The sequence below is a fragment of the Petaurus breviceps genome, unplaced genomic scaffold, assembly GCF_028583685.1.
Source record: "Petaurus breviceps papuanus isolate PSGF00001 unplaced genomic scaffold, PetGlider_PUasm1.0 91133, whole genome shotgun sequence".
Lineage (NCBI taxonomy): Eukaryota > Metazoa > Chordata > Mammalia > Diprotodontia > Petauridae > Petaurus > Petaurus breviceps.
In genome coordinates this window covers 81,520,566-81,592,654 of record NW_027187419.1, presented here as the reverse complement: position 1 = coordinate 81,592,654, position 72,089 = coordinate 81,520,566, and the positions used below count along the sequence as shown (strand labels likewise).

The 72,089-nt window shown below is 39.3% G+C and overlaps 1 protein-coding gene, 2 long non-coding RNA genes and 1 other non-coding gene across 4 annotated transcripts; 2 read left to right on the top strand and 2 right to left on the bottom strand.

Moving 5' to 3' along the window:
- Positions 1-3,165: 3,165 nt before the first annotated feature.
- Positions 3,166-3,237, bottom strand: TRNAA-CGC (transfer RNA alanine (anticodon CGC)). Its single transcript has one exon. It is a non-coding gene; the product is annotated as a tRNA-Ala (tRNA).
- A 29,392-nt stretch (positions 3,238-32,629) lies between these two features.
- LOC138155215 (uncharacterized) lies at positions 32,630-43,262 on the top strand. The gene is made up of 4 exons (XR_011166777.1): positions 32,630-32,795; positions 33,041-33,098; positions 42,467-42,566; positions 43,073-43,262. It is a non-coding gene; the product is annotated as an uncharacterized lncRNA (long non-coding RNA).
- On the bottom strand, positions 42,392-52,236 carry LOC138155213 (uncharacterized). The gene is made up of 3 exons (XR_011166776.1): positions 52,097-52,236; positions 43,812-43,854; positions 42,392-42,543 (listed from the first exon to the last, which is right to left on the bottom strand). It is a non-coding gene; the product is annotated as an uncharacterized lncRNA (long non-coding RNA).
- A 9,682-nt stretch (positions 52,237-61,918) lies between these two features.
- Positions 61,919-70,552, top strand: NR4A2 (nuclear receptor subfamily 4 group A member 2). Its single transcript, XM_069080294.1, has 8 exons — positions 61,919-62,124; positions 63,932-64,054; positions 64,587-65,452; positions 66,265-66,394; positions 66,818-66,981; positions 68,032-68,234; positions 68,643-68,821; positions 69,002-70,552. Exons 3-8 carry the CDS (start codon positions 64,589-64,591, stop codon positions 69,256-69,258), a joined length of 1,797 nt encoding a protein of 598 aa, XP_068936395.1. The 5' UTR covers positions 61,919-62,124; positions 63,932-64,054; positions 64,587-64,588; the 3' UTR covers positions 69,259-70,552.
- Positions 70,553-72,089: the final 1,537 nt, after the last annotated feature.

Sequence of the window (72,089 nt, the reverse complement as noted above, 5' to 3'; positions counted from 1 at the left end):
TGAGGATTTTATGCTTGATCCTAGAGAAGCTAGGAAGCCACAAAAGTTCATTGACTATGGAGGTAACATGGTCAACCTTTGTTTTGGGGAAGATCAATTTGACCACTGAGTGGAAGATGGACTCAAGTGGAGAAGAGATTTTGCCAAGGAGACCAATTAACAGGCTGTTTCAATAGTCAAGGAATAAAGAGATTAGGGCCTTCAATGTAGGTGGTATGGTAGCAATGTCAGAGGAAAAAAGAGGGTCTTTAGAAGACATGTTACAAAATTTCTACTCCCCCCTCCCACCATGTATCATATGGGAGAAATGGAGTAGAAGATCATGTGATTGTTTTAATCAAATTTATGTGAAATCAGCCATTGTGTTTAGGATTAAAAACAGAAAACCAGCACCCTAACTTCCCCATACAGGTCCACTTTACTTCAATTATCCACATAATTGAGAGAGAGAGAAGAAGAAGAAGAAGAAGAAGAAGAAGAAGAAGAAGAAGAAGAAGAAGAAGAAAGGGAGGGAGGGAGGGAGGGAGGGAGGAAGGAAGGAAGGAAGGAAGGAAGGAAGGAAGGAAGGAAGGAAGGAAGGAAGGAAGGAAGGAAAACCCTACAAAAATCCTTCTACCAGATCTTTGTGTGTATCCATTCTTAATACTTGTAAGATCTCACCATCAGATCATTATCCATCTAGCTGACCTCTTAAAGTCTAGCTCAAATACTACCAACTTGGAGAAGCCTTCTCTGATTCCATAAGAAGGAATTAACATTCCTTCCTTCTCCTCCAAAAAATGTAATCCTTTGTTTATGCCACTCATGCATTCCCTATGCATCACATTTCATTTTGTATAAATAAGAAGTTAATTGTTTTAGCCCACTTGAGTGAATATAGGAACACCAGAAAATAACTAATAGGTGATTACAAATTTTTTTTTAATCACTTATCTGACAGAGATAGGAGACCCATCTTATTTACTTTCTTAGTATCACAGAGTTAGAGTCAAAGGGAAATTGAGAGGTCATCTAGCCCATCTTCCCTTATTTTATAGATGAGTAAAGGGGAGCCCCAAGAGGTTACAGCTCATCCAGGTGGTGAGTGACAGATAGGTTCTCTGATTCCCAAGACATGGAACTTTCCACTGCATACTTTTCTTGGACTACTTGTTGATTCTTCAAAACAGCATTCTCTCTTTTTTTTTTTTATTGCTTTTTTTTTTTGTAGTTTATTTTTACAATTTTTTAGTTTACATCATTTATTTCCACAAGATTTTGAGTTACAAATTTTCTCCAGGCATTTACTTTTTACCTCTGTATTTTTGCACTGGTTTGTCCCCCATGCCTGGAAAACCCCTCTTTACCCTTCCCTCCTTGACTAAGGAAGCTTCCTTCAAGGCTCAGCTGAAATTCCAGTTAAGAGGCCTTTCTCTGCTCTTCCCCCACTCTCTCTAATCTGACATGACTGCCTTCCATTTCTTTTTATGTAGCTAATTGTTTCATGTTGTCTCATCAAAACGTGAGCTCTTTGAAGGGTGACTCTCTTTGTTGATTGATCAAACGTGATATTTGTGAAGGTCTTAGCATACATAGTGCCTGGCACATAATAGGCACTATATAAACACTTATTCCCTTTCCACCTTCTCTGTTTCTCCAGAATTTAGCACAGTGACTGGCATATTGTAAATGTCTAATATATGATTTTATCATCAAATTAGAGCTTAATCTACCCTTTCTTCACTGAAAGGAAATACAGGATTGGGAAAATGGAAAAAGTATATATTAAATGTTTACAATATGCTAAACACTGCTAAGTGTTGGAGATACAGAGAAGGGGGGAAAGAGGAAAAGGGAGAAAAGGGGTGGGGGAGAGAAAGAGAAAAAAGGAGGGGGAGGCTGGCCAAGACAAAATGTAATTAAGACCTGTACCTTCTGCTGTGGAGATTACAGTCTCAAAGGGAATAGTTTAATTTGGGGGAGGGAAGAGTGGGAAAGAAAGAGACTTCTGTTAATTTAAAAAAATAAAATACAGAGTTTGCTACTGATGTGGAATGCATTTTCAGATGAGGCCACTCACTGTATTGTTAGTTTTGCTTAGTTGTTTACTTTGTTGCAAGAAACAGAGTGGGACAAAATGTTTGTAATGGAAAAACAAAACACATCAATATATATATTTTTTAATTTAGTTTGAGGATGTATTTCCCCCTTGATAATTATTATGAACTTCCAAATGCCACAGTTTTCTCATCCTCTTAAGCTCCCAAGGTCATTTAAAATAAAATTTCAAAACTGTTTGAATTATTTCCTTTTTTAAAAAAAGTTATCTAGAGTACAACCTCAACAAATTTTTTCTAGCTGTACTGCTACAGGTCCTCTGATGGATTATCAGCATTTTGAGGGCAGGGACTTCCTTTTATTTATCACCAGCTCACCCTCAGGGCCAATCTTAGTGGTGTGCACACAGGAAGCATTTATATATTGGTTTTATTGAACTGAAAGGGAAAAGCTAGTTTTAAAATTATCTTAACTACTTGAGGATTCTGTACTTTTTATCTGGTAGTGACCTCTTTTATTAAATATTTAATGCTTAACTATTCACAAAGGTCAAAAGAAATGAATGAAATGTGAACTTAAGATGTAGTCGACTTTTCAATATATTTCTAATATTTTATTCCAGAAAAAAAAATTGTGTATTTTCATTTGAGTTTCCAATACAGACTACATTAACAATAGCAGTAACCGATAGAAGTCGATTGTAGGGCAGATTTTACCGTATTCCTCACAAGACTTTTGGGAGGGTATGTCTCGTGGGCACAGCTGGTCCTCCGATGGGAATCTCGCCCGCAGTGCGGGGGGCCTGAGTTCGATTCCTGATTAATAATATGATCGTAACATTTTAACTTTATAAAACAGAATACATGGAGCTACCTCAAGTCCTAGACTTGAGAGTCAGCTCTTTTGCGATTGATGGGTCAACACGAAGTGAACTGTTTTCCTTTTTAACTTCTGTTTCACAGCGGCTGGTCATCTGATTTTATCTCTATTTGTCTCCTTCTGTATTTAGCAATTATGAAATCTTTCATGAAAAGCAGAAAGAAGTCAGTTTTAGTATTTCCAATTTTGGCGGAAAAAGTTGTTAAAAATAGTAGGCATCCGAAAAATTTTTTTAAAATCACAGCTTTTTGGAGATGCCGGGGATTGAACCCGGGACCTCACACATGCGAAGCGCGCGCTCTACCACTGAGCTACATCCCCCAGCTATTTTCAGGAGCTCCGCTCTGGGTATTCATTCGTTGTCTGCCAGGGACGCGTTCCTCGTGATCGGATTAAAATTGTTGGTGTCTCATCTTTTCCTCGTACTCTGAGGGACTGTGGCTCCCCTCCCCCACATGTACGCGAGCAGTTGGCTCCGGGGGCTCCTCCATCCGAGGGCCTAAGGGAGGACTCACGGGCACGCGCGGAGGCGGGAGGCGCGCTCTCGGAGCCTCCGCGGCCGGTGCTCAGGCTCTGTTTCCTGAGCGGCCGCGGGAACCCGCGTGTGGATAGGCAAAGGCCGCGTCCTGGCATAGCGCTTCGTGGGCAGTTGGGGCAGTTGGGGCAGTTGGGGCGGGGTGGAAAGGTGTGCTCGTTACTACTGGATCTTCTCCGCTTGCGTCTCATCTGTTATATACTAGCTCTTTTTCAGGGGGATGGAGGGGGCGGTGTGTGAATATGTGTGAAAATGCCCTGGGCGGGAGATGGCGAGGGGAGGCTTTGCGGCGCCGCGGGGCTCAGTGGCCCCTAAGACTCCGAGGCCTGGTTACCCGCATCCCAGGCACAGGGCCCTGCCAACCATGTTGCCCAAAAGGAGATACTCTTTCCTGGCCCAGCAGAGGGTTTCCAGGGGTCAGCACCTCTTCTGGCTTTTGAGGTCCCCAAGACATAATAAAAATTAAGGTTCATGATAGCACAATATTGCAACAAAAGTGGGAAATGTGGGACACAGTTTTATTAATGTATTAAAATTTTTTTTTCTGGATTACACCCTCTCCTTTGCCATCGGCCCCCCCCCCCCCCCATGTAATTGCATTGCAGATTTAATGCACCACTTGCAAGCTCGAGAAAGCCATTGAAATTTCCTTGTCCTATTGTTGCCTTGCTAAATTACCTAAATTACCGGATACCTTGGAAGGCTCCTTGGAGTTAGAGGCCTAGCTAGGCTACCCTCCTGGCCTGCCTTCTGATGGAGCTGGGCCTAAGCAGAGGATCCAGATGCACCCCACACAGTGCTTGGCACATATTAAATGATTAACAAATAATATCGTTGGTATTGTGGGTACCATCAAGACCCCTACTCTTATGCCCATCTTCTTTGGCCTCTCAACAACACCTAGTGCTCCAGAGCTTTCCTCAAAAACAACCACAAACAATATCCCACCTCAAAGCTACCCTGAATCCCTTTACATTAAAGCTAGATTTAGTGTCAGAGCACAAGATTAAAAATTCTGGCTCTATTTAACACAGGGCACTTAATTGCCTTGGGCAAGTCATTTAACCTTCTCTCCAGACCAAACTGTAAATTGAGAGAGGGCGGACTAAGGACCCAAACTTTTTGTTGTTGTTTTGTTTTAGCTTTGAATCAGTGTATCCTGTGATATCCAACAGATCCACAAATAAGCCAAAAAAACTTTTGGTAAAGAAATCTACACCATCCGTTAGATGTGGAAAAGTTGGCATTCTCCCTACTCTTCCTTCCCCCATTTTATGTCTTTCTACTTTACTAGCAAAATCATTGAACCAGGCCAAGGTCTTAGGTGTAATTAACTGGAGAAGACTTCAGAACATACTTCTACAGGTTGAGGCCCAAAGTTTATTTTACTGCAAATGATTAAAAATCCTGTAGCATATTTCCACAACAAAAATGTTAAATTATTCTACTAAACACACATCTTGGTATCCAAGATTGTATGTTGACTAAAACACATATATAAAACACATACCCACTAATAACAATATTATATTAATACTCTCAACTTTTTGTGATAAAGGGAGCCCAAGATAATAACAGATGAAATAAATGCACAGAAAATCCACCAATTTCATTTTGCCCCAACTTTCTCTCCCAATCAGTACAGCAGGGCCATCCATAAGGGAAATAGAGTAGAAGAAATGTGTCTTTTGGCCCAGGCCTTTTATAATGTCCTTTCCCTCAGGGCTTCCAGTATCATCCAGCTGCCCAAAGAACCTTACCCTAGTACTCATCTTCTCTGGGCTTACCTTTTCTAGCCTATAGCTTCAGAGCACTCCTAAACATCATTTCCAAAGATCTCTCTACTCAAAATAAAGCTACCCCACATTCCATTTCCTTAAAACCCCATTCTCAGAAACTGGATGGCTAATTAATACAATAAACTAATTCCTGTTGAGATGTTAATGTGTTACCCCTCCTAGGTATTAGGAAATTGACTTAAAGGGTTGGAACTAAAATTATTGAGGTAGGCCCTTGGGGGCAATTTGTGGCATTCCAAGTGGGTTCCAGTTTCCCAGCAGTCTAATCACCCTTGGGCTTTTGGGAGCACTGCCTTGGTGGGCAAGTCTTGCTACTCCAGTTGGTAACTGCTTTTTCCGCCTCCCCAGCTCCCTGACCACAACCCACTCAAATCACTTAAAAAATCACTTTTATATGCCCATCTTCTATTTTGGAGGTACCATTAGTACAAAGATTCTGTATTCTGTCTCTAACAACAGCTAATAAACAGTAAATTACTTTTTTACTTTCCTCTCACCTTTCTAGCACCTGGTAGGGGTGACTACCTGGACTTCAGTTTCCTTTTCTCTAAAATGAGGTTGGATTGAATGGCTTCTAAGATCCTCCTTCCTCACCTCCCCACCCCAAATCCAGTGATCCGAGTAAGTAAAATAGAAGGCAGGAAGCCAAAGAATAAAGTAGGAAAAGTTAAAAATCTGTGTAATCCATAAATGGGGAATTTTCTAAAGTTGAATGTCTGCTCTGAATAATTTAAGTGTTATTTAAATAGAGTTTAAAATAAAATTGTACTCTTCAAGAGAACAAACCATGTGCTGATTTGAAGTGTTCTGAGGGGCTGTCATGTGGAAAAGGGTTCAGGTTTATTCCTTATTTTGGGTTACTCTGCAGGGCAAAATAATCAATAGGACAAGTAACAGGAAGGCATATTTCCTAGAAGAGCATCTCATCAATTACATAGTTCAAACAATAGATTGGGCAGCTAGGTGGTTCAGTAGGTTGGGTTCCAGGCCTGGTGTCAGGAAGACCTGGGTTCAAATTTAGCCTCAGACACTTACTGGCTCTGTGACCTTGGACAAGTCCCTTAAACCTTATTACCTCAGTTTCTTCATCTGTAAAATGAGCTGGAAACCAGTATCTTTGCCAAGAAAATCCCAAATGGGATCACGAAGAACCAGATGTAGCATTTGATACTGTTAACCCCCTTTTCCTCTTGGCTCCTCACTCTTCCCTAAATGTCCATGACACTATTGTCTGCTGGCTCTCCTTCCTGTCTAGTTACTCCCTTCTAAGCCTTTATGTAGGTGACTCTCCATATTCAGCTCTAGTCTCTCCTCTGAACTGTGTCATCAATTGCCTATGAGACACTGAAATTCACCTAAATGCTCTGTAGCCATTTTGCACTTAGCACAGTGCCTGGTACACAACAGACACTAAATGAATGCTAGCTGACTGATTAACTGACTGATCTCAAACTCAGAATGTTCAAAACAGTTCCCATTTCTTTTTCCCCAGATCCTCCTTTCAAGCTTTCTTGTTTCATTTGAGGTCATCAACGTTCTTCCAGTCACCGAAGTTTGGGGTCTTCTCAACTCTCTTCTCCCTTACCCTCACTTCCAATGAGTTGTCAAATCTACATTCTGCCTCCACAATACATTCTACAGTCTCCCCTTCCCGGTCTTCCCCATACACACAGTCATTCTCCTGGTTCAGACCTTTATCGCCTCCCATCTGGACTATTGCAATTGCCTAATTGTTTCAAGCAGAAATTACTTTCTATGTATTTTGTCTTTAGAGGTAGCTAGATGATGGTAGATAGAGCACTGGATTTGTAGTCAGGAATTCTACTCACACACTTAACTAGCTGTGTGATTCTGGAAAAGTCACAGCCTCTCAGTCTCAATTCCCTCATCTGAAAAGGAGAATAATAATAGAACCTATCCACAGGGATGTTATAAAGATCAAATTAGATTATATGTATAATGTATAATAAATACATAAATGTATATATATTATATGCACATATATATGTTTTGCAAACTTTGAAACACTATGAATGTAAACTATTATTTAATCATATATATATATATATATATATATATATATATATATATATATATATATGTTGTTCCCCTCTCTCTAGCCCACTAGAACATAATCTACTATACTTGAGATCAGGCACCACTTAATTTTTTTTTTAATTTGTATTTCCAGTGCTGAGCACAGTGATTGGCACATAGTAGGCATTTAATCAATTCTTGTCAAGTGAATGAATACAGAGGAGGAAACTGAAGCTCAGTTTAAGAACTTAGCAAAGGTCATACACATAGTAATTAACAGAGACAGGATTCAAACAACTTTTTATATATTTCATAGAAAGTAATTTCTGATGGGCAGGCACTAGCAACTTTTGGTTATCAGAAAAAGACTTCCTGAAGGAGGTAGTAGACCAATTGAACTTTCAAGGAAGTTGAGTAGAGGTGAGCACATTCCAGAACTAGGGTATTGGGCAGATTTTGCAGTTTTATGCAAAGGCATGGAAAGTCATATACTGGAAACCACATTTGGTTTGGACAAAATATATGACAGGTGAAATCTGTTTGGAAAGACAAGTTTGAGCCAGATTATGAAGGGCTTTAATTACCAAACAGAAGAGTTTTATTTTGTGCTAGAGACAAGAGGGAACCACTAGAGTTTCTTGACCAGTGGGAGTAACATGGTCAGACTGGAGTTCTGAGGATTATCAATTTGGCGACAATGAGAAGGATGTTTTGGAGTGGTAAGAGATTGGAGACAGGAAGAACAGAGTGATTCAGATTCCAGTTCTTAAACTTCTGATCTCTTGCATGACATCATCCTACTTTACAAGCTGGCAGGATAAATAGCAGTTGTAGGGACACAGTAACTCCAGGATGTAAGGAGATGAGCCAGAAAGACTAGGTGGCATAGCAGCAGCATATCAAAGGAGAAACTGAAAGAAGAAAGTTAAAGGCCTGAGGTAGTGAAGAAAAGGGAGCATAGAAGAGGGCTATCCAGTTACTACAGGACTCTCAGAGCAGTAAATAGTCAATAAGTAGTAGGCACATACTATGTGCTAGGCACTGTGATAAGCCCTGGGGATACAAAGGCAAACCAACCGACATTCACACTGGTGACAGAGGTTGTATTCAAATCCTCAAGGACTAAATTGAGTCCCTCCTCTATCAACCCTCCCCCCAAGTCTATTCTTTATCCAACGTTGTATCCTTATTCCTGTATAGTAATAGACACTGTAATATGCATTCTGCTTGCCTAAATTTTTCCTGCTTCCTGATTTTTTCCTCAACATAGAGAGGCCAGGGGTTAACTAGAAATAAGCATAAATTTAAATTAGGGCAAAGAACCAAACTTCTGCCCAATGTTAACAATTTTTCCGACTGGAGGGTCTGAGCTATTGTGATTAATTATTAGACTACTAACTTTTTTCATCCATTGCAACTTCCACAAAACACAGTGAGGCGAGAGAATGGGAGGGGGTGAGGTAGAAACCCAAAGACTAGTATATTACCCCTAGGCTAAAAAGTGAGTGTAACGTAATGTAATTTTGAATTTGAGGATCCCTTTGTGTTGGCAAAAGTAGCAGGTACTGAACACTTAGTAACTGATCAAGCCTCTGTTTGGGGGAGCAGAAGGTATGAACTCCTGTCTCCTGTTGCTGACATAACAGGGAGGGGTTGGCTGACAGAAGTAGGTAATACTGTGTATATAAGAAAAGCCCCAGAGAGGCACAGTCAGAATTTCCTTGAGACCTAGACCTGGTGGCAGAGCAGCTACAGAAGAAGGGAGAACGGAGTCCTGAGAACTTGTGGTGGTGGAGCTTCTTCTGAATAGGATCCCAGAAGCCCAGAGCCCAGAGCCAGGAGGCCAGGAGCCCAGGTGACTGAAATATGACTGGGATGCTGAGACTTTGTTTGCAGCTTGGTTGAGCCTTGAATTCCTTGGAACAGAAATGGTGAAGGATCTGACATGGATCAGACCTTGTGAAGTTCAGTGTGGAGCAGGACCTGCCCAGAAATCTGGTCAAGGAACTGGGAGCTGTCTGCCATGGAACCCAGGTGACAGTTTGGTGAATCCAGGTAGAATCTGGGACCATGGAAGGGGATCCAGGGAATCTGAGAACAGGCCCCAAGTCAAGATGAAAAGACCTCTCCTTGGGTACTGAGTAATTATGGAATTATAGTTTACTAGTGACCTAAGGGGTGGAGGATTTTGTGTATGGTACTTAGTAAAACTTTGCTGAATAAGTGACTGATTGTGCTTTGAGATATTACTGATAAGTGACTGATTGAGTTAATCAAGATTTTGCCCCACGAGTGGAAGATTTTGACTTGTAGTTTGAGACTACTGATAAGTGACTAATTGAGTTAACTTAAGAATGACTTTGAGATCCAAAGGATACTTTGAGACTATGTTGTGAATATTATGTTGTGATTTTCTGTGATAAGTTGTAATATTGTGAATGCTGTACCTTGATTTCCTGTGGATGTTTTGCTTTGATTTGTTATGGAATAAATAGAATGATCACTATACTGAGTAATCAGAACCTTAAAAGCTGTTCAGAGTAGCATTCTTCTGGAAAGCTTCTGTGCATGGCATTACAGTGAGCTAATTTTCATAACTGGGTAGGGCCGATTAAATGTCCAGATTGCATATGGAATAAGGAGGAGAAGACAATGGGCCAAGAAAAAATTTCTTCATACTACCCCTCCAGGGAAAAGACAGACTCTGTGTAGGGAAGATTCAGCTCTGCCACATCCAATGGGAAGGAAAGAATAGAAGAGATTGAGTACTAGCTAGCACCTCTATACTACAATGGTGTTATTGTAGCAGCAAGCACCCCAGCCTCCCCAGGGTTGCTGCCACCACAGGTTCTTGGATATGCTTTGATAAAGGAAAGCAACTCAAAATGGATTAACAAGCTTACTTTAATCAGTCAAATATGTATCATTTACCTAGTTCAAGGGGAAAAGGTCAGCACCCCGAACTTCAGAATATACAGACAGAATTATAAAGACAGAGAAACAGATCAAGTAGACAGATTTCCAAATTGTCCAACAATTACATCCATACCGAATCAACATCTGGGTTTTCAAAGCCAGGGGACTCTCAACAACAGCTTTCCAGAGTTTCATCTGATCAAATCACAGAACACTTCTCAAAGTGAGCCCCAAAACAAAGCTACACATCAGGGTTTATATAGCCTTCTCCTGGCTCAGAGAATGTAACAGCCTTCTGGACCCACTGGCCAATCAAAAAGTATCTTCTGAAAAACAAGCCTCCCACCCCAGGCTCCAGGTGCACTTTAGCCTAGGGGCAGGGAAGATCTTACAAATTTAAATTCCCATTACAGTTATATACCTTAAAGCAAAGAAAGAACTGCCTGGCTACTTGCAGGTGCTGTGGTCTCAACTGTATATAGTAGCCAAGAATAGACTGTGTATGCATTTTGTGTATTTATATAATACTTTATTTAGGGCCAGCCTCAGGCAAAATTGTGAATCAAGAAAATTTTGTTTCTGGCCCCTAGTCTCTCTTTTCTAGAACCTTCTCTTTTTGGAACCTCTTCCCACTCCAAGCACCCAAGTATCTTGCCTCTTGCATGCATGGTGTCTCCCAGGCAACCCTTCAAGTTCCAGACACATCAGTTCTGCTTCCTTTCCCAGGTTTTCCCCCATCCTTTTCCCTAACACCAAAGAAAACTTATTTACCCTGAGTCCCTTCCATGCCCCCTGGGTTTGGCTAGGCTAATCTGATAAAAAAAAAATTTCATGGTAATACTTTATTTTTTTTTCATGTTAATAGTTTAAAAGGGGCAGTTAGTTGGCATATTGGAGAGTGCCAGACCTGGAGTCAGAAAGACTCATCCACCTGAGTTCAAATCTGGCTTCAGATATTTGTTGTATGTGACTCTGGGCAAGTCACTTTTAACGCTATTTAAATGGCAAACCACTCTAGTATCTTTGTCAAGAAAATCCCAAATGGGATTACAAAGAGGTGATATGATGGAACAGTAAAAAAATACTTTAAAAGCTGAAAACAGCTTAATGTGGTACCTCTTTTAGCGATATTAGTATTTCCTTATTCCAAAAGAATGATTCTCTAATGGTAGAATTTCAGATACAAGGCCAAATAGTGCAAGAGGTATTTTCTGGTAGGAAATCCCACCTGAATCTCTATATCTTGATCAGATCCCAGGATCTATTGCCATTGTATCACGGAATCTGAATAAGTGAAGCAAATCCCTGAGGTGGGCACTTCTCTGGTTGTGCAAACACCAGCTGGAAACAATTCATTATTCCTCAAATTGTTTTAGATCTTTTTGTTGGATATTTCCTTGTCCTTATCACTTCTCCTAGTAGATTGTAAACTCCTTGAAGTCATGGACATAGAATCATTGGATTCAGAAGAGGCCTTAGGAATCATCTAGGCAAGGGGCTTTTGACTCTATTTCAATATAAATGGTATCCTTTGTTATCTAGTGTGTTTTATTTCATGCACTTCAAAACAGCATTCTAAGAAGGAGTTGATAGACTTCAACAGATTGCCAAACACACACACACACAGATGGGGGGTGGGGGGGGGGTTAAGAAACTCTCATCTAATTCATATCCTTCATTTTGGAGATAAGAAGCAGAGCCCTAGAAAAGTTAGGTAATTTTTTTAGGTAATTTTTAGGTAATTTTCCCCAGGTCACAAATGTAGGAGGAGACAATCTAGATTTAAACCCATATCATGTCATTTTTCATATTTTTTTAATTCCAGCACTTTCTACCATAGTAGTAAATGTTTTTTTGTCTTCATTTTTAAGCTGTTAAGTTGAATTTCTATCTCACCCCCCAGAAATCAGTAACTATTAGGACATGCTACTTGCTGAGTTACCAGCAGTTACAAAGACTACTGGTATATGGAGAGAGTTTCCTGAGGGGAGTAGAAAGAAGGACTTCTCTGCTTGGCATCCAGAAAAGTATGATATTTGTGCCCTCCTGGATGCAAAAGGGAGGAAAAGGATGAATTGGTTTACATGATATGCAATAAAACTTATAGCTCTTTCAATTACATCACTTTTCTCCTCAGGGTGATAATTATTAGAAATAACTCATCACTGTAGTTAATTATTATTAATAACCACCCTGAAGGTCAAGGTGGTGCATTTGCAAAAACTGCTAGGTTTATTCTATTCAGGATCCAACCAACTACACTGTTGTCCAAAGACCAACCTAGCTAAATTCTGAGGTTAACCTCTGATGAATTTATCATCCATAAAAATATTATAAGGCTATCTCTTAAATCATAGAGAGGTAACACCTTGTTTCTGGTTCAGTAAAGGTGGGACCAATTTAGCCATGTCAATTACATTTATACTTCAGGGCTTTAAGGAAACCCTAAGGAAGTATTTTTTCTCTCATATTGGCTCAAGCCCCCATTCTGGGTGTGTGTTCTCCATCATTAGCCACCGATGACTAGTAAGTATCCTAATTCCATTTAACCAATTAACATAAATTAGCCTTTACAAAAGGATATTTACTTTGAAGATATACTAGGAACAGAAATGCTAATGTTTTCCCCAAGCAATCTGGGGGCACATTCTACCCTGGTAATACAGGGCAATTGGGGTTAAATGATTTGCCCAAGATCACACAGCTAGTAAGTGTTAAGTGTTTGAAGCCAGATTTGAACTCAGGTCCTCCTGACTTCAGGGTCAATGCTCTATTCACTACGCCACCTACCTGCTCCCATATATTGATTCCATCAAGTTCACATCCAGATGTGGCATGATTGTAAGATGAATCTTCATCTCAGCTACCACTGGGATGGGTCTTGAAGTTTTTTCCTTGCTCCTCAGGGTTTCATTGCTGCGCTAGCAGCAATTGAGACTACTTACAGAATATGTAGCTCTAAAGTCTCTCAAAGACACTTCAGTTACACGTCATCCTGATTCTTCTAGAAGCAAGCTTCCTAGTCTCTTCTATATGGGAAACTGTGTCAGTAGCACTCTGCTCATGCTCATGATTGGGTTCAGTGTCCAGTCCCTCATTACAGAAGTAATTAACCTTTAGCATTTATCGGACAACAGTGGTAAGCTAAATGCTATCCAGAGGGATATGCATTTCAAACAAGAGAAATTTTAGTCTGTGGTCATAAATAGATAGAAAAAGATGGTGATGTACTGTATTGTTAATGGGATAAGATCTTCCCCACCCATTAATAAACCTCACATGGAGCCTATTAAGGGATGCTTGCTTGGGGGAGGCTTGCTTGTAGGAAGGCTTTCATACTGTTTGCAGATTTCTCATTAGGCATTGAGTCATGAGAGTTGTGATACCTTCTGGTTCTAAGAAGTGTATATGTACTCTGAGTTGGTATTTTACTTTGGGGGCTAGCTTATGAGAAGGATCTTGTGATTCCCTGGTCGAGATTCTGACTGGCCATATGTTCAGAGCCCCCCAGCTGCTCAAATGTAAAGGCTCTTTTGATCCAAAGATGTATGTAAAATGTATAGTAGGTTCAGACAGTCAGAGCCCTGTCTGTTGGTCTTTATTTCTCTTCTTATATTTTCTCTCTTTGTATTTTCTCTGAAGTTCAAGGTACTCACTTCCCCTGAAGTAGTGAATGTGATTAAAAAAAGATTGTTGACCTCTTAAACAACTATCTTTCCTAGTAAAGCAGATCTAAGAACCTGTGCTAGCAGCCATGCTGGGTATGCTAGGGTACTTGCTGCTACATGTACTTACCGTGTTTCCCCGATAATAAGACCTATCCCGAAAATAAGCCCTCCCCTTACTGTGTAAGATTCCTCTAAAATAAGCCCTCCCCCGAAAATAAGCCCCATTGAGATTGCTACTGTAGTGAAGGTGATCCCCTGTATGCACCGTCCCCCCCCTCATGAAACGCATGCCGAGCTCTGAGCTGCATCCAATCAGAGAGCTGCAGCAGTGAGCGCGTCATCCTGTTCTTCCCCAGTGATTTGCTTATTGAATAAAGGTACATTTTTTTGCTCACATTTACCTGTTTATTAAAATTGCTGTCAATGTTCATTAAAATAAGCCCTCCCCTGAAAATAAGCCCTCTGGTGTTTTTCTGTCCAAAAAAATTAATAAGACAGTGTCTTATTATCGGGGAAACACGGTAGAAGAGAACATAGCATAAGAAGAAAGAAGTTGTTACCCCAGAGGGCATTGCTGGTCCGGGCAGCTAGGTGGTGCTGTGGATAGAGTGCTGGGAGGAGTACAGAGTGAAATACAGGGGGAAATTTAGGCAATATAAAAACAAAAATATTCCAGTGAGAATCTATTTCTTTTTTAAAGAGTAAGGGGTATGCTGCTCCACAGCAGTAAGAAAAAACATGAACTCTGGATGCTATGTAAGTCAACACACACTCTTCATGCTTCATATAAGACAAAGGGAGCTATATCCATAAGAACCAATGCTGTATCCTTTCTGAATATACTTTTCATGCTATTGTTACCTTTTTTTGTTGAACATTTAAAAAAAGAAAAAATAATATAAACAGTGTTCCTATTCAAGTACACATGTTCAATAATTAGGTTCAATCTGAAGAATTACTCATTCTGATTATCTCTCTAGGCCATGCAGAAGAGCCAAGGCCATATAAAAGAGTCATTCAGAAAATATTACCCAAAGAAGCATAGTCATGCCATGAGAAGCACCATTTTGATTACACATTAATCTGAAAATACAGACACTTGGCTCACCAAGCCCATTAACTGAACCCAGTTCTGGCAATTTTGAGTCATTCATTGAAACCAGGGAGAGAAAGAGTAGTAGTCCATATAATGGCACTGCTCTGTTACCTTCCTCCTAATGGTGCTTGCAGAATGAAGCTGAAGACTGATAGGATAATATAATAATATTATTATGATAAAATATATAATAATAAATTATATACATTTTATTATATATGTGATATATGTGACATATAATATATTATGTCTATATATTATAATATATAAATACATTATAATAAAATATATAATAATAAACTAATAATATTATAGCAGCATAATAAAATAATAATAAAAGACTAAAACATAATAAAATCTCCCCTTTCTTTCCCTTTTTTATGCTTAATTTAATTAGTTGCCAGGAGGAGATGGAATAGAAAGAGGATGCTAACTGTTTCTATCTTCTTTAAGAACTGAGGCTGAGGGTACCCAAATGAAGAAAATACTTATGGAATTAACTTACAGAAAAGACCTCTGTACCACTTTCCCTTTAGGTTCACTCTGGAGAGTGAGAAGGCCACACTAGTGTAAAGGAAGCCAGAATTAAGGGGGTAAATTATTGTTCCTCTTAATTACATTTCAAACAGAGGCAGTTGGCCTTTGGACAAGAGTCCGACCCTCCATGGAGTCCTACATCTTGTCTTGAGTGCCTGGGAAGAGAGGCAGGAAGCACCAAGAGAGAATACTGAACTTGCCCAAGGGACCTAATTTGCCCATAGCTTCTGTAGGCAGAATGTGAAATATGTATACGTTTAAAGGGACCAGGCAGGACTGTTATAAGGCAATGATTCTTTAACTCTAAATGAGTTTAACATTTTTAACCTATACTACAAAAATCACAACCATTCTCCCTGGAAATTCTTCCAATCATTTCAAATTTTTTTTATTTCAAAATGATCATATCAAAGTGTCTATCTTTTAAGCAACCAGGTAAGCACACTGGATTTAGAGAGGACTTGGGTTTGAAATTCTAGTCTGCTACCTACTGTATGTAAGTAATAAGCAGGTTAGGCAAGTCTCTGCACCATTCTAGGTCTCAGTTTTCTCAGTATAAAATGAAAGAGTTTGATAAGACTGACCCCTAAGGTATCTTCTCCTCTAAACTGCATGATTTTACTGCAAAAATCCTCCTCCCCTTGGACCTATGACAGAGCAAAAAAGTTGGGGCCCCAGAAATCAAGAAAGGAAGAAAATATGGTCTGAAAGCACACAAATCCTCTTTCCTCTGGCCTTTTACATTGGTTTAGTTTAGAAATTGTGAGAATCAAGCTTATTGGATCATTTCTGATTGCCCTGGCACATATACATAAACTTGTTAGATGATAGTACTACTGAAGAAATAGCAATTTAAAACATTCATTTTCTTTCTTGTGATGTTGATGAAAAAAACATGAGGTTTGGTTGGATCAGCATCAACAATAGGAAGCCTATATTAACTACGTTTTCCAGTGGGCACATAGGTGCACCTTTCTACATTTATCAGCCTGCTTGAAAATCAGTGCTTTTAAAGAGAAGAGGGGACAGCTAATTCTGTCACCAATTAGAGAAGTGCTTTTGACATGGTATGGTATAATGTAGTAGGTTGAGCACTGCATGAGACCTTAGGAAGCGGATCATTTAATCCCTCTAAGCATCAGCTTTTTCATCTGTAAAAGGATAACAATCTCTGCTTACCTAGTAGGACTATGGTTCAAATGAAAAGAAATATGTATGTGTAAGTTTTTATAATTTAAAGTGCTATTGTGCTTAGTGATTTTATCACCTTTCTTGCAGTCCTAACCTCTCTCCCAACTTCTAGTCTCATATCTCCAGCTGTGTATTGGACATCTCAAACTGGATATCCCACAGACATCTTAAGCTCAACAAGTCCAAAACTGAACTCATTTCCTGCCAAATTCTCCCCTCTTCCTATCTACCCTATTGCTGTCAATGGCTCCACCATCCTTCCCATCACTCACTGGGCTTCCTCAACTCCCCTCAGTCTCTCTCAACCCCTATATCTAATCTGTTACTAAGACCTGCCAATTCTGCTATGTCCCATCTCTCCTATATCCCCCTTTCTTTTCTCTGACACTGTCACCACCCTGATGCATCACTTCTGGACTATTTCAAAATCCCTCTCGTTGTCCCTGCCTCAAACCTCTCTCCAATCTAGTCTATGCTCTACACAACTTTTTTTTTTAATTAAATTTTGTGTTTATTTTTAGTTTACATCATTCATTTCCACAAGATTTTGAGTTACAAATTTCCTCCCCATCTTTCCCCAAAACATCGATCCCACTGTATACCCCCTCCCCAATCTGCTCCCTCCTATGTCCTCCCCCATCCCCACTCCGACTTTCCAGCAGGGCAAGATGGATCTCTATGCTCTGCACAGCTTGACTTTTGTGCAGCAACATGTCATCCCACTATTCAATAAACTTCAGCTCCTCATTATTAACTCCATATGCATATACATGTAAATGTCTGAATTTAACATACAGGGGTGTGTGTGTGTGTGTGTAAAATATAAAACCCTCTTATAACCTCTTCAGTGGATAGAGAGCTGGGCCCGGAGTCAGGAAGACCTGAGTTCAAGCATGACCTCAGACCCTAGCTATGTGACCTGTGCCAAGTCATTTAGCTTTTCCACTGTAAAATGGGGGTGATAATCGCTCCTATCTCCCAGGGTTGATGTGAGAATCAAATGAAATATTGGTGAAGTACTTGGTGTTGTGCCCGGCACATAGGCCATGCTTAATAAATGCTTCCTTCCTTTCCAGTTTTCTGACAACCTATTTCTCTCCATTACACTGTAATTCAGTGCCCCTGACCTCTCACAAGACACTCTCTTTTAACTCTGGACATTTTCACTGGATGTCCCCCTTTTGGCTTTCCTGGCTCCCTTCAGCTCTCAGCTAAATCCCTTCTTCCTTTCCAAATTTCCTTTAATGCTAGTGCTTTTCCTCTAAGAGCATGTCCAGTTTGTTCTGTCTCTAGTTTTTTGTAAATAGTTGTTTTTCTTTTTATAAGCGCTCTCCCCTATTAGCCTGTGAGTTTCTTGAGAAAAGAAACTGGTTGTTGTTTTTTTTTTTTTCCCAAGACAGTGGAATGTAACAAGCACATAACAGGCACTTAATAAATGCTGGTTGACTTGACTAATGTGCTTTTCATGTGTAGCATTCTTATTTGGGTTGCCTGTACTCAAGGGAAGACGTTTTGGTCTTGGCTATCAGAGTGCAAATCATTTTCTCGTTGAATTAGGAATCCAGCCAAATTACCATAAATGAATTGATAATTACTGTGTTTATATATTAACCTAGTTTTTTTTAAACTTCTGATCTTCAGGTTTGGATGTGAAACTCAAACCAATTTAGCTAATGATAATAGCTAGCATTAATACAGCACTTTAAGGTTTTCTAAGAACTTTACATATGTTGTTACCCTTTTCAATCCTCAAAAAATCTCTGTGAGGTAGGGACACATTACTGTTATCCCTTTCTTGAGCAGATGAAGAAATTGTTTGAAAGAGTTTTAGTGTTTTGCCCAGGGTCACTCAGCCAATGAGTGAGGTGCAGGTTTTGAATTCAGGTGTTCCTGATCCCATGCCCAAAGTCACCCAGCAAACGTGTCAAGTGTCTGAGTTTAGATTTGAACTCAGGTCCTCCTGACGCCAGGGCTGGTGCTCTATTCTCTGCACCACCTAGCTGCCCCCAGATTTCTTGTTTATGTGTAAAAGAGCTGTTATAGGAAGAGGGCTATAGTGGGAACTCAACACCAGTAGATCTATGATCTTATCAATGTGGACATTCCTTCTCATCTTGTACATTTGTCTCCTATTCCACTTCCTGGGAGAGTTTAAATGACAGGGATAGGTAAGAAACAGAGTTCTTAAGACTAAAAAAAAAAAAATCACTAGAGTGCTTTTTCCTGAAGTACTACCGTGTTTCCCCAATAATAAGACACTGTCTTATTATTTATTTTGGACAGAAAAACACCAGAGGGCTTATTTTCAGGGGAGGGCTTATTTTAATGAACATTGACAGCAATTTTAATAAACAGGTAAATGTGAACAAAAAAATGTACCTTTATTCAATAAGCAAATCACTGGGGAAGAACAGGATGACGCGCTCACTGCTGCAGCTCTGACTGGATTGATTGGATGCAGCGGTGCGTTTCACGGGGGACGGTGCATACAGAGGGTACCGTAATGTAGCGCAGGGGATCACCTTCACTACAGTAGCAATCTCAATAGGGCTTATTTTCGAGGGAGGGCTTATTTTAGAGGAATCTTACACAGTAAGGGGAGGGCTTATTTTCGGGATAGGTCTTATTATTGGGGAAACACGGTAGAAACACACAACGGTGAATTAGCTGGTCTTTCTCCTGGCTTGGATTAACAGGATTCTTTGCTTTCCCCAGCATTTGGAAGTGGGGAGGCAGAAGGAGTAAGACAGCAGGCTGAAGAGAGAATCAAGAACCTTGTTCATATTCCCCAGGTGTCTGCTTGTGGTTCTTATGATATCTTGCATTCCTTAGGAAAGCAGCATTAATGCAACAGAATGGATTAAAATGAGTGAACTTCTGGCAGTTACTTAAAAATTTAATGGTATCTTTTGTTTTGACATTTCTTCTCCTTTTTTTCTCATAGGGCCATGTCATATAAGGTATTTTTTTTTCTAAGAAAAGGAGGGGGGAAAATCAACAAAATAAATTCAACAATAACAGCAAAACCTAACAATACATGCAACATTCCATTTCCATGGATCATTTACCTCTGGAAAGGAATGTAGAGAGGTCAAATCATTACTTTATTGCTATTTTATTTTAATACATTTGTATATCTTTTGTTTCAAATCACCGAAATTTCCTCTCTATTCTTTCCATTCCTCCTCTCATAAAGTCATCCCATAACAAATAATTTTTTAATTTAAATTTAATTTTATTTTGCTTTTTGGAAGGGGAAGGCGGGACAATTGGGGTTAAGTGATTTGCCCAAGGTCACACAGCTAGTAAGTGTTAAGTGTTTGAGGTCATATTTGGACTCAGGACCTCCTGACTCCCGGGCCATTGCTCTATTCATTGCACCACCTAGCCTCCCCAACAAATAATATTTTAAATGAAAAAAGTTCAGCAAAATCAATCAATACAGCAAAAAAATCTGAATATATATAAATATATGTATATATGTGTATGTATATATGTATAATGCTTCACACCAGCAAATCACCTGTTTCTACACAAGTGGAGAGACAAGAGACATTTTATCTTAAGAATTACTTTCAATTGCTTATTGATACCATCACCTCAGTTCTGAGCACTTCTCCATCCCCAAGTCCCTTTAAGGAGAAGAGAAGGATTTTAAAATCTCAAACACTTAATTACTCTTGCCCCAAAGGAAGTTGTTAACCCAGAAGAAAGTTAGGGATAGTTCATCCTGACTTGATGGTGTGGATTTCTCTCTCTCTTCCCTTGTATCCTCCTAGACAAGAACAGCTACCCTGTCGACAAGATCTTGAATTACAGCAGGGATCTATGGTGGGAGAAGGGGAGTGGTGAGAGGGGAAGGGCAAGGGATTTTCTCATATGGGGAGAATGGGATGGGAAATTGAGGAAACTGAACAACTTTCCCAGAAACTCCTGTGTTCGGTTTTCTTCTTTATCTTAGTGTTCTCCAAAGAATTAGAATATTGTATTGAACACAACAGGGACTTGATATGTTTGTTGAATGAATTTCATTATTTTGTTTATTAATGTATTTTATTATTGCAACATTACAAAATCCTGGGACATAAGATAAACACATTCAAATGTAATTATGAACACATATGCCAAAAGCAAAATATAATTTATTTGACTAACAATTCTATTTCTTTTTCCTTTATTACCATGAATAATCAATAGTTGAATTCTATTACCTAGAGAGATGTAATGACATCCACTTTCTGACTTTGCATATCTTCAAGTATTAAATTAAAAAAAAAATTTTTTAAGGTTTTCAGGGTGAGGCTATGAAGTGTATATTAAAGTAGAACCTTCAATGGTAGCCAAATGTTACACCTTCTGGAACACTGCTTAACAACAAAAGCAGAATATGTTTTATTTTTAAAATTAAGCAATATATTCTTTTACTTTATACCAAGTCAACAATAAAGCAGTTCTTTGCAAATCCCAGCCTACGCCATCCATGAATGGTTTCCAAATTCCAGATAGTGATTTCTGGGAACAGCATGCAAAAACCTCTTCATGTTGCCACATATAGAACCCATTATTGTTTCAAGCATACCTCTACCATGTCACCCTTGTCTAGATGTCTGGAAGCAGTTCCCTAGTTCAAGGAAACACTTTGTCATCATGCAAATCATTGACGATTTTTAGTTGCCATATACCACAGTGCAAACTTAACATTCAGCTTTCCCAGTCAGGCTCTCCAAGGACTCAACTCACCTCTTTGTGTTTGGGTTTCCATGCTGACAATAAGGAAAACAATAATGTCACTCCACTGTAAATCCATCTTTTTGTATTCCACACTAATTTTAATATTAACTCTCTCCTCAACTCCTCCCCCCACACCAAGTGTTAGACTCTTTTTTTTTCCTTCCCTTTTACAGGGCTGAGTTTTCCAAGCTTGTATTTTTAAGCACTTCCAAAATTTCTCTTAACATATGTTGCAGAAAGTCTGTCCTATTAACAGAATCTACTCTTTCAGAGGCTCACAATCCAAATAGTCTTTCAGATATTTTTTCTAGAATGTACAATAAAGTTATGTTTTGTATTTAGCATTGTTCTAACATTCCTTTTCTTGGCTCTGGATCTCTTAATGTCAGCTTCCCAGAGCCCTAGTTCAACTTCATTTTCATGGAAGGTCTAATTTAATTTTTCACTTAGGAAAATGTATACTTATCTGTCCTTATGACTATAGTGGAAATTTTAAGCTGAGGAATAAGACAATTTTTGGCAATTGTGAGATTCTGATTCTACCTTGTTTGAGTTTCACCAAGGAAAGTCCACTTCAGATATAAGAGTCATAGAATTAGAGCATTTTTATGTAATGGAGGCCTTTGGCAGGCTGATGAAGCCCATGGACCCCTTTTTAGAATAAAGCTTTTAAATGCAGAAAATAAAATACACAAAGTTACAAAGGAAAATAAAAGTTATTGAAAATAGATATTTTACCATCCAAGTTCAATGATCCCCTAAAATTGATCCAAAGGCCACTGGGGGTTTGTGAACCCCTGGTTAAAACCTCTCCTGGTTAGAGGATTTGCTCTAAAGCAACTGACACAAAGCTGTAGGCCATTAGAAATGAATGGTTCCTCCTATCAGCAATATTCTTCCTCCAACTTTTTTTCCCTAGCTTTCATGATAAAAATTTCTCTGAGTGGGAATCTCTGGAAAGAAGTCTCCTTTGAAAACTATTGCTTGTCAGCATGAAATTTAAATTTCTGTTACTATATGAAGTGAGGTTCATAGAGGAAAAGTGTGTGTGTGTGTGTTGTCTTTTTTTTTTTTTATCAAGACACAGTACAATGCAGCCTGTTCTAATTAATCAAGGAATCTTCTGTAATCCTAGTTGTGATTGGGTGGTTGCATTATCTGTTTCCTTTACTGGAACCAAAGTTTGAATTTTGATGGGTTTCTTCCAAGAAGATTGAAAACATCCTAACCACTGTGGTCTTTGTATATTTTCATGACAGTCTTTTAATATATCCTTTAAGAAGTCTGAATCAAGGCTGTCAATAGTCAATAGTCACTTCACTGAATGGATGAATGAATGAAGCAAGCATTTATTAAACACTTACTATGCTGAACAGTGGGGATGCAAATAGAAAACTGACAATCCTTGCTCTTAAGGAACCTACATTCTAATGGTGGAGACAACACACATAGAAAGTTTTGGCTAGGGGTGACTAGGTGGTGCAGTGAATAGAGAGAGCATGGGCCCTGGAGTCAGAAGGACCTGAGTTCAAATCCAGCCTCAGACACTTAACACACACACACAAAACCTAGCCATGTGACCTTGGGTATGTCACTTAACCCCAATTGTCCTACCTTCCCCCTCCAAAAAGCCACAAAAAAAATTGAAAAAAAAGAGAAAGTTTTGACTACAGATGGCAAGTCAGATGGCAAGGTCTTATGGTCCTCAATGTACAGTAGCAGAACAGATGGTAAGGCCTCTTTTTTATTGTTATTTTCACCAATAAAATCATATTAGTTCTGATGTTGAATTGTTTGACAGTGCCAAAGACTTTGGAGACAAAGGTTTTCTTTTCTGGGTCTTCAATAGATGAGACTGTAGCACCTGTAGGAGCAGATGTAAGGCTGCATTTCCATAATGGTCACTTCCCAGGATGATGGCTAAGGACAGTGGTCTAGAAGCATTGGTATTCCCAAAGTGCTGGGTTTAAAGACCTGAGCTGTCTCCATCAGGGTCTTAGATCAAGGTGGTGATGGGAACAGTAGGGTTGGGTACTCTCACCCAACTAGTTGTTAATATATAGCTGCTATTTGTTTTTGCTAAAACTGTAACTAGGGCAGGAAGATTAGGGCTTTGTTCTGTGGTGCCAAATTAGAGGATGTTGAATTTAGAGGTCACCATCAGAACCTGCTACCCTCTTATAGCCCAGAAAGAGCTTAGCACCTATTTATCAAGAATAGGAAGTTATCAGATAGTGTGTTAAGAAGGGCTCCTCCCCTCCCCTGCTACCTATCCTGGGTACTATCTTCCCAACGGTGGCCTTGCCCTTGGTATCTTTTTTTCTCCCAGCCACAAGAAGGCTTCCTCAAAGAAAGTGAGTTGAGAATGTGTATACTAAACCCTGACCATGGAACTTGGTCCAAATGCAAAAATTCCTAGTTACAAACTTTTTGTCACAAACTATTAAACTGATATGAGAAACTCTGAGGGTCTTCCCCTCCCCAACTGATTATTTTGTGAAGGCAAACTAGGCCATCTTTTGCCTCAATTCTTACCTAGCCTTTAACTACTGAATGTGTGTTGCCTACACACTGAGACCTGGGAAAGACCTCAGTTTAAAAAGCCAAGGTCTCCCACTGCTCGTTGGCCATCCCCAGTCATCCTGATCTGTGCTTTGCTAACTATGCCTCCTCTTCAGATGATTCTGGAGGAGAGAGTGAGGCTGATGACTTTGCACAGCTCTGCCTCACTTAAATCCAATTCACTTTCAAGTAAAGAACCCTGCTGATGTCATTGGCCCTCTTCGAGAATGAGGGATAAACAACAGCAACAATTAGATTGGTTTAAGGTAAAATAAAAATTTGGAATGTAATTTAGGATGATTAATTTTGGCTTTTATCTTCACCTTAGTTACATGAAGGGCATCATTTCTGCTGGCTGTTTCTCCTCCTGCTTCTCTGAGAAGATGTTTCTCCTCCTACTTGCTGGCTGTTGAATAAATTTACCTCAGACATATAATCATAGACCTAGAACTGGAAAGGATCTCAGAGGCTATCAAGTCCTGTGCCATCACTAAACAGATTTAACTGAAGAGAAAACTAAGGCCCAAGGAGGTTTTTCATTTGTCTTTATTTCTTCATTAAAGTGAGGCAAAAGGACGCACTTTAAACTTTCCCCTAGAGATTTCGTCTTCATTTCTACTGCTCATCTGGAGGGGTCATAAACTATTTGGAATGTGAAGTGATTTGGTCTCCTCTCATGATTTTATGGCTTGAGGATATGTTGGATACTTCAGCCACATGTCTGAAGCAGAGTGGTGACAGAAACATATAGGCATATTTAATACCTGTTTCAAAGAGCCTTCTATTGCACTTACTATTCTCTGTGCCATATGGTTAGAACTTGTGATTTCATCAATGTGGGGGAACTCACAGTGTGGAAACTTCCTCAACTAATGTTGCTCAGCAACTGGTTTGCAGTTTTATGTGTGAGAGGGTTGCCTGGGACACTGAGAGGTTAAGTTATTTGTGTGTTTATGGCACTAGTATGCGTGTATGTGTGTGTGTGTGTGTGTGTGTGTGTGTGTGTGTGTGTGTGAGACAGAGCTAGAATTTGGCCACAGGTCTTCCTTACTCCAGTCTGACAATCTCACCCGCCATTCCACTTTGGCCTCTCAGCATTTTCTTATTTTAGTTTCTCTCTAGTTATTTCATTTGTCAACTCCCCAGCTAGATTTTTATTTCCTTGAGGGCAGGCTCTTTTTCTTATGCTTCTTTCATAAAAGCTTTCTTCCAACATTTAGCAGAGTAGTGGGCACACAATAGTATTATTAATGTATCTCTGTAACAGGAATCAGATCCTTAATGCAATACTGTTCATCTATGAGGAAAATGGGAAAAAAAAAACCTAGCTTTGGCTCTGAACCCTAAGCTTGTCTTTAATCTTTGGGATACTAATACACAACTAACTCCCCAAAGTTGTATGGACTGAAAAGTTTCCTAAAGCTAACCCATTCTCAGAAGGGAACTCCTGGTATGAAAACTCCTTACAGTGAAGCCAATCAGGAACTGCTGGAGTGCAAATTCTTTTCAGTGATGCAGATAAGCAATTCTTCCGTAATTTAGAGTTGTAAACTCTGGTATACTCTAAGTTAAATGACATACCCATTGCCATATATAGCTAGTATATATCAAAGCCAATACTTAAACCCAAATCTTCCTGACTACAAGCACAAACTATTATTCACTACTCCATGCTGTCTGTTCAATACACTCTACCAAAATGGGTCTTGGGATTGCAAGCTAGGGAGGGGTCAGTGAAACCTTGGAGAGAATCCTACTAGAGTACTCAATGACTTCAGGATGAGACCAAATTTATCTTTTTCCTACAGCCTTTATCCTTCATATAAACCTAGAAGTTCATGCTACTGTACAACAAACTAATAAGTGAGGCAAAACAGTCTTCATAATTGGACTGTAGGGTCTCTTCAGGTTAGAAAAAGATAAAAAAATAATACTTTTTGGACCTGCTGAAAGAGTGATTTGCTTAGAAAATGACCAAGTAATGCAGTTAGTTAATGATCCTTGGTTCCAGGAAAAGCTTGGAATGTGTTCCAGTCTACTACAATAATAGCAAATAGTAATAATAACAGACATCATTTGTGTCTTGAAATTCAGAAAAAAGAACTTGATAGTTATGCAGATTTATGAAAACAAATTATGAAAAAGGAAATTTCCAGACAATTAAATGATATAGCTTTTTATAGGCTTTTAATTTATAATCCCACTTGTGAATTTGAGAGAGCTGACTTGGAAATCAAGATAGCATTCTAATTAGGACAGACCATTAAACAAGACACTTTGTATTTGATCAAAGAACACCTGATTACAATCGTCTTACATATTTTACTCTGATCTCAGGAAATTATCAAAATATCAACTGAAGTATAATACATGTATTATTATGTTCAGGCTATAAAAAGCTTGCCATCCAAATTGCTGTTGGGTTTTGTAATTCCTCCTCCCCAAACCTTTTCCACCCTCAGAAAGTGCCAATTTTCTTTCAACAACTCAATCAACTGATTTTGGTCTATTTCAGAATAGATGCTGAAAACTATTTTTACAATTTGCTTTTCATAAAATTATTGATTTAGAGCAGGAAGGGGGCTTCAAGGTCATACAATTCAACCCTCTCATTTTACAAATGAGAAAACTGAGACCTAGTAACATGCATGATTAGTTCAACATCATGCAGGGAGAAATTAATTGGTGAAATCAAGATTTAAACCAACATTCTCTGACCCCAAATCTAGTGTTATTTTCTGTGTTCAGTTATTCATGAAATTAAAACAAAAAGCACTTTAATTCTTTGGTATTTAGAATGACTATGTAGGAGAGGATTCAGGGGGAAATTTAGATGTATAAAAATGAAAGATATTGATAACATTTAAAAAAATTTTCACTGAATCTGATTTTGAATGAATTTTATTTTTTTTAAAAGGGTTATCTACCTGAGAAGCTAATCAAATGTGTTCTGTGCTCCAATCTCATTTTCTTACCTAGGAGGTAAAATGATGAAGTAGTTTACTTTTAGGGCTTTTTTAAATGCTTTTAGGGCTTTCCTTCACCATTCTTGCCACTGCTTAGTTGCTCAGAAGTCTGGTACCTCACACAGCAACGTTCTTTCTAGGTTTTCTATTCTCCTGGGTAAGATACAAAATTACTCCTCCCCCTTTCTTCAGTCTGTGAAAATTCCCATTCCATCAGTATTATTTTAGTTATCAAAGTGATCTGATAATATAATTCACATAAAGTGTTAGTCATTCTTCCAGGTTTAATGTGTCAACTGCTGGGTGGGGTTTTTTTTTTTTTGCTTTGTTTTTTACATTTTAAAAGAATGCAAGGAGAAATTATTACTCAAAGGTGCTGATACTAATAGTGAATCTTCAAATGCCAGGTGGGTGGGAAGTTATATGGGAAAGAGAGATATTAATGTTCTTTATCTCAAAGCCATGTTAAAAAAAAAAAAACCTACTCCTGGCCATAGCCACAAACTAGCTGTGTGAAGTTGCCTCCCAAGTCTGTGTTTAGAGTCAGTCACTGTATTTCCTTGGACCTAATTTTCCTCATTAAAATGAAGGGGTTGGACTATATGGTCTCTAAAGTCCCTTCCAGATAAAATATTCTATAACTCTCAGTATCTACAAACTGCCCATTTAATCTACATGTAAGTCTGATCCTCTCTGGGCCTGAATTAGCAGAGTACACATGTGTGGGTGTGAGGGTGGGGAGAATGTTTCTTTAAATATAACAAATCTCTTACCCCAGGGATGCCTGGTTAACTCCTGGTCATACTCCTTTATGGGGAACAAATCTTCAGAGAAAATATAAATACCCATAGAGGATGGGATTCTCTCTCATTGAGAATCTACCCATGTGCTGGGGAGTAGATCAGACAGAAAAAGGAGAAGGTATATGAAAGAACAGGTATCTCTTCTTTTAAGATTATGGGGCCAAGGTAGGCTTCCTACTTCCCCTGACACTATCATGAGACTGATTTTTTTTTTCTGGTGGCTACTACCCCTCTTCCATTCTTCTCCCCATCCCCAAAATCTCTGATATCTGGCCTTATAGTCCCCACAACCAGCAACAGATTCTGCCTAGTCTTCTCAAACGCACCAAAAGGTATTAAAGACAGTAAGAATAGATAAAATACAGGCTGGATACAGGTAGATATTTAGAAATATTACACTTATGTCAGACAGAGTCTAAATTCCCTGTCCAGATCACTTTTAGTTCACTGTCCCTTTTGCCCATACACTTTATAGTTTCTATTACAGGTCCATAATTCCTCTGCTTATCTGCTAAGTATTTTCTTCCTGGTTTTCAATTTCTACATTTTTTTTTGCTTTTTTGGAGGGGGGTAGGGAGGGAAATTGGGGTTAAGTGACTTGCCCAAGGTCACATGGCTAGTTTTGTGTTAAGTATCTGAGCTCAGATTTGAACTCAGGTCCTCCTGACTCCAGGGTCGGTGCTCTATTCACCAAGCCACCTCGCCACCCCTAACTCCTACATTTCTTTTCCTCTAACTGCCCTTGGCCTCCTAGATTACTGAAATTCCCCTTTGATCTGTCGATTTCTCACTCACAGATATTTGATCTCTGCTGCCTGAGAGAGACTTCTCTTATTTACCCATTAACAATTAACCATATGCACATAAGAGAGAACACCTTAACATGATTACACAAAAGATATCATACATTCAAACATGTGCCCTGCTGGCAGGTTTTCAACAGGAATAAAAAAATTATGGTAATATTGTACACATCAATAACATTTCCTCCAGATTACATAACACCTTTTTTTTTTTTAAAGATATGGTTGGATCTCCATGGCTAAAGTAAATTTAGAGTAAGGCAATAGTCCAGATTTCTGCCTACAATGTACCAACTCACTCATCATTTGATAATATGGTACAGAAGCTAGTCAAAAAAATAAGTCTCTTGCCAAAATCTGTCCAGAGACAGAAAGAAGCATGATGTCATCAGTGTTGTCACTGTCCATCTTGGCTGTTGGTGTCATTTTTTGAAATGCTGTCATATTTTCTTTGCTATATATATTAGGAGAAAATAGATGGTGAAAACATGGTTCTTAACCTTTCCATTTGAGTTTTGGTAGCTTTGTGCTTCTTCAAGTTTTTGACACTGGCCTTGACTATTCCAGTTGGATTAAAGTCCATATTGTTGACCTTTGTCCAGGACCTTTCACATAAACTTATCAATCAGTCAGCATTTATTAAGTACCTACTATGTGTCAGGTACTGTGCTAAACACTGGGAATACTGAGAGGCAAAAAACAGTCCCTGTCCTCAAGGAGCTTACAATTTAATGGGAGAATCAATAAGCAAACAAATATATTAAAAGCAAGCTATATACAAGATAACTAAGAAATAATTAAAATAGGAAAGGCACTGAAATTAGGAGGGGTTGGAGAAAGTTTCCTTTTAAATGTTTTAGCAGTCTGATGTTGTGAAAAGAGCACCAGACTGGGAGTTCAGTAGACCATTTAACTCATTGTATGGCACTAGGAAATCACTCTTTAAACCTTTCCTTCTATGTCTGTAAAATGGACATAACAATACTTATACTGCATCCTTCATGGCGTTGTTATAGGGAAAGTGCTTTCTAAATCTTAAAGCCTATAGAAATGTAAATTGGCATCATCAGTATTAATAGTTGCATTGAGGCTGTCACTGAAGTTTCCTTTATATTGTCAAGAAATTCTTGTCTCTGGTGAGGGCTGAGCTATCTCAAGTCTTCCTTCAGAAGCACTTTCTTGGTGTTTATGGGTATAAGTAGCTAAACTCCTACGCATTACTAATTTGGACAAAATTGAACAGAGCTCATCTCTGCAAGATCGTTTGGTACTATCACCAGGTGATAGCTACATGCAGAGAGCTAGAGTATGAAGGAAAATGGTTCAGGTCAGTCATCATTACACAATCCCTACAGATGAAAATCAAAGAAAGGGAACCAAGTAATACTTGGGATGTCAACTGAGTAAGACAAAAAAGAATCTTCAAAAGAGAATCTCCCAACAAGAAGACTAAGCTTCATGTCAGAAAAGAAGTATTAGTCTTCAGTTTTACATGATTTTTGGTGTGTATTATTTCTGTTCTAGATGTTAGAAGCCTGGACTTCTCCCAGATAAAAGAACTGTCATATGATCATGTGACTGCAATTGGCAAGTTTCAACAAGAAAGTTTGGCAGATTCTTATAACAGGATTAACATATGTTTTATATATGTGTGGGTAGGTGTATATATAGCTATCCATCTACATACATATATGTACATTTATTTATTTATAACCTCTAGTTAAAGTCTTTAAAAATAATTTAGATGCATTTAGGTAAGTTATGCAAATTAGCACTGGTTTAAAGGAAATGTAAACTATACTGACAGGCAGCTTGGTGCAATGGAGAGAAAGAGCTGACCTTGAAGTCAGGGAGACCTTGGTTCACATCTTGCCTCTGATACACGTCAGCTTGGTGATTTTGGACAGGTTACCTAATCTCTCAGTGTCCCCTGGCAACTCTCTGACACTGGAGGAGGTGCTTCTCTGCCTAGGTAGACAAGAGTTTCCTCCCTAAGAGTTCTCCGTACCAAAAAAAAAAAAATCACAGTTATTTTTCTCTAAAAGAAAAGAAACTGACTATTTAAATTTCATTTGCTGTTCCTTTCACTAAAGACAGTCAGTGACACAGATCAGACTTTTGTTTCTTTATTCAAATTTGAGTTGATAATATGATTATATGATCACTGGATTTAGAGTTTAGTGATTTAGTATAACCTTCCCTCCTTTTGCAGATGAGGACTTAGGTCTACAGCCTATCACTTCCATTTCACAAGTTTTGACCCAACTATTGATTAGAGACTAGATTGGGCTGTAGTTATTTGTTATCAGAATAAAAAAATTGTCATAGGATTTTAGAACTATAAGGGACCTTGGAGACCATCAAGTCTGATCCTCTGATTTTACAGGTAAGAAAACTGAGACCCAGAGAAGTTGAGACTTAGATATTAGCTAGTTTAATCTCCCAAATATATAGATGAAGAAATTGATGTTGAGAGGTGTAATGGAAATGCAAATTTAAAGATCTTCCCTGCCCTTAGGCCCTTTGATAGGCTTAAGAGACTCTGAGAACCTTCCTTGATTTGAAAATATACTCTGCCTCTAAAGGCTGAATGTGGTCACATGGAGGCTGTGGCAGGAGGCTTGGGTTTCAGGAATGCCCACACCTTGATGGTGTGTGATTGGGCACTGGGTCAAGAGGGCGGTTACATTCTCTGACCCAGGAGAAGGCTTTATAATCCCTGATGTGAGGCTTTGCTTTGGGGCTCACTTTGAGAAGTGTTCTGTGATTTGATCAGATGAGACTCTGGGAAGCCATTGTTGAGAGCCCCCAGGCTTTGAAAAACCCAGATGTTGATTTGGTATGGATGTAATGGTTGGACAGTTTGGAAATCTGTCTACTTGATCTGTTTCTCTGTCTTGATAATTCTGTCTTTATACTCTGAAGTTCGGGGTGCTGACCTCTTTCCTCTGAACTAGGTAAATGATACATATTTGACTGATTAAAGTAAGCTTGTTAACCCATTTTGAGTTGCTTTCCTTTAACAAAGCAGATCTAAGAACCTGTGTTGACAGCCACCCTGGGGATGCTGGGGTGCTTGCTGATACAAGAGGTCATGTGACTTGTCAGTAGCAGAATTGGAACTGGAACCTGGGTTTTCTGATTCCTAATCCAGTCTTTTTATTATTAATATGCCAGATTTTTCTAATGCTTCTATTACACTCTTGAACTAAACCTCATTACTCTTTAAAAAAAATTTGACTTTTTTAGAAAATCATTTAACTCTTTTAGAAAATCATTTTGTGCACTTCATTAGTAAACTGAAAGTACTTAATTTGCTTCTTGGTAGTAAGTTAAGTACTGGGAAGCTGGTTTGCTATTTATCACTTGTTAGAGTTCAATTACATGGGCTATTAATGAGCCATGCATGGACTCTGCTTTCATAGAGATTGTATTCTTGGCCTTCAATCTATGACCACTCAAAAAGGTAAAGGGTTTAATTCAATTGCATACTATATTATGTATCATTAACGACCAAATTAACCTATTTCCATTTAATTCCAAGACACTCTTTGAATGTCTTATTTTTTCCTACTGCTTTCACCTTATAGGGAAAAGTTCTTTCATTGTGTGGGGTTTTTTGGTGACTAAAGGTAATATTTTGGCACTGATAAAACAAGGATGAACCCTGCAGTTGTGACCAGAAAAAAATATCAACCATGGAATAGTTTAATTGTACAATGATAATGACAAAAATACATTTTCAACAGGATGCCATTTGATCCCATTGTTTAGTAAAATGGTTATTGAACAATGGATGAATGATGCACACAAGGTAAGAAACAAGATGGGAAGAAGTGTAAGACAGAGAGAGCCCTTTTATCCTTTGAGCATTCATGCCAGCTACATCCCATACCTGAAATGGACTCCCTCTCCATTTGTGATTTTTGAAATCTTTCTCTTCTTTCAAGGTGCCATCTTTTCAGTCAAGTTTTCTCTGATCACCAGAGCTAAAAGTGCTCTGTTGTTCTTCACATTTCCCTACAGGAGTTTGAACCTCTTCTTTGCCCTTAACAGATTCTATCTAGTGGCACTGTTACTTGTGCACATCGAAGAATCAGAATCACAGAATCTTGGATATGGGAAGCACCTCAAAATCGTCTACTCCACATGTCACCTCAACAAGAAGTTTTTCCCCACAAACATACCTGGGAAGTGGTTGGTCACCTAGCATTTTCTTATCCCTCTTTTCAATTGTAAGTTTGTAGAAGGCAGTAACTGTTGTTGTTTTTTTTTTCATTTCATATTCCAAGGCCTAGCACAACAACTTACACGTAAAAGGTCCTTAATATATGCTTATTAAGTATCATTGCTAACTTATGCAATATTAATAACATTCTAAAGAAAGACAGTTTTGCAAGACATTAGAACTCTGATGAATGCTATGACAAACCATGATTCTAGAGGCCTAGAGATGAGGCATGCTGTTTGTTTTTGACAGGTTGCTGATGGACTCAAAATGAAGCATAAGACACACATTTTTGGACATGGACAATGAGGTAATTTGCTTTGCTATACATCTTTGGTACAAGGGTTTTTCTTTTCTTTTTAGCTCAATAGTCGGGGGGGGAAGGGAATGAGGAAATGAGGAGAGAAAATAAATACTTGTTAATCAAAAAACTTTTAAAAATTTACTTGTTAAATATTGGACCACTTCTTGAGCTGTCACTGATTTGTATCTCTCTGAAACCTATTTTCTTTCCTTACCCCAGTGTCCAATCAATCACTCTAGCCCTCCCTGATTTCCCAGGCTTTGGCTTTACTTATCTCCCTTTAAAATCTCTACTCTTTAGTTAACCACATCAATTTTACATTGTCCTTGACACCTGAACCTCTTGCTTCAGTGTCCTGTTTTAGTTCATCCCTTTTCAGACCCTAAATTTGATCTTCACGACCCTGTAGATGACAATACTGTCCGTGGGGTTTTCTTGGCAAAAATACAGTAGTGGTTTGCCCTTTCTTTCTCCAGATTCAGAAAAACAGAGGTTAAGTGACTTGTCCAGGGTTACACAGTTAGTAGGTGTGTTAGATCACATTTGAACTCAGGTCTTCCTAATTTAGAGTGCAGTTGGCAGAGTGGATAGAGCACTGGGTCTAGCTTCAGGAAGATTCATCTTACTGAATTCAAATCTGGCCTCAGATCCTTACTTTATGTAACCTAGGGCATGTCACTTAAACCTGTTTGCCTCAGTTTCCTCATCTGTAAAGTAAGCTAGAGAAGGAAATGAAAAACCATTCTTATATCTTTGCCAAGAAAACTCCAAAAGGGGTCACAGATAGTTTGACACAACTTCCTGACTCTAGACCCATTGCTATATCTATTGAGCCACCTAGCTGCCTCAAAAAACCCCCCACAAAAACACAAAAAAACCAAACCTAGTTTGCTCCAACTAATTAACTCTATATCACTCCCCATAGCAACTGTTTCAAAATTCTTGTCAAACCACCTGCACCATCATCTGCCTTTCAGCAGAGGACCTCACCTCATACTTGACTGAAAAAAAATGTGGCCATCTGTCCATAACTCCTCCTCTCCAATTCTATATTTCAAATCACCTTAGCACCATCCCCATCCTCTTTTTTTGCTCCAGATTCCAAAGATGAGATGATTAGCCTTTTCCTTGCCAATGATGGCAACCTTCTTACTTGTGTTTGATTCCATCCCCTCTTGTTTCCTCCAGGACCTCGCCTATTTTATGATTCCCTTTTTCTCCCTAATTTTTTCCCTCCCTCTCCCATAGTATTATTTAGAAGTATTATAAAGAATAGTATTATTTACTCTGTCCTTAAACAGAAACAACTTATACCCAGCCTGTAAGGAGCAGAATCACTCACTTTCCTCCTCATACCTTCCTAAGAGATCTGTAGAGTCACGGTACTCATGTTTCTTTGACCAGCTCTACCTCACTCAGATAAAGACATACAAAGCCACAGATTTGTCTGGGTTCCATGTGTACCTCTACAACCACCTATTCCCTGTAGGAGGGACAAATCAAAGGGGTGTCAGAGAGGACTGGCCATTGGCCAAGAAGAGATGGCCACATTATAAACTTTAAAAGGAGTGATTGCGTTGTTATTCTCCCTTCTTCCATTTTCATGAACGTGTGGCTTAGAGCCTGCAGAATTGGTGACTGCTCAAAACTTGCTGCTATAACTCATGTGTTCATCCACATGAGCTAGAATCAAAATCTCTAGGTCCTCAGTGTTGTTCTGCTTTCTATTTCTTTGCCTGAGTCAAGGTGACCAAATATCAATTTTTTTTTTTTGCCTTTTGGAGGGCAATTGGGGTTAAGTAACTTGCCCAAGGTTATACGGCTAGTTTTTTTGCATTAAGTACCTGAGGCCAGTACCGAACTCAGGTCCTCCTGACTCTGGGCCCAGGGCTTTACTCACTGCGACACCTAGCCGCACAACACCAAACATCAATCTTGAGACGAATTCTCCAAGACTTAGCAGAAACCTCATGAGTTTTAGATGTCATAAGCTCCTGCATTCTCATGATAGAAGATGACTGGTACCAGGAGGAGTTTTCTGAAGCTACACTCTCCTTGGAAAAGACCATTGACAGAAGGAGAGATTCAACCCCTGGCCTGGCTTAATAGAAGACATAGACTTTGAGGGAACTGTTCATTCAGTGCTTTGCTGAGGTGAAGGTGAAAAATCAATTTAATAATTCCCCAAAATGTTCCTTATCTTAATGAATCAACATTACAGGAGGAAATAATCAGAATCGTAGGCTGCAGCATAATTTTAAAGCCTTTGTCAATGTGAGATTTTGAGTCTCTTTGTGTTATGGAAGAAAATTTTGTGTGGGGGGAATAAATGGCTGCCCTGTACCTTCTTTTAATTTAAAATTATTCTTAAAAATTCAATTTCATTTTTAGTTCTAAATCCTCTCTTCCCCATACCCATTGAGAAAGCAAGGAAAACCAAGTACATTACAAATATGTGTAGACATGCAAAACAAATTCCTATGTTAGCCTTGTCCAAAAAAGGAAGAAAAAGAAAGAAAGGACATATTCTTCAATCTGCACTATAGTCCATCACTTTATCTGGGGGTAGGTAGCATGTTTCATCAGGAGTTCTCTAGAATTATGGTTAGTCATTGTGTTGATCAGGGTTCCTAAGTCTTTTAGAGTTGATTGTCGGGGTGGCTAGGTACCGAAGTGAATAGAGCACTGGCCCTGGAGTCAGGAGGACCTGAGTTCAGATCCAGTCTAAGACACTTAACACTTACTAGCGATGTGACCTTGAGCAAGTCACTTAACCCCTACTTCCCTGCTTTCCCTCCTTGAAAAAGGGGGAAAAAAAGAGTTGATTATCCTTACAATACTTTTGTTGATGTATAAATTGTTCTCCTGGTTCTGATTACTTCACTCTGTATCAGTTCAGACAAGCCTTCCCAGGTTTTTCTGAAACCAACCTTGTCATCATTTCTTACTGCATAATAGTATTTTACCACATCCATATACCATAATTTGTTCAGTCATTCCCCAGCTGGTGAACATCCCCTTTTTTTTCAATTCTTTGCTACCACAAAGAACTAGTATAAATATTTTTGTTTATATGGGTCCTTTTCCTCTTTCTTTTTTTTTCTTTTTGGAGGGATGGAGGTAGGGCAATTAGAGTTAATTGACTTGTCCAAGGTCACATGGCTAATTTTGTGTTAAGTGTCTGAGGCTGGATTTGAATTCGGGTCCTCCTGACTTCATGGCCAGTGCTCTATTCACTGTACCACCTAGCCATCCCCCTTTTCCTCTTTCTTTGATTTCTTTGGGGGTATAGACTTAGTAGCAGTATTGCTCAATCAAAAGGTATGCACAATTTAACAGCTTTTTAGGCATCCATTCCAAATGGTTTGTCCTATTCCTTTTACACACTGTACACTGAGTATACTTCTACTTCCTTTTAGGGTTACCCTTGTTTTGAGCAATACTTAATGGTTGTGATTTCCTTGAGGGTCTGGGGTGGGGAATATAAAGTCAGAGAATTAGATAAAAACAATCTGATTCTTTTCTTTAGGGACCAGGGTCCTTCAGGACTGAACCTGGTCTAAGTGCATTAGTCCAGAGCTAGGGGGTCCTTTAGGAAAACAAGATGAATAACCCATTCCTTCCTTCCCTCATGTTATGTCTAGATTGATTTTTCTCCTTACTTCTGTTTCTTAGAATCTATAACTCTTCTTTGTGAAGGCTTTCCTGATCTCCAAAGTACTAGTGCCCTCTTTCCCAAACTTTGTTCTCTTTAACTTTTTGTTTATATTAGTTCACTTTATATTGTATGTTCTTATATGTGTGTTTTTGTGTGTCCTCTCCCCCCATTAAACTGTATCATCTTTGCATGTAGGGACTGTTTCAATCTTTGTGTTTTTATCCTCAACACATAACCCAGTGCCTGGCACATAGAAGTAGGGGCTTAATAAAAGTTTGTTAAATGATTGAAGAAAGAAGCCTTTCCTGATCTTCTAGTTATTAGTGATTTTTTTCCCAAGCACTGATTTATTTTACATCACTTAATTGCATGTTGTATTCCTCTAGTAGTGTAAAAAGGTCCTTGAGCACAAGGATGGTTTCAATTTTGTATTTCTATCTCTAGTACCCAATGTAATGCCTGACATAGCAGGTATTTAATAAATTCTCATTAATTGTTTAATTAATTACAGTGTACTGAAGCAGCTTCTTATCAATGAAAAGTCAGTCCACCTATAGCAGGAAAGAACATGTCATTAAAGGCAGTGGCTGTCCTTTGTGTCCATAAGAACTTTAGCAATACTGGTGGGTTTAGTCAGCAGGGAACCAGCTAGCCATTAGAGGTCAAGGGAAGTAAAAATGTTAGTTCTCTGCCACTGAATGTAGGCAGGATTACCACTGAATTTCCCAGGGTATTTTTTGTTTGTTTTTTTGAAAATGCAGAGAATGTACCTTGGGGAAGGTTAATACTTAAAACATCAATCAATCAGCAAGCATTTATTAAGAGCTTTACTGTACATCAGTCACTATGCTAAGCCCTAGGGAAATTAAGGAAAATCGGAAAAAATAGTCTCTGACCTCAAGGAGCTTACATTTGAATGGGAGAGACAACATGTAAATAAAGAGATACACACAAACATGGGTAGAGAGTAGATGGAAATTAATTTTGCAGCAAAAGATATTAGCAGCTGGGGGACCAAGAACAGCCTCCTGTTGAAGGTGATATTTGAGCTGGATCTTGAAGAAAGCCAGAGATTCTAAGAGGTGAAGGTGAGGAGGAAGAACATTCCCCACATGGGGGATGGGAATCAGAGGAACAGCAAGGGACCAGAATGAATCGAGGCAAGTATTGTGTATGAAAACTAGAAAGGTGGGAAAGGGGCCAAGTTGTGAAGGGGTAGCAAGGAACACCTGGAGTTTATGGAAAGGGCGGGGAAGGGTGACATAATCATGCTGATACTTTAGCAAAATCACTTTGGCAGCTGAATTGGAGGATGAATTGTCGAAGGTGGAGATCTGAGGTGGGAGGCCCATTAGAAAGCTATTGTATGTTCAGCTAAGAAATATTGAGGGCATGATCTAAAGTGCTGAGTATGTGAATGAAGAGAAGGGAATATATATATATATATATATATATGTATGTATGTATATATATATATATACTTAGATACAACATTTGGCATTTGTTAGGATGTTAGGCTGTAAAGAATGAGAGTGATGACTCAGAGATAACCCTGAGATTATCAATCTAGGTGACTTGGAAGATGGTAGCACCCTTGAAAGCAACACGGAAGTTTGGAATAGGGATAGATTTGGGGAAAAGATAATCATTTGTTTTGGACATGTTGAATTTGAGATGCCTATGGGACATCCAGTTCAAAATGTCCAATAGGCAGCTGGGGACATGTGACTAGAGCTCAGGAGAGAGACTAGGGCTGGATATAATCATCAGTATAGAGAAGATAATTGATCCATGAGAACTGGTGAAATGACCAACTGAGAAAGTATAAAGAGAAAGAGAGAAGGGCTCAGGATTGAGCCTTGTGAAAAACCTATGGTTAGTGGCATGGCATAGATGAAGATCCAACAAAGAAAACTGAGAAACAGACATAAAGATAGGAAAATTAAGAGAGAGTAGTAGGGTCATGAAAACTCAGAGAGGATACAGTATATAGGAAGAGAAGGTGATCAACAGCCTCTAAGACCTCAAACAAAGAGGTCAAAAAGGGTAATGATTAAGACAAAGGCCTATAAATTTGGCAATTAAGTGATCACTGGTAATTTGAAGAGATCAGATTTAGATAAATAATGAGGTTAGAAGCCAAATTAAAAAGGATGTAGAAGAGAGTGATCGAATAGGAAGTAGAAGCACTGGATATAGGTGCCAGTTTAACTGAGAAAAGGAAGAGATATACAGGATAATAGCTACACTGGATGGTAGCATCTAATGAGGTTCTTTTTTTTTTTAATGACATGGAGACATGAGTGTGTAAGCAGCTGGAAAGGAACTTACAGATTGGGAGAGACTGAAGGTTAATGAGAGTAGGAATGATAGTGGGGACAAAATGCTGGAGGAGATAAGATAGAAGGCATGAGATCAAGGTTAAATTGGTCAGAAATTAGCAAACCACTTTTTAGCAAGAAAGTGATATTTAGAAAGAAAGTGATAGGTACAGGTTTGAAGAGATAGATCCTGAGCATGGGGAGGAATGGTCTGAATGGTGAGATGTAAGTGGAAATCCTAAGTAGTCAAGGCCAGGTTTATGTCATGGTATTTTGATAGGGATAGGGGACAACATTTAAAGTGGAAAAGACAGGAAAGTGTAAAAAACAAACTCCCCCACTTCCAGGTTTTTCCTAGGTTAGGCATTACTGCCCCGAAGAAGCAATAGCAGTCCTCCAGTTATAAACGACTTCTTTTTCCTTCTCCCATTGATGTGTTCTACTTTTTTTTCCCCAACCTATAGAAGACCTTACCTATTACTGTTGAGGTTGTCACACTCAAAGTATATGATTTTGAATAGTATTACATCTGGGCCTCAGGCAGTGAAATAACGAACTGCTAATCACTTGTATTACCCACATTACAACCCGTGTGTTGTATTAAAAATCATGAGTGTAAAATGAAAATAACACACTTCAATATACAGATCACTCACACAATACTCCTGCAGTTTTACTCAATTGACTAGCTCCAACCATCTTATATTGAATGATGATGATGATGATGGTGATGATAATTTGAAGTGGTTTAAGGGTCAGAAAAGTAAGTCTAAAAATGATATCTCTATGCTCTGCATTTATTCTACATGAATAACTTTCACATCAAATTTGCTCAATTTACAAATCAAAAATAGATTTTTTTTTTCTGTCAGCACAGCAAGATCAGGCTGGTATCGGAAAATCAAGCACAGCTTGTATATCATCATTCACCGTAAAGGCTCGGAAATCAGAACTGAGCTGCCAATTTTGTTGATGATGCATGAGACAAAATAGAGTACAGCTGGCTCTTCTGTTCCTATACTAGTTCTGCAGTACTGACATTAGTAAGAAATCTGTTTGTTTTTTGTTTCAGGAAATTAAATAGCTATGACTAAAAAGAAGCAGAGGGAACAGATATATCTATGTAATAAACAGGTGCCCTCTCCCCCTTCCCCCCATTAATTTTGGTGACTGTAATCCCATTTTAATTTCATCATTTACAAGGTCCCTGGAGAAAAGAGCATGAAACTTCTTTTAAAAGACCATCCAAGAAAGTCTCTTAGTGACAAGAAATTATTATGATAATAATATAATCAAATATTCCTCATGATTTAAATTCTCAATGCGCAGTATGACAATGTAGCTTTCACATTCAAAGAAGAGGTATTGGAAAATTTTACCTTATACTTAATAAGGAGACTTAACTGGTTTTTAAATTTCTCTTTTAAAGTATACATTCCAAACTCCAGGGCCTTGATTATTTGAGCTGGTAGGCTATGCTGACTAAATAAACCAGACAACTGCCTAATCTCTCTTCTACTTTGTATTATGAAGAAATAGCAACAGGCATGGAAAGAAGCCTGCAATTTAATAGTAAATTTCATACTTTTAATCCTTTCTTATTTCAAGATGACTTGACATCATAATTTGAACTGATGGGATGGAGAGTTTGCAAAAGGGCAGCTTTTTGAAAAATGGCCATTGATAATAGTCAATGCCTTTCTGATTATATGATACCTTTCTTCCCCCACCTTTTTCCTGCATTTGACACTGCTGACTGGCTTCTTTCTCTTCTCTGGATTTTTCTGGTGCTACTTCTAATGGTTTTCCTCCTACCTGTCTTACCACTCCTCAGTCATTTTTTCTGGGTTCATTATCCATATCATACTCCCCAAATGTGGGTGTTTGACAAGGCTCTGTACTGGGTCCCCCTTTCTACTCTTTATATCTGTTCTAGCTTATGAGCTTTAGTCATTCATCACCAATTATCGATTATACATTTCAAACTAGATATTCTGGGGGCATCTCAGACTCAACATGTCCAAAACTCATTATCCTCCCTCAAACTCATTCCTCTTCTAAACTTCCTCATTTCTATTGAAGGCAGTGCCACTCTTCTAGTCTCCCAGATTCATAATCTGTGTTATCCTCTATTCCTCACTCTCTCTCCATCCCATATATCTGATCAGCTGCCTCTTGCCATTTATACCTTCACATCTATTGCATCTGATCCCTTGTTTCCATTCCCAGGTGGTTCTGTCCTTTATCACATCTTGTTTAGATTATTGCAATAGCTTCCCTATCAATCTCCCTACCTCAAGTCTCTTCCCACTCCAGTTTATTCTTCCATACTGCTGTCAAAGTGATTTTCCTTAAGTGTAGATCTGATCATATTGTTCTCCTCAATAACCTCAGGTAGCTTCCTATTGCCTCACAAGGATAAAATGTAAACTCTCAAACTTTTAAAGTCCTTCACTAGGACTCAACCTCTCTCTCTGGGTCTCATTGTATTCGTTCATTTAAAAACTTTGACATATGGCTAAACTGGCCTGCTCTTAGTTCCTTGACTCATTCCATTCCATTTTCCACTTTCACTCCCTTTTATTGGCTATCCCCCCAAACCTGGAAAGCACTCCTTCCTCACCTCTGCCTCACAGAAAGCCCTAGACATCCAGGTGGCACAGTAGATAGAACATTTGACCTGGAGTCAGGAAGTTGTGAGTTTAAATCTGGCCTCAGACAATTACTAGCTGTGTAATCTTGGACATGTCACTTAACCTTTGTCCATTTCTTCATCTGCAAAAATGAGGATAATAATAGCACTTACCTACCTAGAGGTAATGAGATAATCGTTTCAGAGATGAGATAATCTTTGTAAAGACCTTTGCAAACTACCACTACTACTACTATTGTTATTATTAAATGCTAGCATTGCTTTTTTTTTCTTTCTAGACTCAGCTTAAGTACTAGCTTCTACTTAAAGCCTTTCCTGATTCCTTTAACCCTTAGCCTTTCTTCCTAACATATATTTAACTTCTTTCATTTATAGTTATTATCTTTATGTCTATTATATATACTTATATGTGTATTTGCTATTTTTCCTATTGGAACATAAGCTTTGTATTTGTATCCCCAGTGCCTAGCAGGTAAGAGGTGCTTTATATATACTTGTTGATTTTTGGACATAATCATATTTCCATGGTGAAAAACTAATGTGAAAAAGAGTCAAATTCAAGTGGTATGATTCCAAATTTTAAATCTATTGGAATTTTGGTGGTTCTGGAATATGTTCATGATTTGGGAACTCATAAGAAATAAAGACTTACGGTAAAACACAGGGGTACTACCACATGAAATCCTTTTATTAGCTTTTATTATTTTAATACTGAATTCTTGTTCTTCTCTCCCAAACTCAGCATGATTATCCTTCATCTAATAATAGAGCTCTGGTTGTAGTTCTGCGATTCACGAGAAATGAAATCTGTTACTCCTGCTGGGATCAAAACACAGTTGTCAGTAAGTGTGGGCAGCTTTGGGTGAAGAGCTTTTCAAATGAAAGGAATGGAAGCTAAATACTGAGCCTGAGCATATTGGAGTGTCATTATGGGTTTAAGAATGATCATTATAACATCAATGATACTTGCGGTAACTTCAGTGAGGAACTGTTCTGTAATATGTTTAGGACAACTTTTAGATCTGAAGGTATAGTCTACGGTGTAACTAACTCATTGATCATGACAGACTAGTAGTATGAAGAAGAAAAGCCATCTGCATCTCATATCAGTAGAGGGTACCACTTTTATTACTTTAGTAATCTGGGCCCAGTCATATCTGGAGCACTAGTGGACTATTTCCTAATACAGATAGGTGTCTTTCTTTTCCCCTAAGTATTTATAGATTTAGTGCATTCGATGTATTTGAAATTAAGATAAAATCTTATTTCATTCAAGCCTTGAAAAAATATTACAACTAATCAATCATTCAATTAATGTTTATTAAATACCTACTATATACTGTGCTAGGTGCTACGGATATGAAGAAAGAAACTATTCCTCTCCTCAAAGAACTTATATTCTATTGGAAGAGGTAACATGTACATATATAACTACATCCAAAATAAATACAAAGTAGTTTTTTTGGGAGGGAGAATGAAATGTTTGTCTGGAGTACAATCAAAAAGGAATACTTTAGAAATAAGATATTTAAAAGGAATAGGAAAATGTTCTTAAAAGTTTTTTTTCAAGAGAAAAGGTGAAATTTTAATAACTAACATATAACTATATGCATAAAACTGAAAATATTTAGTCCTCACAACATGAAATATTCCTGTCATTGGGAAGCTCACCTCTGCTGGTTATGTATTGTATGTGGACAGTCAGAGAATGACACACGATATGCTTATGTATGTATACAAAAGATTAACACCAAGCAAAATTATGAAATAGGTTTTGTCCTTGCTGCTACTTCTTTTTTAAGAAATAATTTCCTCTATCTCTTCCCCCACCTCCGCTCTGCCCCTCCCACCTACCCCGTTAATATTAGATTTGCTACCACTCTATCTTTTTAGTACCTCCCCCAAGAGGCTTTGTCTGGCTGTCCTACTGCCTAAGTATGAAGCCTGTAGTCCCAGGCCCAGGCCCCTCTTGATGTCCCTTCCAGGGCTCTTGAGAACAATCCTGTGTATTCTAGTTAGTGCTTACATAAGCTGCCTCTGGGGTTACCCAGAGTTTGTTATTACTCTGATCTTTACTTCCTACTTACCAATCTGACTGGAACTCTCAAGTCATATTTTTCTGTGTAGGATCTAAGGAAATAGAAGATAACACAGAGATTATGAATAAGGGAGATGAGAAAAGTGATGCTGCCTTCAACAGAAATGGGGGAGATTAGAAAAGAAGTAGATTTGGAGGAAAAGATAATGATTTTTACACATGTTGAGTTTGGGATGCCCCCAGAACATCCAGTTTGAAATGTAAAATAGAAAGCTGATGATACAGGACTAGAGCTCAGAAGACAGGGTAGATATAAAGATCTGTGGGTTATAAGCATGGATAAGAATTATGGAATTAGAAGATATTTGGGGGTAGAAGTCTGCCTGGGTGGAAGGAATATATACATAATCAGAAATCTATCTAAATAACAGCAGAAGTATTTATTCTCCAGCCTTCCTAACTTTATTTCACACAGTTCCCAGTTATGCATTCTATGCTTCAGTCAGACCGAATTACTTGCTGTTCTCCTGCATCATCATCTCACTTGGCCTCCTCCCAGTACTTGCCATCCTCCATGCATGGATATCCTTTACAAATCAGCTTGTGGAAATACTTCCCTTTCTGCAAGGCCCAGCTCAGGTGCTACCAGGTGCTACCTCCTCCAGAAAGATTTTTGATCCCCCATCTAGAAATGATGAATCTTTGTATCCTCAGAAGCTGGACATTTGAAGCACTTAATAAAGGGAATTCTCATGTTGATTAGAAGAGGAAAAATATGCTTCACAAATAAATGCAGGTGCCGTTCTTTCTTCTTAGCTATCTACTGGGAGAGCCACATGAGACATTACTTGCCACAAAGAAACTGCAAAACCAACAGCAAATTCTGTTTTTCATATACATTTCTTTCAACTTTCTAACTATCTACAGAAATGCTGATCCACTGCCTTTTGTTCAAGAAATTCACAAACTAAAGAAAATGTGAACAATCCTATTATCTTATAAACCAGAAAACAAGAAATAAGGAAAAGCTGAAGACTAAAACTCTGAGCACTTGATCCTTTCTTTTGAATGGGATTCTTCAATACTTTGCTGAATTGTAGGGTTTATAAGCCAATACCTATTCGGTCCTTTTGTGGTTCATCGGAAAGACCACTGGATTTGTTCTCAGAGGACCTGCCTTCAGCTCTCAGCTCTGCCACTCACTACCTGTGTGGACTTTGGCAAGTCACTTAGCATCTATAAAATTGTTTCCTAGGTCCTTTTGACTTCAAATTGGAGGTTCTTTCAGTTGGCTCTAAGTTGTTGAAGGCTCTCCTGATGGAGTGCAAGTTCATTTAGGTTTTTTCAAAATTGAAAAGTTTTCAGTAATAGGTCCATGGATTAACACAGGGTATCAGTTATCACAATACCAGCCTAGCTAAATTCAGAGATGCTCATCACTATGAGCCTAGTTACCAGGTGATGAATATTTTGGTTTTGGATTACTATTCATGAAACTAAATACTAAAGAATCTTCTTGTAGATAGAATTCTGAAGGAGTTGGACTAGATGACCTCTCCAAGTCCCAGCTAATTATGAGATTTTATGATTCTGTAATAAAGAGAGGTACTGTGACATATTTTGGTAGAAGTAGAGCAAGCACTATTGAAATCACTGATCCTTGCACTATTGTATTCTTGAAGTAAGAATTAGGTTAGCATTGAAGCAATTCTTTGAAATAAACATTAAGAGGTAGCACAGTGTAATAGAAACAGATTGGTGGTCTAGTAGATTGAGTGCTGGACTTGGGAGTCAGGAAGACTTAGTTCCTGAGTTCAAATTTGACCTCAGCCACTTACGAGCTGTGTAATCCTGGACAAATCACTTAAACCTGTTTGCCTCAGTTTCCTCATCTATAAAATGAACTGGAGAAGATACCACTCCAGTATCTTTGCCAAGAAAACCTCAAAAGGGGTCATGAAGAGTCAGACTGAAAATGAACAACAACAAAACAGTGTAGTGGAAAGAATATTGAACTGAGCATTCTGGCATTTCTCATTGAGGTATGACCATGGATATGCCATTTAATTTCTGAGAGCTTCATTCTCCTCATTTTCAAAATGGAGATAACAATACTAGTTTCACTGATCTCACAGGCTTGTTGGGAAGAAAACACGTGCTGTACAAATATGAGCTATAATTATTCTCTTCCATCTCGCTCTCTTAGCTTTTTCATGCAGAAAGCTATAGGTCCTAACCTGGGTTGTACTTTCCTAAATAACCTTTCTTTTAGAATTCTGAGAATCCTAGGATCTTTTCCTGGTAAGTTTATACATTGGAAGGTTGCTGAGCTTTGTTTATACTATAACTTCAATGATATTTTCCAATATGAATTTTCAATCACCAAAAAAGTACTGTACAGGAGATGGCAAATATTTGTGCTCATTCCTTTGAAGCCTCAACTGGGCTGGCATCACTATCTAAATATAGATCAGGATTAACTGAGTAATAAGTCAAGAGTACACAGCAGTTTCTCTAATAATTCCTTCAATACAGTAACTGTACTGTGGTCTTTTCAAAGGATTTAACCTTAGGTAGAGAGAAACTTCTGAAGGTACTGGAAAATGTCCACATTCTAAAACGTTTACTGTATTTAGAAATTGTAGGATGCCCTAAAATATCAGAGGGAATTTAAAATCATAGATTTCATATATTTACAGGCTCCTATTTCACAATTTCAGCATAATTGCCTTTGCATTTGCTTCAAGGACCCTGTTACTTCATGGTATGTATTTAAGCTGATCTGGAACTAGATTTTTCTTCATTGTGGTAAAAAACTACTTACTTCTGAAGTAGACCTTGGGTTGATTATCTAAATTAATCAGTAGATACATAAACCTAACATTTTAATTTTGAAACAATGAAAAGTAAGGAAAAATGAAACTGTCAATTTGAAAAAGGAGAAATTTGACAAAGAGATACATGAAAGGCTTTTTGGGGAGCAAGTCTTTTTTATATGTGCAAGACATGGAAGAACAGTACTTCAGGAAAATGTAAGGATAGGAAAAATACTTCAAAAGAAATTAAGAAGAAGAAATGAACTTAACATGAAATGAAATTTTCTATCCATTTACCTTTCTATGACAGCTGGGTGGAAGAGTAAATGGAACAGAGGACCTATAATCAAGAGGAGCTGAGTTCAGGTTCTATCTCAGACACTTACTAGCTGTGTGACTCTGGGCAAATCATTTAACCTCCATTTGTCTCAATTTGCTTAACTCTAATAATAGTACCTACCTCACAGGGTTGAGGTATGAAGGTATATGAAATGAGATATTTGTAAAGTGCCTAGCATAGAGTAAGCTCTTTAATAAGTGCTTACTTCTTTCTATATTTCTTATTTCTTTTATAGCAAAACTCCTAGAAAAAAGTTTCTTGTACTCACTTCCTCTACTTCCTTTTTTTTTTTTTTTAAAGCAACTGGGGTTAACTTGCTCAAGGTTACATGGCCAGTTATTTTTTGTGTGGGTGCCAAGTATCTGAGGCTGGAACCGGTCCTAGGTCTCTCGACCCTGGGGCCAGCGCTCTTACTCACTGCACCACCTGGCTGTCCCCTCTACTTCCTTTCTTCCCATTAATTTTCATTCCTTAGGAACTTAGCTTCCAACTACTGCATGTTTCAATAGTAAATTAGTAAAAAATTAACTTCATTTGTTTATTTTAGTTATCATCCAACTCGACCATTATGCAGCTTTTGAAGGATGACCACACTCTATATATTCTTCCCTTCTTTGGATTCCTTGGAATTTCTCTTTCCAGGTTGTCCTTCTACCTGTCAGATTGCTCTTTTCAGTTTCTCTGGAACGCCGTTTCCATGTCTCCAACTGCCACCTCCACTTGGATATTCTGTTGGCTACTCAGCATGATGTAGTAAAAATAATGACAGCTTTGGATTGAAGATTCTCAAGTCCGATTCCACCATTTAGTACAATTGTGCCCTTCAGCTTTTTGGGCTTCAGTTTCTTCATCTGTAAAATGGAGGGGTGTGGGTGGGTTGGATGTCATCTAAAATCTTTTCCAGTTCTGAATCTATGATCCATGCTCCTATGATTTCATGTTCAAAATGAAACTATTTATCTACTCCTCAGAACTTGCCTCGAAAGAAGACTTTCTTTCAAGGCTTTCACCATCCTTTCAGTTATCCAGGTTGACAATCTCAAAGTCATCTCTGATTGTTCTCACTGTCTCATCCTCCATATTTGGTCAACTGCCAAGTCATATTGATTCTGTTTCTGTTCCTCTTGTATCCACCCACTTCTCTCCACCCACTGAGCCTCTTTAATAGTTATTTATAACCCCTTATCTGGACTAACCAATAACTTCTTAACTAACTTGTGACTTCTCAATTGGTCTTGTTGCCTCCAATTCAGTCTTGGATAAGAAGCTTCTCTTTCCTCTCCAACATATTCTTGGTTGTTTTGTTTTTGTTTTTTATGGAGTGGGGAAGGCAAGGCAATTGGGGTTAAGTGACTTGCCCAAGGTCACACAGCTAGTAAGTGTGTCCAGTGTATGAGGCCGGATTTAAACTCAGGTCCTCCTGATTCCAGGATCGGTGCTCTATTCACTGCCACAACTAGCTGCCCCTCCAACATATTCTTTACACAACTTCCAAAATAATCTGATTACATGCTAATCATAATACTTCACTGTCCAAAATCTTTTAGTGGCTTCAAATCCCAAGTATTTGGAAATAGACTTATTCCCTCCAAAACACAATTAAAAAGGGGAATTATCTTTCTCAATCATGTAGCTTGCAAAGGCAAAACCCAAAATCTTTTTATAAAGCTTTCCTCATTTTTTAAAAACTTGTCTGGCATGGATGTGACTCTAGTCAAGATATATTATGAAAGATAATAATAATAATAACTAGCATTTACATAGTGCTTCCCATGTGCCAAGTATTATGCTAAGTGCTTAACAAATGTTATCTCTTTTGATCTTCAAAACAGCCTTGGGAGGTAGATGCTATTGTTATCTCTACTTTATAATTGAGGGAATGGAGGCAGAGGTTAAATGACTTGCCCAAGGTCACACAGCTAGTAAATATCTTAGGTAGAATTTGAACTTAACTCTTCCTGTTTTCAGATGCTATCCATTCTGCTACCTACAAACTGCTACAGGAAACTGAATATCAGAACGTTTCCTAATTTTAGGATAAATTTCCTAGTTAGGATAAATTATTCCCAATTTTCTAAATTAGCCTCTAGGATTAAATATGGATTTCTCAGTCTGGCATTTAAGTTCCTCCTACCATGGCAATAACTTGTCTTTCTGGGTTTTTCCATATTGCCTCTCTTCACAAATTCTGCAGTCCATACAAGCTAGATTATTTGCCCTTTCCTAAACCTGTCATTCTATTTCCCATTTCCAAGCTTTTGTACAGCCTATCCCCTATGGATGGAATGTACTTCCTTCTCACCTTTTCCTTTTGGAATCTTTATCTTTCTTCCAGACTCATCTCATGTGCCATTCTCCTCTGTTAAGTTACCACCTATCCTAAAGTTTATCTTAAAAGTTACTTTGTCTTGGTACGTGTTTCCTTCCAACAAAATAAAAACTTGAGAGCAAGAATTCTTTTGTTTTGCCCTTGTATCCCCAGGGGCTAGTACAGTGCCTTGTACAGTCAGTAAGTCATTAAATATTTATTAAGGGCCTACTATGTGCCAGGCATACTGGAGACACAAAGAAAAGGTTTTAAAAAAACAACCATTCATAAACTAGAGAGAAGAGAGGATCAAAGAGAAGAGGATACTAATAATGTCACATTCAATCAATCAGAATTATTAAGTACCTACTATGTGCCAACCACTCAGGCTGCAGAGAAGTCAAGAGGATAAGGACTGAGTAAGAGCCATTAGATCTGGCAGTTATGCCATGAAGAGATTATTTTTCTTGGAAATTTAGCCCCTTGTTACTGAGCAAGTCTAAGACAGAAATATGCTACCAGAAGGGGAATAAAAAAAAAAACCCAGAAGAAAATAACAAAAAAAATAGTTTCATGTAAACAGTGTGACATTCAGGAAAAGCAGATACATGAAAGTTGGGGTCTAATAAGTGTTGAACTTTAAATTGAAATGAAAAAATACTCAGGGTTTAGGGAAGTAAGAGGCTGTGATGAACTTGAAAAAGGAAGCATATTCATTAGCTATTTGAGCTTTTGTGTTTAAGGCAAACGCTTTTTGACCCCAAATTTCTTTCTGTATGATGTTTTCCTGTCTCTAGAGATAGTGTGAGAATTAGGGAAGGATTGGCACTGACTCATCATTGTGAGATACAGATAATCATAAGATTCTAAGGAAAATGACTGGGAGTAACTAATTTTTGGGTGGACAACTATGTCTATTTTCTGGAAAACTCAAGATGTCAAAATGTCTCTATGACCACTTGTCAAGGATGTTTTAAAGTAAAGTCTTGTTTAGGTATCTGTTATACCACATCACTTCTGATGTCTCTTTTCAACTCTGTAGTTCTAAGATTCTACGAATTTATTTATTTATTTTTTTGTAGGGGGACCAAAGAGGGACAGGAAGGAAGGCATGTTCTTTAGCTTACATAGATAATTACTTGAATAACTGTAAAATTAGGTGTCAGATGGGAAGGACTAGTGTGAGAAAGGTGGAACAGAATTTCTGAAGGAACAGCGTCAGGCAATTTTAATCTGGTTGTTACGGACAATAGGGGTGGGGTTTGCAGTGTCCTGAAAAGAATAAGAGACAAGGCTCTATGCTTGGGGGAGTGGGGTATGGGCTATATAGATAGGACCAAACGACATAGAGCTGGGGCCCTCAGGCGTCAACTAGTCCAAGCCACTCCTTTTACAGGTGAAGAAACTGAGGCCCAGAAAAGCTGTAACTTGTTCCGTGTCACTTGGGCAGTACATGGCATATCTGGAATTCAGAACTCAAATCCACTGACTCCAAGCACCACAGTTTTCAGTATTCTCAGGTTTCTTTGTTCTCTTAATACTAACCTAAATCAAGTTACGTAGCCGAAATCAACAAATAAACCTACTGATCTGAAACTGGGATTTAGGCAGTTTTAAGTTTTTGCTACACGGATCCCTTTGTCTGGCTGGGAAAGCCTATGGACTGGATCTCTGAATAACGTTTTTTTTTAAAATTTAATCGAAGGAAATGCCAAATTTCAGTTATTATGTTAGTAAAAATCGCACAGCCCCCCAAATCTACTCACAGATCCCCGATTAAGAACTCATGGATTAAGTAATACCTAGATTCCTTCCCTTCTTCCCCATCCACCCCTCCAGTAGCCCAAAGTAATGACCTTTTTGCACCCCCTCCAACTTCTAAGTGTTTGTGCCCCCTCTGCATTCACAATACACTTTAAATGAAAAAAAAAAAGTCCAGGTTTTTAGTGTGTGCATGTTTTAAACTGGAATTTAATAAACAACCACGCTCAACTCTGAAAAAAAAAATCTGAAATGAGTTGGGCAGAAAACATACGAAGCTTTGTAAAAATAAACTATTTGGGATGGGAACACACTGAAGGCTCCCAAACCGCGTTCCCCTCTCCGGGCCCCTTCCGGTCAGGCCCCTCGAGCTCTCAGGAGAGAGGGCGGGGCTCCTAGTATTTGCGGGGCCCCAGAATGGAATGAAGTCGGGGTGGTTAGTTACTTTCTTACGCGGTTGGGGAGGGGAAGCCCTGGAGCAGAAGGGGAGGAAAGGAGGGGTGGATCGGAGTAGCAAGTTCATTGTTTCCTTTCACCTTCCCCGCCCCGCTCCTCCTCCCCCTCCTGGTCCTCCTCCTCCTCCTCCCCCTCCTCCTCCCCCTCCCCCTCCCCCTCCTCCTCCTCTTCTACTCCCAGGCGTCAATGGGGAGGGAGGAAAAAAAGACTCGGCGCGCGCAGAGCCCCGGCTATTTATAGCCACCGCCGCCGCCGCGCGCACGTCACGGAGCCTCGCGCCGCTGACGGGCCGCTGACGCTTTTGGCTGGCGAGGCCGGAGCCGCTGCAGGGCTGCGCGCTGGGCGGCGGCGGCGGCGGCGGCGGCTACAATGGGGCTTCTGTGTGTATGTGCAGCTGCCGCCGCCGCCTACCGCGGGGACCCGGGGAGGGAAAGTAGGAGGAGCAGCCCCCCTCCCCCGTCTCCCCTTAACCTAAGATCCCCCTCCCCTCCAAAAGTAACGGGCGTGGAAGCGATCGGTCGTGCACGCCTCCTCGCCCACCTCGGCCCCTGCCTTGGCCTTTTTTTGTTTGTTTGTTTCCTTCTGGTTTGTTTTAAAATAAGCCCCCTCTTCTCCCCTAGACCCCTGTCCCACCCCATCCCTCTCGTCATTACCTCCACCTTCCTCTCACTTTCCCCACTCCTTCCTCCGCTCACTCCCCTTGCAGCTAAGGGAGAAGGGGAATCCCGGCCTACTTCCTTTTCCGGATGGGGGCGACCTCTTTGTGCGAACCAGGGAGCGTGACCCGCACATCTGGCGCACATCTGGGGATGCGGCTGCTAGAGGGAGCGCGGCGACGGCGGCGAAGAAGACCGAGCATCGAGGCGGGTGGGAGGCCCTGGCAGGTAAAGTATGGGGGGGGGGGGGGAGGGGGGGGGAAGGGGGGAGGGGCCCGGGGATCCTTAAGGGGGGGGGGGGTCCCCCTTTCCCCCCCCCCCCCCCCCCCCCCCCCCCCCCCCACTCCCCAATTTGAACCCACCACCCGCCACTAGTGCGGAGAAAGAAACTTCTCTTCCGAGACCGAATTGTATCTCCACAGAGGAAAAGATTAATACAATCCTCCTGCGGCTGCTGTCCTCCTTCACCCCCTCCCTCCCCTGGCCACTCCTTCCCCTCCTCCAACTTGGTTCCCCCACCCCCCAGCAAGTGGAGGATGCAGCCGCTTCCCATTCCTTGTTAAGGTTGTCTGAGCCCCCCTGCAGGAGGAGGGGCTTGCGAAGACTTTAGGGACTCTCCTGATTCGGAGACCGACTCTGAACAATCCTGTTGAGTCGGCAGGAGGGGGAGCTTTTTTGGTGCCTGCACACATGGCAGGCAGGCAGGGGACTTGCTGTGCCTTCTAGGAAATTGCAATCGATTTATAAAGCAGTTTCGCTAATTGGGAGTTCAAAATTAAACTTTAATAAAGCGTTTGTCTCGTCTTCTCTAATTGTGAAAGCTTCCATCCGTCCTGGTAGGCAGACTTACATGTCTAGAGTTAATGGCGTTAAGCAAGGTTCTCTCTCTAATCTCCCTCCCACCCCCAGTACAATTCCGTCAGTAGTCTTCTGCACAGCTGGATTTCCGTTGGGTGCAGATGTTGCTAATGGCAGCTTAAGCACGGATGGGCAGATAACATACGGAATGCAACATGTTGCCATATGGTCCCTTTAGCCTTTCACCTCCAAGAGTATCAATCAAATATATTCTAGGAGAAATGTAATGACTCTCTAAGCGGCAAGATGAATTGCTTGGTACGATTTATATCCCTTGACCTGATACTTTATAACAACAGGACTATGGGATCTCAGTTTTTGTAGTGTAAATTGATAAAAAAAAAATATTGTAACATCTATTTAGATCTGAAGATCTTGACAGCTGTCAGATCATTCTGGCTGTGAAATAATGTCCTGGGAACCCCTCTTCCAGCACCACACTCACCAACACCTGGGGAGGATGCAAACTGCACTGAAACTGTTAACTCAGAAACTTCCAGTGAAACCACCAAATACCATGCAGAGGTGTACTTCAAAACATAAACATAGATTTCCAGCAGCTCTGATATAGTTGTACAGAGTAACATACTTAACATTGGGGAGACCAAAGGATAATAAAGGCCCATGAGTTCTTAGCAACAACATACTTCTGAGCTCAAAGTTAAAGCTACACTAATAAAAATGTTGTACTTTAACATCTTCCCTTAAGTATGTAATTTAGTTTTTTGTTATAGTTTAGGTTTTTAAAAAAAACTGACTTAAGTATGCATAAAATCTTTAAGTTTTTAGAAGCTAAAATTGTTAAGAAGTAATCACTACAGAAATATGTATGCATAGTATTCAGTTTGTAAAGTTATTTTAAAAATATGCCATATGTGAAATACCTGTAATTAACAGTAACTTCAGACCATGTCATATGCTGGTGGTTTGTTTTTCTGTGACAACTTATTGAGGTCACTTCTCCAGACACTAATGGAATGATTCTGTAATATTTCACAAGAATTATTTGTAAATATCCTGTAGACCTATTATAATAGTTGAACTCATCACCATTAAATTCAAAAGATGGAATTAAAAAGGATCATCCCTCACTTTTCCTTTAACAGTGAAGGCTGACCTTAACTGAAGAAAATAATAGTTTAATAGTAAAAAAAAAAAAACTACACATAATTTATTTTTTTTCATATATCAGTATTATTTTTGTTTCTGGTAGGAAAATTCATTGGTCAGAGATGCAGCTTTTTTAAATTAAATTCTGTCTTACATCAACATTAAACTTAATGAGTTAGAATTTTGTATTCTAAAACATGGTACCAAAGTGACTATCCTAAAAATAAATGGACATGGAGTGTTTCAGAAAATGTCAATACTTAAAATCGAAAGTTTTTGATGATATGAAAAGTTTTTAAATTTGCTACCACAACAATTAATTTTCACATTTAAAATATAAGGCCCTTCTGTGGAAGTATATGAAAGCAAAATTAAAATAAATAGAAATTGAAATAAATCACAATCAATGCAACTTTTTTAAAAAGAGAAATTAAAGGGCTAAAATCCCCTTTCAGTATTACTTTGTCCCAAGATGGTGGCATTAATATTTTTAACTTAGTAGTGAGCATAGCAAAATAGTCTTTTTTCAATGACATGTTAATAATGATTCCATCTTTCTGATTTCTGAGTAGGTAGTAAGTGTTAGAACTGTTATGCTTTAATCAATCACATATAAACTTCTAAAGCTGTTATAAAAATATATTGCAATCCTTTGTTAAGCCTAGTGTTTATTAATGTACGGTTCCATTCAAAATGCAGGCAGAGGATCCTTCCTGCTGTGTGCTTCACTTCAAAATTCAGGTCTATCAGTAAATAACAACCCAAACCCAGCTGCAAACCTGTTTGCTTTTTCTCTAGTTACATACAACATTGCATAAATTTAATGAATAATTTCAGGTCTTTGGTAGAAGGTGTAAAGCTTTCTACAGAGATAAACTGACTGTATATGAGTCACACATACATGTGTATATATATACATATGTATACATATACACACATACACACATACAATACTCAGTGATAATCACATTTAGAAAGTAAATTCCTTGTTTTAAATTTTTTAAAATAAAGATCATAATTCCTGTTTGTTTTAAATAAAGTATTTGCCCCCAATAGAGGAAAAGAACTGGAATTATTCTCTCATTTCATTTGGGAGGGAATCACATTTTATCTCTAATAGCTTTTATTCCTGTAGTACAACTCCTCCCATATTGATTTCTGAAAATAAGTTTGGATATTGGGACTTTTTTGAACATTGATTTATGACAACCAATAAGTTTATTACCTATGTTTGTACATTGCCTTTTTTGCTGACTTGCAGACTTTTAAAGAAAAATTAAAAAAAATTTTTTGAAGATCTGGAAGGTTTGCTTTATCTGGAAGTCAGGAAGATCTGAAAGAATTGTAGCACAATTTGTATTTCCCACCCTGTAATTCATTATTTTAATTGCAATGCAGGCACAGCTGCTTGCCTCTTTTGTCTCAACCTAGTATATGTGTATGTATTTATGTATGTATCTATGTAAGCATGTATCTGTCTCTATCATCATATGTGGTATGTCTTATCTATATACCTACACATTGTCTATAGCGTAAATCTGATTCTTGTTTCTCTTATGATCTAATAGATGGTATGCTATAGACATAGACATAAGGTCTCTATTGAAAACTATTTTAATTTTCATGAGGGTGGAAAGGATGTCCCTGGGATGGGTAATAGAATGATAGTTATACTAATCTACCTTTTTTCTTTTTTTCTGAACTCGAAATAGCCTGCCATTGTGTGAATAGCTGAAAAACTTATTCCTTATTTTTATAGCCATCTGATTTTATTTTTAAAGAATAAGAATTGCTGTTAATCCACAAATATTTCACCTGTCAAGTAGTAAGCTGCTCTATTTGCAATTTTCGGTTTATCTTGTTAGCATGATTACCATATAAAAATCACATAAAAATTCCACCTTGCTTTTAAATACTTTAACATAAGATTGACAGTCACTTGTTTAATTAAACATGTACTTTCTTTTGATGTACCTGTATTTAGAAATTGAAATATAGTATTTCACTACCTTTATAAGATTGTGTTTGCATTTATTTAATTTAGAGTTCTTTTTAAAAGCATGTAGTCTTGAATGTTTGTTCTACATTTTTTTTTTCCACATCATTACTCTGGTACTGCTTGATGTAACTTGATTAGCTCCCTCCCCAGTCATGATTGGTAATTAAAATAGGCATTAAAATTAGTCACTTAGCAATTTTGCTGTTCAATTGGCAATTAAATTACTTAATTGCAATTAAAGTCCTAATTTTAATTGGCAAAATGATAGATGTAGATTTAAGATAATATGTATAAATACTTTAATAAGTGTCTATATAAGGATTACTTAATTACTCAACTTCAAGTTTATGCTGTTAACTTTAGAACTTTTAAGTGAGCAATGAAATTTATATTACATCTATTCAAAGGATATGGTAATTAGATTTATTACTTATCACTATAAGGGTCTTTGCTATAAGTTACTTTTGTAGCGTGAAAATTGTAGGCATCTTAATCACAGAATCATGATGAAGGGAAGTTTTTATATATTCCTATATAGTTATGTACCCTTTTTACAGATATCTATGCCTATATATGCCTTTGTCTTAGTAACAGTACTTTTTCACATTTTTATGATGAATTGAGGAATTTTCCTCCTAGATAGGCCCTAGAAAGATTAAAAAAAGTGATTGTTTTATCATGTTTGTTTGGATCAGAAACTAAACATGAATTTAGGCATGTAAATACTGTTGCAAAATATATTTATTTCATCTTTCTAGGGGAATGCTATATAGTACAGACAGAATTGTAAACATCATTAGTTATTTACAGAATTCCAAGTCACCCAGAAATATTTTTGGCATATAGGGGTTCATTTGCAAGAGCATTATATAGCCTTAAAAAAAAAGTCTCTGTTTTAATGAGGCAATTATTTACTGAATATTGACAAAGAAATCTGAAGCCAAGGTTACTATTCTTTGGGTTAAAAGATTTTCTAAATTTAAAAATGTTAAGCTGTTCAATTAAATTTTACTTTTGTCTATGCTTGCTCTATGTGTGTGTATGTATGACTTAAAAGATGTAATTTTTTAGCAAACAGTATTTTTATATGAGATTAAATTTTTTTCATCACATTTTCAATTTTACATTCATAGTTTTAAAAATGGATGTATCTAGAAGAAAAATGTTTTCTCCAGCACAGCCTCTCTTTCTTTACATATGTCTGTGTTGCAAATCAAAATAAGAAAACTTTGTTCTTTTTTAAAGGATAATTTTTTAGGCAGAAATAGACTGGAAAGCATGTAAGACTTAAAAATATCAACAAAAATAAACCCAGCAGCAGATTTGTATAGGAGAGGAACAAAATATGCAACTGGATTATATCTTGTCTTCAGATGAAATGGCAGAAAAGCAATCTTAAAAGGGTCAATGCAATATCACCAAGCCTGTTCAAAGTTTAAAAGTTCGTTTTGCCCTACTCACAATATAAAGCTCACTCCAGATCAATTATTTCCATTGGTACCTTGTTGTCAATGTCCACTTAAAGAACATATCATGTTTAAAGTTGACAACTGCTTTACAATTCATTTATTCTTGGGACACAACAGTTGCATTTTTCCATAACCCCTCCCCCTACAAATTGCTCTGTTAAGGTTTTTTGTGTACTAGTTCCTGTGTTGTATTTGGGGATCCTATAGAAATCCCTAAAGACTCCATTAGCCTGCATTGAAAAAGAAAATCTTTTACGATTTAATTCAGGTTTGTTTTCTGGATTTAAAAAAAGGTCTTTATTTTATTAAACTCAATGTTTAAACTTGCATAAAATAAAAAAAATCTGTAAATATATGTGATCTAATAGCAATTCTTTCCTTTTTAAAATAAAATTTTATCATTTTTGTTTATATGTCATATGCCCTATTTTAACATGTGGTCAAGAATATAGAGGATAATACGGGAAAGTCACCTTTCTGTACTTTTTTTTTCTGAAAAGTATTCTTGAAAAGGTGATATTTTTGTAATGCTTTTCTAATTAGTTTCGAAAGAAGTATCTAGTTGACCTAAGTATACAATCCATTTTCATTCATTTATTTTACTCAAATTCTGTGACTTAGCAATATTTAAACATGTTGAAAATGACATGAATTTCTCATTTTCATGTGTCAATATAAAGGTAAGTCTGATGCTAGGCTCAGAATCTCAAAATTGTCATTTTTAATTGAGTGAGTCAGAATACTTTGTGATGTTTATGTTCAACAGTCATGAAGGGCTGCAGTCATTTAAATGCAGAAGTTCAGTTCCATTTAGCCTAAAGCATCGTTTTAACATTTTCTAAAAGGTTGTTCAATCCTGCATTTTGACTCCATTATATATGTGTAATTAAACCTCTGCACACAAAAGCATTCTTATGTACCAGCAAATGCACCCACAGGAATCCTCTTCTAAACTGTAATTTATTTAAACATGTAATCATAGGATTTTCAAACATGCTTTCATTTTTCCAAACTATATGCCAATTTGAACTGCTTGGTGATAAAATGAGTTTATTACCAGCTAGCATTTACCAAATAGACGGTGAACTAAACATGAGCAGGATGGGGAAAATACATTGTAAATCCAATCCAATGTGTATCAGACTCTGCTCCCTCTATAAAAATAGAGGAAGACTGTAATATATGTAAGTGTTTATGATTTTCATTTTTTGAGCCGCACAGAACTTATGAGTATTTGGGCCTGGTATAAACCTTTTGAGTTTTATGTAGCTTTTAATGCTTAAAAAAAAAAAAAAGTTTGTGGCTTCAGGCCCCCTACTGACAGGATCAGTCAATTACAGAGATTGTCGTTTTGATTGGACTTTCCCCTATCAATTCAATACTCAAATATATCTGTTGGGGAAGTTTCTTGGCTTTCATCTCCAGCTGCAGCTCTGATTGCCCCCTCCAGAGCCTGTATTGGAACACTTCCTTTGTGACCACTATAGAGCCCCACCAAGTACAGGCCAACCAGCCTGACCAATAATGGGTTTAATAAACGTTTAACTTTACTCCAGCTTTCTTAAATTGTGTTTTTAATGAATACCTCGACCTACAGGAACATCCAGAGATTTGAAGACAGTAGCTAAAGCTCAGTTAAGAATAGAAGAAAAATTGCTCCCTCCTTTTTAAAAATCGTCATCATCGTAAAGCATACTGTGAAAATTTGCTTAATTCACCACGAAGTAAGAAACAGCAAGATGAAGTTTAATAATTTTGGATACTGTTATGTTTCACTTTCTTGGACAGTGATATAAGGGACTCCGTGAAACTTTGAGACTTACTATGAAATTCACTTTCCCTAACGGAAGACTTTCACTCGGAGTAGACAAGGCAATTGCTCTGGTTCTTAAACATCCCTGGAGTGTGTTTTGTAATGGTAATGGAGGAAACTAAGCTACCCGTTTGGAAGTGCGTGTCTGAGTGGTGTGTGTCTGCAACCTTAAAATACTCCCAAGTCCCCTCTTTTTCTAGGGCTAGATTAAAAAAAAAAAATAATTTGCCACCAAGTCTTCAACGTGGCTGCGCTAGAGTTTCCGACGTCCTTAAAATAGCTGGTGCTAGCCCTGCCCACAACCGGGATCAATGAGAGTTCCCCTCCTCACCCCGCCCTGCCCCCTTGCACCAGGCTGAAGGGAGCTGGGGAGCACGCCGCCGGCTCTGCTGTGGCTGCTATTTTTGGCCGCGCCCGGTTCGGTGCGTCAATGACTGCGCCCCTGCGTCACGGCCACCCCCTCCCCCCTCCCATCTCCCTCCCTTCCAAACTCTCACTTTTTCCCTTTCGTTCGCGTAGAGTCTTTCCAGCCCACAGGCTGGATGACGCCTGTGGGCTCATGCTACTGTGCTATTCTTTTCGGGGGAGTGACCGGCGCCAGTCTCCCCCCCCCTCCCCCTCTCCTCCCCCCATCTCTACAGCCGCCACTGGTCCCCTTCACTCCCCCTGGATCCCCCTCACTCCTCCCCGCCTTATTTTTTTCTCGCGCCTGCTAGGGCACCGCGGTGCTGCAGCGGCGGCAGTGGCAACAGCAGCAGCAGCCGCCACCGCATCTGGGGAAACTTAAGGTGGTCACGTAGGTTTCCCCGAGGCGGCGGGGTAGCAGCGCCAGCGGCTTTCCCAGACTGCACGCAGTGCTTGGCACGAAGCTTACCACCCGGGAGAAGGCGGGGAGGGGAGGGTGAAAAGGTGAAGGTTGGGGTGCAGTTTAGGGCTGAGGGAAGGCGACACTGTGCTTTCTTCTAATAATGAAAATACCAATAACACGATGGGGAGGGTACAAATGGGTCACGGTAGCAAGCCCGAAACCTTGCAGCTAGAGAAAGGAAAGGGAGCTGAAAGCAGTTGTTTAGAAGGAAGAGTGGAGAGAGATTATACAGATAGTCCCAAATTTTACTTGCAGCTGATTCAGAGCCCGCGCTAAATGGCCTAGGTTAGTTATCCCTTCCAGTTTGAGACGAGCGGACTTATTCAACAAGTTAACCTCTGTAGACTTTGGAACTCGAACCGCTGTGCTTCTCTTCTCTTGAAAACGCCAGCGTTTCCTTTACTAGAAAGCATTCTGCGTGCTTTCCCCCTCCCCAGTGCAAGGTGCTGTCTCTATCCTCAACCCCAGTTCAACCGATTAGCATGCAAAGCAGAGCTCAGGCTGTGACAGCTTTCTGGTGTTGCTCTAGGAGCAGTAACGCGCCGAACCCAACACACACTGACATGTATGCTCTCTGGACTCATGTTGATTACACAAAGGTTTTCTGAGGAAAATTGTGTGCATTATTTTTTTTGGGGGGGGGGGGAGAGGAGGGGTGTCATTTTCCACACCATCTAGTGTCTAGAGAAATGTAGTTAGAAAACTACTTGGGAAGAGTGCAGCTCTGAAGTTGAAAAGAATCAACTCGAGGTGAAAATAAAATCACCTTTCTCTGGGGAATGCACACCTGTTGCGTGAAACTGCTGCATTGTCAGGAGAGGGGGAGCATATTTTTCAAATAGATTCTGGTTTTATAAGAGGGGATTTGGTCCAGTGCCCATCCTGTCTCCTTTATCCCAACCCCCTTTCCATACCACAGTCACCAAGTCCTCCCTCCTACACGTGGGTATGAGGGAAGAGGGCATCACACAAAATACAACGGCTTTTTTTTTTTTTCCTGCAAGAGTAGAAAATATGGGAGGGGGAAGGGAAGCACTGAGAAAGGGAAACCCCGATTTAGCAGTCCCGTGCAATAGGCTTCGGTGCGCGGTTCAGCGCCTGGGGATGACAGCAGAGGTGTAGAGTGTGCGGGGGTGGTAGGGCGGGGGAAGTTAGAACAATGAAAGTACATATCGCCCAATATTGTGCTCCTACAGGTGCGGGTTACCTGGCACACGCAACTCCTCTCAGCCATCCTTTTACTCCTTTTCTTTACCGCCACCCTCCTCCCCCCCCCCCCCCCCATCTCCTCTTCGCTTTTGTTGGTAGTCCTATACATCTGGGCTGCCAAAACTATTTGTGAATTGGGGAGTTTTGGAAAAGGTGGGGCGAAGTGAGCTGTACAGGCTTTAGAGGCAAGGGTGGGTAGGTTTCACCTATTTCGGAAAAAAAAAAAAAAGGAAGAAATGAAAAGAAAAAATGCCCAACTCGGCTAACAAGGTGAACCCAGAACGGTTCCCACCTTAAAATCTGCCCTGCTTGTGACGTCAGGTCGGAAATTTACCAAAGCGAGAGCTGGCCAACTGTATGGGGAGAAACAGCCCTAAGGAGCTGGGATTGGGCGGCCTGCACTGACGTGTGCTGACGCTTGGAGACTAGGTGCAGGTTGGCTGTGGAATACGGAGCCCACATAAACAAAGGCACATTGGAGGGAAGGGCCAGTCTGTCCGGCTGCTCTCACTCTGCTACTTGAGTACCACACTTCCCCAGCAGCTCTTGTAACCAGCAACTTCTCTGGACCGATTTTTTTTTCCCCCTTTCACCGATCTAACCCACCCCCCCCCCTATCCCCCCCGCCACCCCACCTCCCAAAGGAAACTGCACTTCAAGACAGTTGAATGAATGAAAAGAGACGTGGAGAACCATTAAGTAAGTCTCTCTCTCTCTCTCTCTCTCTCTCTCTCTCTCTCTCTCTCTCTCTCTCTCTCTCTCTCTCTCTCTCTCTCTCTCTCTTCTTCTTCTTCTTCTTCTCCTGTGGGTATGGGTATGGGGTCTGTGAATTGTGTGTTCCAGAAAAAGAAGTGAAGAAGGGGGTCCGGAAGGGTGATGAAAGGGAAGTTTTGTGAATTGCTCCAGAAGGCGTTTTTCCTAACTACACGTCTGGTGCTAGGAACAGTACATTCTCGGTAGCGGCTTCTAGTCTGCTAATTGGGAAACGCGGAAGGAATACTTCTTACAGTCCTAGGAACTGCTGTCTTCTCAACTTCGACTTTGGGATTTCTACTCAGTCTTCCTCCATATCGTTTTTTTTTTCCTTAGAGCAGATGTGAATTGGTCGTTTGGACACTGAATCTCAAAGGTCGTGTGTGTGTGTGTGTGTAGTAAGGCTTGAACTCTCAGGGAGAAGTGACAGCAGGAAAACTTCAGTTTATGTGTTGCTTGGGAACTGTGTCACCATGGTTAGCAAACGTGCTGGTGTTTAGAAGGCTGCTGTTTCAGTATGGGTGCTGTTAGTACAGTATCCTCTTGGTTTCCCCAAATTTCTCTGTTCTGACATATGTGGCTCGTCAGTGAGAGAGAGGGGAAGGAAGAGAGGAAAGAAGGATAGAAGAGGGAGCAAAAGAAGGGAAGAAAAGGGATAGAGAGATTAAGATAACTTCCCGAGTGAATTTGCAAGCATGGTGTTAACAAAGATATATTATCTTATTACCTTTTGGTGGGGATGGGGGAGGTAATTGCACCCCCCCCCCCAAATCTAGTCTCGGCCTTCCAATTGTGAAATATGAAGTCAGAAGTAAGATAGCTAAAACTGAAACAGAATGGATATCGTGCTTTATTTTTTTCACTGACATACTTGTACTCTCAGATGCCTTAAAAATGGGAACATCTGAAAGTTACCAGGATTGTTGTGTCTTATTTTATTAAAGGAAAGAAACAACTCAAGCTGGTAGTAGTAAAGGGGTCATCTTGCCATATGTTTAAGTGCATCCAAATAACTCAAGGACCGTCTTTACTGTGTGCTCTTTGCCTGCATTCTTTTTGTAAAAATAGGCTTTCCTCACTTAAGTGTACTCAAAATATGCACAAGAAGTTTCTTAGAAATGTGAAAAGGAAGTAGCTTGTGTCCTCAAAATAGATTAGTCATTTTCATCTATGTAGAGGGGTTATTAGCCCCTTTCCAACTGTATTCTCATAATGTAGGCCTGTAGCATACTTTGTAACTTTGAAGGTGAGGTGGAGATTAGGAGGGCAGAATGGTTTTTCATATTTTTATGTTATTTTTCTTCAGTTAACTTATTATTACATTTAAATTTGCTTACTGAATCCCTCTCACTTGAAGCTTCCAAAGTGACTTTTTACAAAACTCTGGTCTTCCTTTTGCCCCCTGTCTGAATAAAATTATGATAGACAACCCATTCTTTTTTTTTTTTTACCTAGAACAAGGAGGTGGGGTTGGTGTCAATTCATGACAATTATAAGTGTTAAATGACAACTCGCCATAAGTTTTTTTCCTTAATAAAAGAAAAAACCTTTGTGTAGCTAACTATATGTCAGATTGTTACAGGGGAAAACATTTTCATTGATTTTAATTATATCTCTTCCACATTCATATGTCATAGGTTTATTTATTTAAAGACCATTCTATGTATTCCAGTGAAATATGCAGGTTGGCATAGTTGCTTGTGTCCAATAAATCCCACCACAGTAACCTGAACATATCATATCTGTATTTCAGGGAGCAGGCTGGACAGACTGGACTATTCACTTATTTTCTGATATCTTGGAAATTTTGTCCTCCATTGAATTACGACACTGTCCACCTTTAATTTCCTCGAAAACTCCTGTAACTCGGCTGAAGGTTAGTGAATTTGATTGCTTTTCATTTTTTACATTCTTCTCTCTCTAACACTCCTTCAAGACCCCCCAGATCCCCCAGAACTCCCCAAAGTCATTGCACTCAGCAAGCCAGTCCTATTACCTGAATACCACCTTCAGAATAACTTATCACCTGGCAGATCCCAACTTCCTCAGGTTGCTCCAGAACAAGCAACCTGAACACATATTTAAATAAGAAGCTATTGGGTGGGTGGGGTTGAAAAGGAGACACAATAGAAATAGTGGAGTTTTGTGATCCTATATGCCCTACCTGTCTTTCTTCTTTTACATCTCCTTCCCTCACCCTCCCTTTTTTGAAGGTCAGCGCCTGCAACCCGGAATGTCTTTCCGCTCTTTGCTCTCCCCTTTCCTCTCCTAAATTGTAGTGCTGTGTACAGCTTACTTAATACGGAACCGCCGTGTGCTTGATCCAGGTGTGCAAAAGGTGTACAAAAGCAGGGGAGAAAGTGTTCACTTGACCAGGCTGAGTGTATATTACCCTGTTTCATTTCCAGCCATGCCCTGTGTTCAGGCTCAGTATGGGTCATCGCCTCAAGGAGCCAGCCCAGCTTCCCAGAGCTACAGTTACCACTCTTCGGGAGAATACAGCTCCGATTTCTTAACTCCAGAGTTTGTCAAGTTTAGCATGGACCTCACCAACACTGAAATCACTGCCACCACTTCTCTCCCCAGCTTCAGTACCTTTATGGACAACTACAGCACAGGCTACGACGTCAAGCCACCTTGCTTGTATCAAATGCCCCTCTCCGGACAGCAGTCCTCTATTAAAGTGGAAGACATTCAGATGCACAGCTACCAGCAACACAACCACCTGCCCCCACAGTCAGAGGAGATGATGCCGCACTCAGGCTCCGTTTATTACAAGCCCTCGTCGCCCCCGACGCCCTCTACACCCGGCTTCCAGGTGCAGCACAGCCCAATGTGGGATGACCCAGGCTCCCTCCATAACTTCCACCAGAACTACGTGGCCACAACCCACATGATCGAGCAGAGGAAAACGCCGGTGTCACGCCTCTCTCTCTTCTCCTTTAAGCAATCGCCCCCGGGTACCCCCGTGTCCAGCTGCCAGATGCGCTTTGACGGGCCCCTTCACGTGCCCATGAACCCAGAGCCGGCGGGTACCCACCACGTGGTGGACGGGCAGACCTTCGCTGTGCCCAATCCCATCCGCAAGCAAGCGGCTATGGGTTTCCCGGGGTTGCAGATCGGTCACGCTTCTCAGCTGCTGGACACACAGGTTCCCTCTCCTCCTTCCCGGGGATCCCCGTCCAACGAAGGGCTGTGCGCTGTGTGTGGGGACAACGCAGCCTGCCAGCACTACGGCGTGCGCACCTGTGAGGGTTGCAAAGGTTTCTTTAAGGTGAGTTGGGTTGGATAGGCCCCCCAAAGAGTCTGGTTAAACTTCAGTCTTTAGCATTGCCTTGTGGAAAAGAAGAGAGGAAAACTAGCCCCCTCTCCCCAACTGCTTATTTAGGCAGAAAACTGCACCCATGGATTCCCACAGGAATTTCCTTGGGGTGCTGGGGTTCGGCATGGGGAATGGAGAGCTGCTTTTCAGGAGCTGACACTAACAGGGGCACTATTCAGGGAGAGGACTAGGACTGCTTACAGGACCAGGCCCTGGCCCTGAAATGGCTTACAGGTCCTAGGGCAGAAGTTGCAAGAGCCTGAGTTAGAAGAGGGACATTTGCATGTGCTAGGAGCTGCCTTCCCCCTTCAGATTGAAATTGGTTAGGACAGAGAACCGTGTCTAAGCTAACCAAGTGGAACAGAATTCCCTGTGGTAAAATTAAGTGATCTCTTTATTTCACCATCCTGATTGAATAATCTTATCATTTTAAATAGAGAAGGTCTCCAAGGAATGTAAATAATATGAATGCCCACGGATTTGTATTTACTGAGCGTCTCCTTCTCCTTCTCTTGGCATATAAAACACAGCAAGGAGCTGCAAGGTTAGCTCAAATGTTAACGCTATCAATTTTCTTCTGTTAAATGCCCTGGAAAAAAAAAAAAAAGAAAAGAAAGAAAAGAAAAGAAAAGAAAAGGGGGGAAAGGGGAGGGAGAACGTCCCAGCAGTTCAGAGATGCTTTTTTGATTCTTTGGGCTGCTGGATTATTAAACGAAATTAGTTCCCACTTTATAATGTCTGTCTGTCTGTCTCTCTCTTTGCAGCGTACGGTCCAGAAAAATGCGAAATACGTTTGTTTGGCAAACAAAAACTGCCCGGTTGACAAGCGGCGCCGAAATCGCTGTCAATATTGCCGATTTCAGAAGTGCCTTGCTGTTGGGATGGTTAAAGAAGGTAGGACTCAAAAAGCGTCTTCCTGCCTCTCATTCTTGAAAGCCCATCTCCTTCCACCTCTCATTCTCTTTCCCACGTCCCTTCCCTCCCACCCAACTTCCACCTCCCCACATGCCCTATAAGCCCACAAAGGCTTTGTATTCTAGGCAGGCTGTTGATCTCTCTCAGAAAGCTGTCAGAATTTCCTTGATTTAACTATTATGACCCATTTGAAGGAAGAAATAAAATGAACCCATCTTTTTAATGTTTCTCCATTTTAAATGCTTTACAAGTTCCGGATGTCTACACGTGTTGCCGGACTCCCTTCTTGAACTCGTTTCTCTTGTGGGGGGAAGGGAAGAGCGAAGCTGGGAAGTTGGGGATTGGGCATGGGGGGGGGGGGGAGGGAAGGTTAGAGAATTTGAAGGTCTTCTTCCCTTTCAGTGGTTCGTACAGACAGTTTAAAAGGTCGGAGAGGTCGTTTACCGTCGAAACCGAAGAGTCCCCAGGAGCCCTCTCCCCCCTCTCCCCCGGTGAGTCTGATCAGTGCCCTGGTGAGAGCCCATGTCGACTCCAACCCGGCTATGACCAGCCTGGACTATTCCAGGGTAAGCTGGAGATAATATTAATATACAGACGGGTAGGGCTGTTCACACACACACTCCATCCCCAGCACATGAGCCCACAGAGAAGAAAACAGCTGCAAACACACAGGAAAGGAGTTGGAAAGGCCGAAATATATGTACAGGCCAAGTCAAAGAATACGTAGAGACTGTAAGAAGCCAAGGAAAGACAGAAGGTAGAGATAAGGATTCACAAAGAACAAATAATACTAACCGAATCTTTTCGCTCCCTACTTCTAGTAATAAGGGTTCTGGACACACGAATGGAACGAACACACACACACACACACACACACACACACCTTGCTCTAATTTGCAAGACTGAACTGACACATTCTTTTCAAAAAGTTTGTAAAAAGACTCACTTGTGTAAAATGTTTTCTTCCCTCCCACCTCAACACATTTTACCCAATATTTTTCTAGCTAATTTATATTAAACGTGCATCTGGTTCGATTACCGTCCCAATTGCGAGGTGGGTGATCATAAAAAATAATCCCAACATCGGTTGTGAAATACTAGAAAGATCGTAAAGGACATGCGTTTGGAGGGAGGAGGGAAGGGAAAAGAGAGATGGAGGGTGGGAATGGGGATAAGTAGCCAGGATCATCTATTTTATTCCAGCTGTGAGAAATATATGTGCTTTAATTGGTAGAAGTATATGATGAAGCATATAGGCTTCTGAAAATTTTTATTAAAGATCTGCAAAAGGTGGCTTTTCATGAGACTAACTCCCCGGACTGGCATGAATACTAACGTGTCAATTGTTTTGTGGAGATAAGAGTCAACATTTCCCCATGCTGGATAGCACTGTATTTAGTCTGTATAGAAATGGCAATTTACATATTTAAAGCAGCGACCTCATAGCACCATCCCTAATTGAATTAATTGCCCTGGAACATCTAATTTCCTTACTGGTCAGAGAGAGGTTTAATTGTTATAAAAACCTGGCTCCCCTACTAGAAACGGGGTTAGCAATTTCACGGGTTATATATTTTAGAGAACCTCATTAAGTGCTTTTTAAAATGAAATTCCAGTTCCAGGCTAACCCTGACTATCAGATGAGTGGAGATGACACTCAGCATATTCAGCAGTTCTATGATCTCTTGACCGGCTCCATGGAGATCATCAGAGGATGGGCAGAAAAGATCCCAGGCTTCACTGATCTTCCCAAACCAGACCAAGATCTACTTTTCGAATCTGCTTTCTTGGAACTCTTTGTCCTGCGATTAGCATACAGGTAAAAAGGAAGGAAGGGAATAAAGACAAGACAGAAAAGGGATGAAGAAGGGAAGGAAGAGAAGAAAGAGGAGAAAGCAGGGAAAGAAAAGATAGAAAAGAAGAATGAAAGAAACAAAAGGACAAAAATGGGAATTTATTGTAGGAAAGAACAAGGGAGAAGCAAAAGAAAAAAAAATTAAGTAAAGATAAAGAAAAGAAGGAAGAATGGGATGGAGATGGGGTAGGGGGCGTTCTTGATTGTTATGAAATTAAACCCTTTCAAGGTCCACTGATCTACATTTTATTAACTCCTCGGTAATTAGGTGCCTTTTAAATCCCCCATTTATTGCTCTTCAAGTAATTAGTTGTTTAGCTTTTCTTTTCTTTTTTTTTTTTTCCTTTTCTCTCTCTTTGGTATTAATTGCAGGTCCAACCCAGTGGAGGGTAAACTCATCTTTTGCAATGGGGTGGTCTTGCACAGGTTGCAATGCGTTCGTGGCTTTGGGGAATGGATTGATTCCATTGTTGAATTCTCCTCCAACTTGCAGAATATGAACATTGACATTTCTGCCTTCTCGTGCATTGCTGCCCTGGCGATGGTTACAGGTCAGTCCTCTTAGCACTTTCCTATCATCAGTCCTGCCTTGGGTGCTCTTACTGGATTTCTCTTTAGGGGGGTCTGGGTGGGGGTGGGTTATTCCTAATCTTGTCAAATTGCTAACTGCTTTTTTTTTTTTTTTTTTTTTTGCATTCTTGTTATTCCATTCCACCCTCTACCCATCCCAGAGAGACACGGACTCAAGGAACCCAAGAGAGTGGAGGAACTGCAGAGCAAGATTGTAAATTGTCTCAAAGACCACGTGACTTTCAATAATGGGGGTTTGAACCGCCCCAACTATTTGTCCAAACTATTGGGGAAGCTCCCAGAACTTCGAACCCTGTGTACACAGGGGTTACAGCGCATTTTCTACCTGAAACTGGAAGACTTAGTACCACCTCCAGCAATAATCGACAAACTTTTCCTGGACACATTACCTTTTTAAGACTTTATCCAGCTTACTTCAAATGAACTTGAAAGGAACGTTAAACTGTCTGAGGGTGGGAATTCCCACGTGCACAAAAGCACCTCTGGGTGCCTCTGCTCCATCTCCTTCCCTTTCCCAACTTCCTAACCCATCCCTCAATCTCCTGCCCCCACATTTCCCCCCCCCCCCCCAAACAAAACTGTTGCTATTTCCTAACCTGCAGGCAGAACGTGAAAGGGCATTTTGGCTCTGGGGCATCCTGGATTTAGAACATGGACTACACACAATACAGTGGTATAAACTTTTTATTATCGGCTTAAAAAAAGAGAATTTATTGTTCAGAAGAAGGACTCCTATTGTAAGATGAAAAATGTCTGGTCACGCCGGGTGCTGCAGCTAAGACATTGAATACACACACAAAAGTATTAAGGTGACCCACAAAGTATCGCCCTTTTAAAGACAAAGTTTTCTGCTGTAAAAGAAAGCTGTAATATATAGTAAAACTTAATGTTGCGTGGGTGGCATGAGTTAAAGAAGGCAAAGGCTTGTAAATTTATCCAATGCAGTTTGGCTTTTTAAATTATTTTGTGCCTATTTATGAATAAATATTAAAAATTCTAAAAGATACATGTGTTTGCAAAAAAAGGAATAAATACACAAAAAGGGACAGCATGTTGATTCTAGGTCGAAAATGTTATAGGCACTTGCTATTTCAGTAATGTCTATATTATATAAATAGTATTTCAGACACTATGTAGTCTGTTAGATTTTATAAAGATTGGTAGTTATCTGAGCTTAAACATTTTCTCAATTGTAAAATAGGTGGGCACAAGTATTACAAAACTGAAAATCCTGACAAAGGGACTCATAGTGTTTGTAACACCGTCCAACATTCCTTGTTTGTAAGTGTTGTATGTACTGTTGATGTTGATAAAAGAAAGTTTATATCTTGATTATTTTGTTGTCTAAAGCTAAACAAAACTTGCATGCAGCAGCTTTTGACTGTTTCCAGAGTGCTTATAATATACATAACTCCCTGGAAATTACTGAGCACTTTGAATTTCTTTTGTTTTTTTTATGTCTAAAATTGTCAGTTAATATATTATTTTATGTTTGAGTAAGATTTTTAATATTGCCATATTCTGTAGTATTTTTCTTTGTATATTTCCAGTATGGCACATGATACAAGTCACTGCCTTTTTTTCTATGGTGTATGACAGTTAGAAACGCTGAATTTTTTTTCTTGATAAATTCTTTCTTTGAGAAAGACACTTTTAATGTTTACAACAATAAACCATGTAAACGAATATAATTTTGTCTTCTTTTTTGTGTCAGGAGAAATACTAAAATGCCGACAAACAATAATAGTCAGGGTGGAGAACAATAGGGGAAGGGTGATTGGTTTGGAATCCATAACTTACTAGTCAATTGGGATCCCATAAGTTTCAAACTCAGAGCCCTGTATGTATTCTCTTGCTAAGTAAGCAGGTCTTTAAGCTGACTACATGAAAAATTAAGAAAAGATTAAAAAAATACTCAAAAGCTCTGAATCATCCCAACCAGAGATTAACAATTATCAAAATCATTGAAGAGTTTCTCAGTTTTGCCTGAACAGAGACAGAAGAGGATTCCGGAGATCAAAAGCAGTTGGACTTTTAGTTGATAATCTCAGTCAACTTTCTATCTTGCAGAGAGTTTAAGCAACTTTTATGGCATTAGACATCATTATGGATTTTGGCATGCTATATTACCTTTTAGAAGCTAACAACTTTGCCTTTTCACAAATCCATACTGATTTGCTAGGAAGATGTATTGAGAAAGTACTTTTGAGGAGCTGAAAAGCATTACAAATAGTTATGATATCTGGCCAGTTCTAATACACATACAATATTTATATTCTTTTTAAATTCTTCCTTTTCCCCTTCCCCACCATTCCTCTGCCCTCCCAAAAAAGGATAGGATATGGAAGAATAACGAGTGGCTTAGCCTTAGAATAATATTTCCAGCCCAGAAGTTTCTGAGATAAATAATACAAGACTTATTTGCCATGGTCTGACTGGGGCATAAATAAGTTATGATACAGTCTGGTAGAGTCTACCCAGCAATAACTTTCACCAAATAAAGCTATAGATACAGAAACCCGTGTAACTACTCAGTCCATCTTCTACGTTTCTTCTTTTTCTGAGTGAATGGATGAGATACATTGCTATGCCACAGTTGTGAAGCCAAAGAGTGTAAGTTAGAGATAATCAAATAATATCACTGGCAAATTTCAAATAACCACCTGTTTACTGGAATAAGAGCGCACACTAGGCATTATTATTTCAGAGATTCTGAGTTGGAAAAAGCAAATTGCCAGGTTAGCTTTCAGGTTATTACTTCCTACTTTTACTCTCTTGTTTTTCCTTAAAAAAAAAAAAAAGAACTACGTTAGGATACGAAAATAAAAATGCATCTTGGAAATAGTTTAAGAAAATTTCTTTTTGGATGTTTCTTTGCACATTTATTAATAAGAATGAGAGGATGGGTGGATAATATTTAAAAAGTAGAAAACGGAAATGTTCCATTTCTCGGATTTCTTGAAAAGGTAAGTCTAGCTATTTCCTTCTATTTCCAAAGCGTTAAAGCAATCAGAACCAGAAACTAGCCAAGCTAACATTCTCTGAAGAGAAGAGGTCGGAGCATCTGTGTTGAATTGCAAGATTTTACCAACGGACCCACCACTGCTAGGTAAAGAAGGGTGGATAAAAGGAAAGTGTTTTGCGAGTGTGCAGTCGTTCTTTCCCCAACCTAAGTTTCTCTCCAAGGTGCAAGCCGCCCCTTGGCAGTTGAATTCGAGCTCAAATTCT

What these genes read in the sequence shown, in the direction of transcription:
- NR4A2 (XM_069080294.1), top strand. Translation starts at nt 64,589, where the DNA reads ATGCCCTGTGTTCAGGCTCAGTATGGGTCATCGCCTCAAGGAGCCAGC. An exon ending in TGTTGGGATGGTTAAAGAAG is followed by an intron (nt 66,395 to 66,817) that starts GTAGGACTCAAA and finishes CTTCCCTTTCAG; the next exon opens with TGGTTCGTACAGACAGTTTA. An exon ending in CCAGCCTGGACTATTCCAGG is followed by an intron (nt 66,982 to 68,031) that starts GTAAGCTGGAGA and finishes ATGAAATTCCAG; the next exon opens with TTCCAGGCTAACCCTGACTA.